The 71,601-nt window shown below is 45.8% G+C and overlaps 3 protein-coding genes and 2 pseudogenes across 3 annotated transcripts; 1 reads left to right on the forward strand and 4 right to left on the reverse strand.

Moving 5' to 3' along the window:
* Window positions 1–8,181: 8,181 nt before the first annotated feature.
* Window positions 8,182–13,733, forward strand: LOC125530045 (homeobox-leucine zipper protein HOX32). The gene is made up of 18 exons (XM_048694444.2): window positions 8,182–8,741; window positions 9,538–9,697; window positions 9,808–9,926; window positions 10,010–10,100; window positions 10,197–10,292; window positions 10,373–10,486; window positions 10,593–10,676; window positions 10,900–11,055; window positions 11,133–11,207; window positions 11,318–11,424; window positions 11,533–11,725; window positions 11,829–12,017; window positions 12,109–12,189; window positions 12,277–12,411; window positions 12,497–12,819; window positions 12,948–13,053; window positions 13,156–13,305; window positions 13,410–13,733. The coding sequence occupies exons 1-18, from the start codon at window positions 8,479–8,481 to the stop codon at window positions 13,554–13,556; spliced, it is 2,589 nt and encodes an 862-aa protein (XP_048550401.2). The 5' UTR covers window positions 8,182–8,478; the 3' UTR covers window positions 13,557–13,733.
* Window positions 13,734–31,252: 17,519 nt separating this feature from the next.
* Window positions 31,253–31,706, reverse strand: LOC147972809 (uncharacterized; annotated as a pseudogene).
* A 6,848-nt stretch (window positions 31,707–38,554) lies between these two features.
* LOC147972810 (uncharacterized) lies at window positions 38,555–40,092 on the reverse strand. The gene is made up of 2 exons (XM_087523711.1): window positions 39,415–40,092; window positions 38,555–39,329 (listed from the first exon to the last, which is right to left on the reverse strand). Exons 1-2 carry the CDS (start codon window positions 40,060–40,062, stop codon window positions 39,228–39,230), a joined length of 750 nt encoding a protein of 249 aa, XP_087379837.1. The 5' UTR covers window positions 40,063–40,092; the 3' UTR covers window positions 38,555–39,227.
* Window positions 40,093–40,183: 91 nt separating this feature from the next.
* On the reverse strand, window positions 40,184–42,866 carry LOC147972811 (uncharacterized; annotated as a pseudogene).
* A 1,646-nt stretch (window positions 42,867–44,512) lies between these two features.
* On the reverse strand, window positions 44,513–47,127 carry LOC147972812 (DEA(D/H)-box RNA helicase family protein). Its single transcript, XM_087521700.1, has one exon. The coding sequence runs from the start codon at window positions 47,034–47,036 to the stop codon at window positions 44,700–44,702; it is 2,337 nt and encodes a 778-aa protein (XP_087377826.1). The 5' UTR covers window positions 47,037–47,127; the 3' UTR covers window positions 44,513–44,699.
* Between the last annotated feature and the right edge of the window lie 24,474 nt (window positions 47,128–71,601).

Consider the following 71,601-nt stretch of genomic DNA (forward strand, 5'->3'; position numbering starts at 1 on the left):
TTTTAGTCAGTGCCACTGCCTTGGAGATTGGAAGCGTATAATGGATGGGGGGCCATGGCTGTTCCGCAGAGCTCTGGTCATTATCGTCAAGTACGATGGGTTCACGGATGTAGCAGAGTATAAGCTCAACAAGGTGCCAGTATGGGCGCGGATCAAGGGTTTACCAGATGGTCTTACGGCAAAAAAGGAGTTAGCAGAGAAGGTAGCAGCAAAAGTGGGCGGCCCTCCATTCACGGTGGCAGTTACTGAAGGAATGATTAACCCTAGCGGCACTCTGAGAGCTAGGGTCTTTCTTGATGTGGAGAAACCGTTGGTTAGGTTTGTCCCGATTACACTGCATGGACTTAAGAGATATCATGTTTTCTATGAAAAGCTCCCCGACTTTTGCTTCTTATGCGGTATTATGGGCCATCTAGCGAAGGAGTGCGGCGATGGAGTGCATGACCCCCGGACGTATGAGTGGGGGAGTGGCTACTGTGGAACATGGAGCCGCCAGCGGCTAGGCCTTTTGCTGGGGGCCGAGGAACTAGGGGAGGTGTGCGGGGAAGAATGGGAGGAAGAGGAGACCGGGGTGGGAGACGTGGAGGAGGAGGTATGGGAGGGGACTGGCGTGAGGAAGTAGAAGGAAGATCACAGGATGAGAGGGTTGTCACAAGTCAGGACATCAATGGAACAGGAGAACGAAATATCCGCAAGCGCCTAGTTGCGCAAGATGGCACCATCAACGTTAGGGGGCAAGCCTTGCCTCACCTTATGGGCAAGGTAGCTGATTCTGTTTTGCGAATTGAAGGAGTACCAACAGCGTCAACATCAGAAGCAGCAGCTACTACGCCTGGGAAGGCTCCTATCGTCAAGAGAAGGAGACAGGGAGGGGAAGAGGTGGAAGTTGAAGATCCAATGAATGTGGCGGCCTCCTCTGGGGAGGACCGCCGGTCCCAATGAATGTCCTGTGTTGGAACTGTCGTGGTTTGGGTAATCCCGCGACAGTTCGTGAAGCCCGTGAACTCACGGCTAAATTTACCCCGGCTGTGCTATGTCTTGTTGAAACTCAAATAAGTAAAGAGCATGCTGAAATTTTAGCTCAGTCGTTTGGTTTTGATAGTTCTTTTGCGGTTGGAAGTACGGGGAGGAGCGGAGGCATTGTAATATTCTGGAATGATTCAATAAAGCTAGAAATCATTGGTTACTCGAGGTATCATGTTGATACAACTATTGCTAACTTAGGTCCGGCGCCTTGGAGATTGACTTGCATATATGGCGAGGCCCAAGTAGCGGAACGTTACAAGACATGGGATACGTTGTGCTCCATAGCGGGTAATTCGAGCCTGCCATGGACGGCACTCGGAGATTTTAACGAGGTTTTGATCCAAGCAGAGCACGAGGGGGTCAATCCGCGTGCCCAAGGACAGATGGACTCTTTTCGGGAAGCGTTGGACATATGTGGTCTTGCTGATCTTGGATTCAAGGGAAGGATGTGGACGTTTGAAAAAAGAGTAGCGGGAGGTACGTATACCAGGGTTTGGTTGGACAGAGCTGTAGCTGATCCTGGCTGGAGCGCTATCTTTCTGGATGCAGAGGTGGAAAACATAACCTCGGCTACATCAGATCATGGTCCGATCGTCATGACTCTCTCGGAGGCGGTGGAAAGACGAGCACCTAAAAGTTTGAAGTACGAGCTGATGTGGGAGAGACACCCCGAGCTACCAGCGTTTGTTCAGTCCGAGTGGGAGAGATTTAATGCTGGTTCGTCTGTCCAAGAAGTACATACAAAACTCGGAAGCTTGGGAGAAAATTTATCAAGCTGGGATAGGAATACTTTTGGACACGTTAAGGGAGAGATTAAACGTTTGAAGAGAGAACTTGAGGTCTTGCGAAGTGTCCCGGGAAGACTACAACCGAGTCATCTGGAGATTAAAGTAACAGATAGGCTGGTTGAGCTGTATCACAGAGAAGAAATTCTTGAGAAGCAGAGGTCAAGGGTGGACTGGCTAACACATGGAGATAAGAACACGAAGTATTTTCAGAGAAGAGCAGCGATGAGACATAAGAAAAACAGAATATCAATGTTGTTGAAACCTGATGAACAGGTGACTGAAGACGTTGACGAAACCGAGTCCATGACGATGCAGTTCTATAAGGAGTTGTATACATCGGAAGGATGTAATAATATGCATGAAGTACTGGATACGGTACCAGCAAAAGTAACTGCAGAAATGAGAGCTCGACTTGATGTTGTCTATTCCGAAGAAGAAGTGAAGAAGGCGTTGTATCAGATGTACCCGACAAAAGCTCCGGGCCCGGATGGTTTTCCGGCCCACTTTTTTCAGAAACATTGGGCCATTTGCGGAGCAGAGGTGACGGCTGCTGTTCTGAAGATTGTGGAGGGAAAGGAGAGTGCGAAAGGTATCAATCAAACTCTTTTGGTGCTAATTCCAAAGGTAAAAGACCCGACTCTTCTTTCACAGTTTCGGCCGATTAGTTTGTGTAATGTCCTATATAAGATAGCATCAAAGGTCATTGCTAATCGCTTGAAAGAGGTGCTTCCAGAGATTATTTCTGCAGAACAATCAGCGTTTGTACCGGGGCGCATGATTACAAACAACATTATTGTTGCCTATGAGTGTTTGCATTTTATGAAGCGTAACCGAGCGGTTAAACACCGACATTGTGCACTCAAGTTGGACATGATGAAGGCTTACGATAGAGTTGAATGGGAGTACTTGAGAGCGATCATGTTAAAGTTGGGCTTCTCTGAGAGATGGGTAAATATTGTCATGCATCTCGTAAGCTCAGTGTCCTTTTCGGTTTTGCTAAATGGCAAGAAGTTGGAAGAATTTAAACCGAGCAGAGGTATTCGACAGGGAGATCCAATCTCCCCTTGCCTGTTTTTGTTAGTAGCAGAGGGCCTTTCGTGCCTCTTGAAGAATGTGAATCAGTCATCTCAGATGGGTGGGATACAGGTGGCCCCTTCGGCATCACCGGTTAATCACCTTTTGTTTGCAGATGATAGCCTTCTGTTTTTCAAAGCAAATGGTGGAGGGGCGACAGAGATATCAAACCTGTTGGAAACTTATTGTCAAGCATCAGGTCAGAGAATTAACCCAATGAAATCTACTATATTTTTTAGCAAGGGCTGCCCAGCTAGTGTGAAGGAAGTGGTTAAGACAATTCTGAATGTGCCAAACGAAACTTTAAAGGATAAATATCTAGGGATGCCCACTGATGTAGGAGCATCTAAGTATGGAGCTTTCAAATATTTAAAGGATAGATTGTGGAGTAAAGTAAAAGGGTGGATTGAGAAAACTATCTCTTCAGCAGGGAATGAGGTTCTAGTGAAGTCAATTGCACAGGCAGTGCCGGTCTACTCCATGTCATGTTTTAAACTTCCCAGAGGCTTATGTGAACACCTGAACAAATTGATTCGCCAATTTTGGTGGGGAAGCAAGGAGGGGAAGAGAAAACCCAACTGGGTATCATGGCACACAATGACACAACCAAAGTTCATGGGCGGCCTGGGATTCCGAGATTTTGAGCTTTTTAACCTTGCTCTCCTAGCTCGTCAGGCATGGCGCCTGTTGCAGCAAGCGGACTCGCTTTGTGCTCAAATGCTAAAAGCCATTTACTTCCCTGATTCTAACAAACTCTCGGCTGAGCTTGGGAGTCATCCCTCGCAGGTGTGGAGGGCTATTTTGGAAGGCCGAGACGTGCTACTTCAGGGTCTAATAAGGAGAGTTGGTGATGGAGTTACCACGCGGATATGGCAAGATAATTGGATCCCTAGAAACGGGATAATGAGGCCGATAGCTTGCCTTTCTGCCAACCCACCACAGCTAGTAAGTGATCTGATTGATGGAACGAATGCTTCTTGGAGAAAGGAACTCGTGGAACAGATTTTTATTGCGGCTGATTCAAATATAATTCTAGGGATCCCCCTGTGTACAAGGATATTGGCAGATTTTTGGGCCTGGAATCATGAGAAGAGTGGTGTCTTTTCGGTACGGTCCGCCTATCGCATGCTAGTTGATACTAAGAGAAGAAGAGAAGATTGGTTGGAAGGAAGGGCAGGAAATTCAAACTATGAAGCAGAAGCGAGATCTTGGAAATCTTTGTGGTTAGTGAAAGTACCGAGGAAGATAAGGAATTTTCTATGGAGACTAGCAAAGCACTCAATCCCAACAGAAGATGTAAGACTACACAAAAAGATGTCGACTGAGGATCGATGCCAGATATGTGGGGCGCGGGATTCATGGCACCATTCCCTTCTAGACTGTACTATGGCCCGTTGCGTGTGGGCTCTCACAAAAGATGATATATCATCTCTTCTACAGGCTACAACAGAGGGGAACGCCAAGGGATGGATTTTCTCACTAATCGAAACTATGCCGCATACACTATTGATCAAAACTGTAGTGACTCTGTGGGCGATTTGGTCGGCGCGCCGCAAAGCAATACATGAAGGAATTCTTCAGAGCCCTCACGCCACAAACTCCTTCATTACCAGCTTCATCGCGGAACTTGAAGCAATTAATGTAGCAAACACACATTAGCCGGGTCAACAGACCATGCTGTCAAGGAGTGCAGAAGTAAGATATGAATGGAGGGCACCACCCCCGGGTATGGCAAAAATCCACGTGGATGGGGGCCTAGCGAGGGTAGGGAATGGAGGTTCATCTGCAGCACTGTGTCGGGACCACGATGGCACCTAGCTGGGTTCTTCTGCGATGGTTTTCAGTGATATTCATGACCCGGCGACTCTAGAAGCGCTTGCATGCAGAGAAGCTATGGCACTTGCGCACAATCTATCTCTGAGAAGAATCGTTATTGCATGTGACTGCAAAACAGTGGTGGAAGAGATTCATAAGGGATCGGCTGGCCCTTATAGTGTGATCATCAAGGAGATTGAAGCTTCAGCTAAGGATTTTGAGAGTTGTGTCTTTATTTTTAAAAGTCGTGTTTTGAATTTTGAGGCCCATAGTTTGGTCAAGTTTTCTTCGTCGTTAGTAGACGGTCGCCATGTATGGCTGGGATTACCCCATGATCCTTTTGGTATCCCTGTAAACCAAACTCCATCTTGAATAAAGTGTTGGTTTACCGCTGAAAAAAAAGCAGAGGCCAGAGTATTAGAGTCAATGCGAAATTAATCCAGAAGCATTTCCTTTCATCATTGCTTTGCCTTGGGTTATGCATGCATGCATGCATGGCTGGTCTCCTCCGGTCGAAAATTCTCAAAACAGGTTTTGGTTCCGGTTCATAGATAAAAACTACACGGTGAGTGGTGGCCGAAACGCGACTAAAAGAAACATAAGAACCGACAATCGACAAACTCGCGGCGGAAATTTGCAGGGGGACGCACTTGCCCGGCCATGTCTGGCCGCGCGATTGCTTCGCGATCCGTAAAGTTGTTTGAGTCCCTGCATGGTTTTAAGTTTTAGTTTCTAGAATCTAGTGATTTTATCATTCGTTTCTAAGTTCTTCTAGGTGAAACTTAGTGAAATTTTGTAAACTTCTTAGAACGTATTCAGAAATGGTCTTATTTCAAAGCCCCTGTCGCAAAGTATATGAATATGCAAATGAAACAAAAATTAGACTTTCGGTTCAAACGATATGATTGACAGAAAAGCGAAAGTTAAAAGAAAGTTGGAACCTGTCACAGATCACCTCCAAACTCGCATCCCTGTGATGGAACCTTCGAGTTCTCGATCCGTAAACTCGAGGCCCACGACTTTGCACCCAAGGAGGGCAGGACACTCTCACACATATTCGCCGACATTGCCAAAGTGTTGCACTTCCGCTCGGGAAATCTAGCACACCTTGCCATGGATCCTAGTCATCGAGCCAACCCTGATAGGAGATATGTCACAGCGGATCTGGGCCTCCAGATGCGTATCAAGGATTAGCCACCAACACTGGCAACAACCTTGCTAGGACCACCTGTCGTTGCACCCCACGCCATCCACATAGCCAAGGGCACATCCATCACTGTTGCCGCGTGGCTCGCCGGAGAGCCGCACACGCATCCCACCTTCAAGGGCCACCGCGCCGGCATCCAAGATCTCGCATCGACGCTCATTGGCACAAATGCTGACCACCTAAACAATGGAAGTTTTTAACTAGGATTTCAACATGAATTTACAAAATGGATTTTAAGAAGGACTACAATTTCGATTTCAACAACCTTAAAACTACGATTCTTTACTAATTGAACCACTTCCTCCTCTGGAAGTGAACTTGCGGGTGAGGGAGGCTTCGTCTGTCGTATCTTCCCTGACTAGGCGATCGATGAATGCATGTGCGTCTTGGATGCGGGATACGACCACATTTTTTAAGGTCACGGTGAGTGTGATTCCCATCTTTACGAAGGCGCTCGTCGAGATGCGGTCTAACTAGGTAGGGGGGGGGGGACAGGTGCAGCTGATGGCTTATTTAGCCTCACAACGTGCATTGTCCTGGACCCACTCGGAGTAGTTCCATTCCCTCTCCCAAGACTTTCTCTCGGTGCGGTCCTCTTCGATCTCACCGGGGAGGGCTCAGTCGCATTGACATGGTCGATAAGGGGCGATTGTTGCGGCGACGGGGAAGAGGGAACAGAGTGGGAGGGATGACAACTGGCTTAGGGGGTGAGTGGCGACGACATCAATGATGGTTTAAATACACGCAAGTGAGCTCGCTCCGGCATGAAACAGGGGTGAATTTCCACGTACAGGGTGAAAAACGGGTGCGGAACACGTTGGCAGCCACTCCTTGTCAATGGAAAAAAGTAGGGCATTTACATGGGCGGAAGCGGCAGTCGTACAGATGACGACATCATTGACCAGGTTGCGCATGAGAGTAAGAGGTCGTACCGAAACTTCCCTCCCGTGCGAGTAGTTGCGGATGGAGGCTGCTCCATATCAACACCCTCAACCTGCAAATACGAAGGCTCGCGCGTTCGATTTTGTGTCGCTCTCCATAAATTATGAATGTCGAAGGACATATAGCGACTTTACTAGAGTGGTCTTTCCGACTAAAATTATTTTAACAATGACTATTATGCCGATCTGACCCGATATATATGACGCATGGAAATCACTGACGGGCGGGGAGGGCGGGTGTGCTTTGTGGTTTACGCTCACCTCCGAAAGCCCGGCAGCACGGGGCCCGTCGCCACCGTTTACCCACCCTATGACTGACTATGAATGAGCGTGCATGCTTGTGGCGTGGCCTTGTGCTTTGCCACGAAAAGCATGGCGCCACCAAGGCAGCGCACACGCCCCTCGACCCCTGAAAACCGGATGAAAACGACTCCTCCAAAGGAGAGAGCAATGCCCATTTTAATCCTACGGAACCAGGATTTATACAAGTGTAGGTGAACACTTCGTAGTTCTAGCCAAAACATGCATGGCACCTAATGAAAAACAACGTGGGTGAGGCACTGATTGTACTGTATACATTACGATAATTTTCATCAGAAAAACACCGACAATTTATGAAATCTCCTGTAAAATTAGACCCGCGCGGTGCCACGAAATCATCATCTCCCAGGCGAAAGGGTGTTTTGGCCCTTTTTGCTAATGCGTCCGAAAAGCGAACAAAATGTGCAATGGAGTAGCTCGAGAATTTGCTGAACTCTACATTTTGCGTCTTAATGTTTTGCAAAAACAAGTCAGGTGTTACGGTATCGTGAATTTTACTCTATAATCTTCTTCAATTCAAATGTAATACTATCGTACAATTTCAATCTGGATTCTTTTGCTATGGAACATGTTTGATTAATCAAATGTTTTGTTTCTACAAGTCACTTGGATCACTGTACGACACGCCAAGCTCTAAGAAAAATCCAAAAGCATTTTTGTGGCGCAGTGAGACAACTTAAAACACTCCAACGTTGGAGTGTTTTTATTTTGTACCACTGTACTCCCTCCGTTCCATAACATAAGAGCGTTTTTGACACTGGTGAAGACAATATGCCATGTTTCCAGTCGTTAATTTCTTTTATTACTACCATGTTTTGAGAATCATTTGAATTCTTCGACGGATTATAGATTTTTTATTTTCAAAAAATAAGACGAATGGACGGAAAATACATTTCAAGGAAAAAGGCGCTGAAATTACGGAAACGCCCCTGGGGAGACCACAGTCCACAGGGAGACGAGGAGAAGGCCAGCAGTATAAACAAGAGCTCGGGGCTCTGCTTTTCCCTTTGTTCCTCTTCCTCCTCCTCTGCGCTCCGCTCCACTATTAAACCAAACCCCACCTCCTCCCCCGCTGCCTTTCCCTTCCCTTCCCCTCCGCGCTCTCTCCCCGCTCCTCCGCCTCGCCCCACCGGCGCAACAACCCCCCACACCACCGCCGCCGCCACCACGCCCATGGCGTCCACGGGAGGCGGCGCGCGGAGGGCATGACGCGGCGGCGCCCCTGGCCCTGGCTCATCCTCTCTTTACAACAGCTACTACTACCACTCACTCGGTTGGCGGCGGTCGTCCCGGTAGCCGGCTCGAGATGGCGGGGGCGATGGTGGTGCACGGGCACGGCGGGGGCCGGGACCGGGACCGGGACAGGTCGTCGCCCGGCGGCAGCGGGGCGCCGCAGGTGGACACGGGCAAGTACGTGCGCTACACCCCGGAGCAGGTGGACGCGCTGGAGCGCGTCTACAGCGAGTGCCCCAAGCCCAGCTCGCTGCGCCGGCAGCAGCTCATACGCGAGTGCCCCATCCTCAGCAACATCGAGCCCAAGCAGATAAAGGTCTGGTTCCAGAACCGCAGGTGCGTCCTCCTCGCCCGCGCCTCCCGATCTAGCTCACCGCTCGCGTCCGCTCCTTCTTGGTGCTGCTCAAAATTGGCCGTCTTTTCTTGGGTTTGTGGTTGCCCGGCCCCCGTGGCTAAAAATCTGGGCTTGGTCCTCGACTTTTTGATTCCGGTGCTGATCCTTCCACCGAGCTTAGTTAGTGGCTCCAGGAAGAATCCACGTCTCCTTTCCAGGCGGCGGCTTTCCGTTTCGCCCGTTTCTGCTTAGTGGTTCTGGGATATATTTGGGGTGTGGAAGCAGGCACCGACGCACCTAGTAGTAGCATACGCCGCGCCCGAATTAGAGTCTGGTTTTGGCTTCACTGCTCTAAAAGTTGCTAAGATTTCATGATGGTTCCTGGTCAATACCAAGGAATCCCGTCCTTGTGTCCTGCCCTAAATTCCTTTCACCATGTTTTTGCCATTTGTGGCGTGCCCTTTTTTGGTGCGTGTTTCTTGTTTCTAGTAAAAGAGTTGCTCTTTTGCTGAATCTTCGCTGAACAAGTGTGATTGAATCTTCTAGAGCAGAGCTTTGAGTTCTTGTTCAGATTTTGGACCATATTAGTTGCTTTCGTGCCAGAGCATTGTGTAGCTGCAATGCCTCCACACCTAACACACTTGGTGCTCACCTGAGATGTGACATGTCAAAAACGTTAGTAATGACGCGGGAATCTCGTGCGTGCGTCCAAGATCGCTGTCTTGGTTTTCTTCATGAGCAAGTGAAATTTTATGGTTTTGGTGTGGCTGGCGAGATTGATTGATGTTCTGATTGTAGGTGCCGCGAGAAGCAACGGAAGGAGGCCTCTCGCCTGCAGACTGTGAACCGGAAGCTGTCTGCGATGAACAAGCTGCTGATGGAGGAGAACGACAGGCTGCAGAAGCAGGTGTCCCGTCTCGTCTACGAGAACGGCTACATGCGGACGCACCTCAATAATGTGAGATTTGCCCCCATCACTTATTACTCAAATCGTGTTGGATTCATGCATTATCTGCTGTTCAAATTGTTGGCTCCTGCGTCTAAAGTTTCGTTGAACGATGATTGCAGCCTTCTGTAGCGACTACAGACACAAGCTGTGAGTCTGTTGTTACTAGTGGTCAGCACCAGCAGCAGCAGCAGAACGCAGTAGTTCCGCGTCCGCAAAGGGACGCGAACAACCCAGCAGGGTAATTACAGTTTCACTTTTGTATGATGCTTGCATGTTCTTTTGCTTAACTTTGATAGAATTCATTATGTTTGTTACATACAGTCTACTCGCTATCGCTGAGGAGACATTGGCAGAGTTCCTGTCCAAGGCGACGGGGACTGCTGTCGATTGGGTGCAAATGGTTGGGATGAAGGTAATGTCATAATTCCAACTGGTGGAACTCTGGCATGCGTTTGATTATTTCAGTTTCTTTATATGCGATGAATTTAAAATCCGAGTTTCTTTACAGCCTGGTCCGGATTCCATTGGAATCATTGCTGTTTCGCACAATTGTAGTGGCGTAGCAGCCCGAGCTTGCGGTCTTGTGAGCCTTGAGCCCACAAAGGTATGTTGTTGTTGTTCATCATCACAGAGCCTTTTTGTTTCCATTCAGCAGACACCTGCTAATAGACTACTACCACACAGGTTGCTGAGATCCTCAAGGATCGCCCCTCTTGGTATCGTGACTGTCGGTGTGTGGATGTGCTCCAGATTATCCCTACGGGTAATGGTGGAACTATTGAGCTTATCTACATGCAGGTATTGCATCCTCTTGCAAGTTATAGTTGACTTGGGTTCCCTTGTCTGGGTTTATTTGGATATGGTCTTGCGTTGACTGTAACATATTGTTCTCTCAATTATGTAGACTTATGCACCGACAACTTTGGCGGCACCGCGTGACTTTTGGATTCTCCGCTACACTAGCGGTCTTGAAGATGGCAGTCTTGTGGTATTGATATGTCTCATTGCTTGTTATGATTATGACATTTATGTTGGTTTGTTGATCTGTTTGTCAACTTCTCTGTTGGGCTTGATCTGTTTGGATCAAACAACTTTTGATTACACTTTAGGCTGTTATGTTTGCGATGCCATGCTAATGCTAGTAGGTTGACTCTTCTGAATATTGTTTGTGCTGAGATCTGGTAACTGTTACTCACTGCCTTCTTCTGCAGATCTGTGAGAGATCCTTGACTCAAGCCACTGGCGGTCCATCAGGACCTAACACTCCAAATTTTGTCCGAGCCGAGGTGCTACCTAGTGGCTATTTAATCCGCCCTTGCGAAGGGGGTGGCTCCATGATCCACATTGTAGATCATGTTGATTTGGATGTAAGCAAAATTATACTTGATCAAATTTGCAACTTTCATAGTATGTACATGTATCTTATAATCCTATCTCTTTGTAGGCTTGGAGTGTGCCTGAGGTCCTTAGACCACTTTATGAGTCTCCAAAGATTCTTGCGCAGAAGATGACAATTGCGGTATGTTCTACAATTTCATTTTACTTAAGATTTTGTCTGCACTAAGCATTCATTTGCTCTTGCGGCACTAATGTATGATTAAGTGATAATTGCTTGTCCATTTGCTACAGGCTCTGCGTCACATTAGGCAGATTGCGCATGAATCAAGTGGAGAGATGCCCTATGGTGGGGGGCGCCAGCCAGCAGTTCTAAGAACATTTAGTCAGAGATTGAGCAGGTTTGTAGCAATGCTCCTAAATTCCGCACATGCTATTCACACTGCTCTAGCTTACCAAAAGACATCCCATACATGCCCCCTGACTAAGGTGCTCAACATGTTTTGCAGAGGTTTCAACGATGCTGTTAATGGATTTCTGGATGATGGCTGGTCACTGATGAGCAGTGATGGTGCTGAGGATGTTACAATTGCTATCAACTCATCTCCAAACAAACTTGCTGGATCTCATGTCAACCCCTCCCAGATGTTTACTGCAATCGGGGGTGGCGTCTTATGTGCCAAGGCTTCAATGTTGCTGCAGGTTTTTACTCATAAAACCATCTAGTTTTATTTAGTAGGGGATCTGTTGATGTTTGTGTGACCTGACCATAACTGAGCCGGGTGAACTTGGTTTCATCATGTAGAATGTACCGCCCGCTCTACTTGTACGATTTCTGAGGGAGCACCGCTCTGAATGGGCTGATCCTGGTGTTGATGCTTATTCTGCCGCTGCTTTGCGAGCTAGTCCTTATGCAGTTCCTGGTCTACGAGCGAGTGGGTTTATGGGCAGTCAGGTTATACTGCCACTTGCACATACCTTAGAGCATGAAGAGGTATTTGAACTTAGCTTAAGTTCTTATAAATTGTCTTATATACTAATTATTGAAGGGTCTTTGCCCATCAAACTAACCTTTTAAATTGCAGTTCTTGGAGGTTATTAGACTTGAGGGACACAGTCTCTGTCATGATGAAGTTGTTCTATCAAGAGACATGTATCTTCTGCAGGTATGCTTTCAGCTGGCACTAGCTAGTTTGCATCATTTTCATTTTATCTGTTGCACCGGCCTTACAAATCGGTATCTTCTATGGCAGTTATGCAGCGGTGTTGATGAGAATGCTGCCGGTGCATGTGCGCAGCTTGTCTTTGCGCCGATTGATGAATCGTTCGCTGATGATGCTCCACTGCTACCGTCGGGCTTCCGTGTGATACCACTTGATGCCAAGACGGTTAGTATGGTTTGCACTAGTAGCATTGATCTTGTCCCATTGTTTAACACTGAACTAACTCGGTGTTATGCACTTGTCACTGCAGGATGCACCGTCGGCAACACGCACACTAGACCTTGCATCCACTCTCGAGGTTGGACCTGGTGGGACTCGTGCACCCAGCGACACATCCAGCACCAGCAACACAAGATCAGTGCTTACCATTGCTTTCCAGTTCTCGTATGAGAACCACCTTCGAGAGAGTGTTGCAGCAATGGCGAGGCAGTATGTGAGGACCGTGGTGGCATCGGTGCAGAGGGTGGCCATGGCAATTGCCCCTTCCCGTCCTGGTGGACAGCTTGAAATGAAGAACCCTCCAGGATCCCCTGAGGCTCACACGCTTGCGAGGTGGATCGGCAGGAGCTACAGGTATAAGGCTGTCTCTTTTTTTTTCCCTCATTCTGAAGATGGTTGCCATTTCTCCATTTCATCTTAGCTGCACTACCTGTCTATTTAGCACAATAGGGTAGTAATTTGGTTGCGTGAAAAATTTGCAGGTTTCACACCGGGGCGGAACTGCTTTGCACGGAGTCGCAGAGCGCGGACGCTTCCCTGAAGGCGCTGTGGCAGCACTCGGATTCCATCATGTGCTGTTCCCTGAAGGTCGGTTGCGTGCTTTTGATCATGTTGTCACGCCACATATATTCACACCGGCATTGTGTGGGCCTAACAAGAGTGTTCGACTGGCTTGCAACAAATTTTCAGGCTGCTCCTGTGTTCACCTTCGCCAACCAGGCCGGGCTGGACATGCTGGAGACGACGCTGATCGCGCTCCAGGACATCTCGCTCGAGAAGATCCTTGACGACGACGGCCGCAAGGCGCTCTGCTCCGAGTTCCCCAAGATCATGCAGCAGGTACGTTATGTAGCCAGCCGGCCAGTCACCATTCTGTATGATGAACAGCAATGAACTGAAACCCAAACTTTCTTGTTGTGTGTGTGTGTGCCTGTGTCCAACAGGGTTTCGCGTACCTCCCGGGCGGCGTGTGCGTGTCGAGCATGGGGCGGCCGGTGTCGTACGAGCAGGCGGTGGCGTGGAAGGTGCTGGGCGACGACGACGCGCCGCACTGCCTCGCCTTCATGTTCGTCAACTGGTCCTTCGTCTAGTAGTTTGTAGTTAGTTCACAAACTGTTCTTTGTGTGCCGGCGCTCGGTCGCTTTTGTCTTGTGTCAAGAGTCAAGACCCTCCTCCTCTTTCGTTCAGTTTTATCATCATCATCGTCCATCACCCTGTGGAAGACACCTTCCTGCTTTGTTGTTGTTGTTGTTGTTGTTGTTGCTGCTGCTGCTGCTGCTGCTGCTGCTGTCCGCTGTATGAATGGATTGCGTGTCATGTGAATCGTGTGACCGACCGATGGACTGATGGGTGATTCGATCGCTGGTGGTAGGTTCCTTCTTGGGGCCGGGGTCCCCGGCCGGTGACGGCGTGGTTGCTTGCCCCGCGTGCCTGGTGTGAGGCGTGATGCGGCCGTGTGCCGACCTCCGGCCAAGGGTGGCGCGGGAGGGACCCGGGACGGTGACCGGCGCTGGTGGTCGCGTCTCGGCCGGTGAGAATTCGGGGTTGGCTCCGTGGCTGGCCTTGGGGCCGTGGGGTGGTCGTGAAAGACTGAAAGTAAGGCGGGAAAGCTGCGGTGGGAGGGCACCTGAGGACGGCGACGGCGCGCCAACTCGCCGTGTTTTGACCGCTTCTTTTTTTGCTTTAGGAGCGGAGAGCCTCGCTGTCCAGACGCGTGCGCCGCGCGGGTCTCGGTGATGGCCTGAGGTGTACGTACTAGGGTTTCGCTTTCCTCGTTTAATGGACCCCGAGGATACCAACCAACTCGTCCACACGCTTTCATCACTGTCCAGTAACTTCTGCACGAATCTTGACATGAATTAGCTGATTTTGTATGCTACTTAGGACAACTCGTGTGTGTGGTGTGTGAGAGCGGTACACATCCGTTTTACCACACGGAGGGGCCGTTGTGTGGGTGTTTAGCAGTTCGGCCACATACCAGTTTTCAGTCACGCACAAGGGCTGGTGTGTGGACGGTTGCCATTTCGCCCACACACCCGCCTCCTCTCCCACACCTAAGCTGCCAGTTGCCATGCGTTTTGCAGTGTACATGGCAACTGCCCTGGTATGATTGCAAGCAGATGGCAACTCTTTTTTTAACCCGAACATGTCAGTTGGCATATGTTAGTGTACATGGCAACTGTCCTAGTATGTTTTGCAGTGTACATGGCAACTACCCTAGTATGATTGCAAGCAGATGGCAACTCTCTCTTTTTTTTACCCGAACATGTCAGTTGCCATATGTTTTGCATGATACATGGCAAACTGCCCTAGCGTGCACGTAAGCAGATGGCAACTGCCCTAGCGTGCTTGTGAGCACATGGCAACTCTCTCTTTTATCAGAACATGTTTTTTGTCATGCCTTTTTTTGTAGCACTACATGGCAACTGTCTAGTGTTAGTAGGTGGCAACTCCTAAAGTTTTGAAATCATGGCAACTGCAGCAGACCAGACCACACATGGCAACAGCTGTAGTTGTTTAAAAAATGGCAATCTGAAACTTTGACCTGAGATGGCAACTGCAGTTGAGCAAACATGGCAACTGCAGTTGAGCAAACATGGCAACTGTAGTTGTCTGACATGGCATAGTTCAGCGACATGGCAACTGCACTTAAACGAACATGGACGAGGGTCCGGCCCATGACAACTGCGGGGCGCACGTGTCACGTGGGGCGTGCGGGACCACGAGGTACGAGGCCTGTCGTACCGCGCGTGTGGGCGTTATCTATTTCGCCCACACGCACGCGTGTAAAAGGGACCGGGAGAGAAAAAAGAGGCGTGTGGGCGCTAATTGTTTTGCTCATACACAGACATGTGGGCTGGTCCTCTTAGGCACCACACAGAACGTGTGGGCATATTCCTTAACGCTCACACGTATGACAGTTATCGGCGTCCTACTCTTTTTAATCTGAAATCAAATTGCGTTAAGAGCAACTGGATTCACCGTATTATTAGTATTATTTTGCAGGAAAAACCTCTGGTCTACTCATCAATAATTCAATTTTTCACGTATCAGCGTCAAACAATTCAACAATATTTTCATATCCGTAAGTTCAAATCATGAATAAAATTCTAACAAAGAATGGGGTCCGAATACACCCAATAATCCAAATTAATAAATTATCTGAATGCGACGAAAAATACAGTGAAAAAAACTGCTCAAAAAAACCCAAACAATTACGATTAAGCAAATTTAGACACACTATTGCCCATGTAGCTGCCACTCATGCTCAGTGAGATCTTTGCATAGCTGGTCAAGGGATGCCTAGGTCTTTCAGTCTTCCGGTAAACCTCTAGAAAAGTCTAAATACAGCCTAGCCTAGGTTTCTACAAGGTTGACAGTTTAGCCAATAAAGTTCAAAAAAATTATATCATAGGTTAGACGGCCCACGACGTTTCATGAAGGAGAAACATAAGTACACATTGTCAGGATTGAAGTTGAATAGATTAGAAGTTTTTTCGTAAAAAAACGCGGGAATGTGGGTAGGTTTTTGCACCTGCTGACCATCGCCAAGCCAAGTCAAGTCATTATTTTTGCCAAGGTATAGTTGTCTTGGAAACGAGTATGAGGCCGATGTCCTCAGCAAGTTGGGCTAGGGAAGAATGGCGGCAAAGTCAGACCCGCATCAAGCTCTCGTGGTGCGGCTATGGTGGTGCTCGGGTGGACGGCCGGTAATCTACCGTGTGTTTCATGTCAGGCAAGGCTGGTTTGCGCGACCACATCAATTAGGCTAGAGGCTTTTACAGTGGGTACTTTCTCTGCCCGGGTTTATTGGTCCCCTTTACACTTCGTGTTAAATTTTGATCATGAATTTTACTAATAAAATACAAATTGTATGTAGCAAAAATAGTGTTGTTGAAAACTAGTACTCCCTCCGTTCCAAATTACTCGTCGCAGAAATGGATGTATCTAGAACTAAAATACATCTAGATACATCCATACCCGCGATAAATAATTCGGAACGGAGGGAGTAATTTCAAATATGAATCCTTTTTTAGGGAATTTCAAATACGAATTCAGCAATATAATTTTTGTGTCATACTGTATCACTTATAATAGCAGCGGAGGTACCCAATCGAGGCAGCGAGCGTAGGGTAGCATGCATGCGCCGATGCAGGTAGCAGCCAGCTACGGCGCCGCAGGCGTGCAGCTGCTCCGGTTGGTTCGTGTGCGGCAGCGGCAGCGGTAGCTAGCGGGCCACGCCAGAGCAGACAGCCCGTGTCCTGCCAATGCCATTCTTGCCCTCACCCCGTTTTGCCTGCAGCGCATTTATACGCGCGAGCCAGCCAGCTTAATTCCCGCTGCCACGTCTCGCAGGATTCTCTCATCCGTCGCCGTCGTCTGACGCGACGACGAGCGTAAACGGCTGCGGTTTTGTTGCTTCTGCTCCCTGCCTGCCACGGTCAGGCGCATTCAATGGCGGTGTCTGTCTGCGTGGAGAGCGACGTGAAGCGACGATACGACCGGGCAACAGTCACGGGGTGGGGAGGGGACGAGCGTCGCCTCACGGCGGCCGAGGAGCGGGGCAGGAGGAATAATCCGAAGGGATCAGACGGCCGCGGCCGCCCCGAGGCGCCGGGATCCGCCGGTCGGGAATAATCGCCTCGCCTCGCCTGCCGCGCTGCCATGCTGGTGGGGTGGGGGACATGCCGAGGTGGCCTCGCCGCGCGCGACGGGGCCGGTGGGCGCAAGCAAGCCGTGGTGGTGCCGATCGTGGCCCGCGTCCGTCGTCGTCGTCCTCGCCACCTTTCCTCCCTGGGGCTCCGCGCGCGGTGCGTGCGCTGCGGTCGCGACGCGGGCGACGGCCTGCCATGCCATTGCCAGCTCCCCCGCTGACGGACGGGAACCGATGACGACGCCCGAGCCAGGCACGCGCGCGCCACCTGTCGCCGCCGTGGGCGCGGCGCAGGCTGAGGCACGGCACAGTGCTACGTACTACTAGTACGCGGCGCGGCGCAGGGCATGATGGCTGGCGCATTGGCGCATCATGCAGCGTCGCGGCCGCGCTCGTTCCAGGCTTTAAAGTTTGAACTCTGATGTGGTCAGACAGAGGGCGAGTTTTCAATGCCGCCGCGAGCTGCGCGAACGGACCGGTGTTGACCCGTCACTGTGCCCGCGCGCGTGCGTGCCGGCGAGCGCGGCGACGCAGCCGGCCGGCGTGCTGCGTGCTGGGAGGAGTAGCCAGACCCCTCGCGCAGCTGTATGTGTATAGGTCGGCGACCAATCATCCATGAGGAATTAAACGCCGGGGTACGTGGTCGTTGGCATTGCTGGACCTCCCTGATTTCTCTCCTTGTCTCGGTCCCTCCAGATCCTACATTTAAGATTTAGACGTCGATTGAAGGTTTGTTCTCTAGTGCGGATTTATGGTAATACAAGATTTCATTCTTTTTTTTGCGGGAATCATGGGGGGGGGGGGGGGGGGGGGAGTTCATCCAGCAGTCAAGATTGTCTCATTACATGAAGAATGTCAAAGTAAACAAACGAAGAGGCTAGCCCTCCAATTTCAAGAAGAATAGGCGCTATAAGAGAGCGCGAGAACTGTCGCGAGTTCCAGAGCTGAACTAGCTCCAAGCAGTCGACCTCGAAAATCACCCGCGAAAAACCCTGAAGCTTGCCGAAGATGACACCATCTCGCAGGGCCAGCGCTTCTGCGATTAATGGATCCGTGATATTCTCATGTGGCTTGCTCCAGGCAGCAATGAAGTCGGAGGCGGTACGTGCAACACCACCTCTTTGGGTAGGATTAATGGATCCGTGTTTTCAGTCGGAGAGACGCTAGCATCCGTGTTGATCTTGATGTAGTCTGGGCCCGGTGATCTCCACCCATAGCCAGGTAGAGTTCTGGTATATTCCATCGGTAGCTCTAACAACATTAGGGTTTCTCTAATGCACTTTAAGGATTGGACCGGCTCCAGACTAATCCTGTCATGTGTGATGTTGTTGCGGGATGTCCGTATAGCCCACATAACAGTGATTATCTTAGCCCGGTCCTCTTTCGTAAATTGAGATTCACACAGAATGTCCCTGCACCAAGTGAGGGGGTGGAGTTCTGGCAACTTGATATCTAGCCACGGTCGAGCTTCCTTCCAGAAGCTGCGGGCATGGGAGCACTTGATGAGTGCGTGGATCATGTCCTCATCTGCACCTTTGCATACTTTGCATCGAGCCTCGGTTGCAATGTGTCGGTGTTTCAGCGTGGCTTCCACCGGAAGAATACCTCGGAGTACGCGCCACCAAAAAACCCTAACTTTGGGTAGGACTTTGAGCTTCCATAGCCGTGTCCACATCTGTTTATCAGTCTCTGAAGATTCAGTGATCGCCCCTTCCTCTAGAGCTTGTTGTTCATTACGAGTCACTAGAGCACGATACGCGGATTTTACAGAATATGTCCCGGATCTCTCGTGAGCCCACGCCCAAAAATCATCACCTCCACCGTGCCTGAGTGGTATGTTCAATATTGCATCTGCATCTGGTGGCGTGAAGTTTGATCTTACTAACTTCGTTCTCCAACTCCAATTTTCATGGTCGATTAGGTCGGAAACAGTGTGGATGTTTGCATCTCCAATCTGAACTGACGGACGCATGGATAGCTTCCCAGGTAGCCAGCGGTCAGTCCAAACGTTAACAGAGGTGCCATCGCAAATCCTCTTCATTAATCCAACTTCCAGTGCCTTCCCCCCTGCCATGATGCCCCGCCAGGTCGCTGAGGAGTTGTTCGGCACAGTAGCATGCATGAAATCGACATTTGGGAAGTAACGGCCCTTGAGAACTCTAGAGCATAAATAGTCCGGGTCTGTGATGAGCCGCCAACCATGCTTTCCCAGAAGTGCGATGTTGAAGGTTTCCAGGTCACGGAAAGTAGTCAAGATTGTCTCATTACATGAAGAATGTCAAAGTAAACAAACGAAGAGGCTAGCCCTCCAATTTCAAGAAGAATAGGCGCTATAAGAGAGCGCGAGAACTGTCGCGAGTTCCAGAGCTGAACTAGCTCCAAGCAGTCGACCTCGAAAATCACCCGCGAAAAACCCCGAAGCTTGCCGAAGATGACACCATCTCGCAGGGCCAGCGCTTCTGCGATTAATGGATCCGTGATATTCTCATGTGGCTTGCTCCAGGCAGCAATGAAGTCGGAGGCGGTACGTGCAACACCACCTCTTTGGGTAGGATTAATGGATCCGTGTTTTCAGTCGGAGAGACGCTAGCATCCGTGTTGATCTTGATGTAGTCTGGGCCCGGTGATCTCCACCCATAGCCAGGTAGAGTTCTGGTATATTCCATCGGTAGCTCTAACAACATTAGGGTTTCTCTAATGCACTTTAAGGATTGGACCGGCTCCAGACTAATCCTGTCATGTGTGATGTTGTTGCGGGATGTCCGTATAGCCCACATAACAGTGATTATCTTAGCCCGGTCCTCTTCCGTAAATTGAGATTCACACAGAATGTCCCTGCACCAAGTGAGGGGGTGGAGTTCTGGCAACTTGATATCTAGCCACGGTCGAGCTTCCTTCCAGAAGCTGCGGGCATGGGAGCACTTGATGAGTGCGTGGATCATGTCCTCATCTGCACCTTTGCATACTTTGCATCGAGCCTCGGTTGCAATGTGTCGGTGTTTCAGCGTGGCTTCCACCGGAAGAATACCTCGGAGTACGCGCCACCAAAAAACCCTAACTTTGGGTAGGACTTTGAGCTTCCATAGCCGTGTCCACATCTGTTTATCAGTCTCTGAAGATTCAGTGATCGCCCCTTCCTCTAGAGCTTGTTGTTCATTACGAGTCACTAGAGCACGATACGCGGATTTTACAGAATATGTCCCGGATCTCTCGTGAGCCCACGCCCAAAAATCATCACCTCCACCGTGCCTGAGTGGTATGTTCAATATTGCATCTGCATCTGGTGGCGTGAAGTTTGATCTTACTAACTTCGTTCTCCAACTCCAATTTTCATGGTCGATTAGGTCGGAAACAGTGTGGATGTTTGCATCTCCAATCTGAACTGACGGACGCATGGATAGCTTCCCAGGTAGCCAGCGGTCAGTCCAAACGTTAACAGAGGTGCCATCGCAAATCCTCTTCATTAATCCAACTTCCAGTGCCTTCCCCCCTGCCATGATGCCCCGCCAGGTCGCTGAGGAGTTGTTCGGCACAGTAGCATGCATGAAATCGACATTTGGGAAGTAACGGCCCTTGAGAACTCTAGAGCATAAATAGTCCGGGTCTGTGATGAGCCGCCAACCATGCTTTCCCAGAAGTGCGATGTTGAAGGTTTCCAGGTCACGGAAAGTAGTCAAGATTGTCTCATTACATGAAGAATGTCAAAGTAAACAAACGAAGAGGCTAGCCCTCCAATTTCAAGAAGAATAGGCGCTATAAGAGAGCGCGAGAACTGTCGCGAGTTCCAGAGCTGAACTAGCTCCAAGCAGTCGACCTCGAAAATCACCCGCGAAAAACCCCGAAGCTTGCCGAAGATGACACCATCTCGCAGGGCCAGCGCTTCTGCGATTAATGGATCCGTGATATTCTCATGTGGCTTGCTCCAGGCAGCAATGAAGTCGGAGGCGGTACGTGCAACACCACCTCTTTGGGTAGGATTAATGGATCCGTGTTTTCAGTCGGAGAGACGCTAGCATCCGTGTTGATCTTGATGTAGTCTGGGCCCGGTGATCTCCACCCATAGCCAGGTAGAGTTCTGGTATATTCCATCGGTAGCTCTAACAACATTAGGGTTTCTCTAATGCACTTTAAGGATTGGACCGGCTCCAGACTAATCCTGTCATGTGTGATGTTGTTGCGGGATGTCCGTATAGCCCACATAACAGTGATTATCTTAGCCCGGTCCTCTTTCGTAAATTGAGATTCACACAGAATGTCCCTGCACCAAGTGAGGGGGTGGAGTTCTGGCAACTTGATATCTAGCCACGGTCGAGCTTCCTTCCAGAAGCTGCGGGCATGGGAGCACTTGATGAGTGCGTGGATCATGTCCTCATCTGCACCTTTGCATACTTTGCATCGAGCCTCGGTTGCAATGTGTCGGTGTTTCAGCGTGGCTTCCACCGGAAGAATACCTCGGAGTACGCGCCACCAAAAAACCCTAACTTTGGGTAGGACTTTGAGCTTCCATAGCCGTGTCCACATCTGTTTATCAGTCTCTGAAGATTCAGTGATCGCCCCTTCCTCTAGAGCTTGTTGTTCATTACGAGTCACTAGAGCACGATACGCGGATTTTACAGAATATGTCCCGGATCTCTCGTGAGCCCACGCCCAAAAATCATCACCTCCACCGTGCCTGAGTGGTATGTTCAATATTGCATCTGCATCTGGTGGCGTGAAGTTTGATCTTACTAACTTCGTTCTCCAACTCCAATTTTCATGGTCGATTAGGTCGGAAACAGTGTGGATGTTTGCATCTCCAATCTGAACTGACGGACGCATGGATAGCTTCCCAGGTAGCCAGCGGTCAGTCCAAACGTTAACAGAGGTGCCATCGCAAATCCTCTTCATTAATCCAACTTCCAGTGCCTTCCCCCCTGCCATGATGCCCCGCCAGGTCGCTGAGGAGTTGTTCGGCACAGTAGCATGCATGAAATCGACATTTGGGAAGTAACGGCCCTTGAGAACTCTAGAGCATAAATAGTCCGGGTCTGTGATGAGCCGCCAACCATGCTTTCCCAGAAGTGCGATGTTGAAGGTTTCCAGGTCACGGAAAGTAGTCAAGATTGTCTCATTACATGAAGAATGTCAAAGTAAACAAACGAAGAGGCTAGCCCTCCAATTTCAAGAAGAATAGGCGCTATAAGAGAGCGCGAGAACTGTCGCGAGTTCCAGAGCTGAACTAGCTCCAAGCAGTCGACCTCGAAAATCACCCGCGAAAAACCCCGAAGCTTGCCGAAGATGACACCATCTCGCAGGGCCAGCGCTTCTGCGATTAATGGATCCGTGATATTCTCATGTGGCTTGCTCCAGGCAGCAATGAAGTCGGAGGCGGTACGTGCAACACCACCTCTTTGGGTAGGATTAATGGATCCGTGTTTTCAGTCGGAGAGACGCTAGCATCCGTGTTGATCTTGATGTAGTCTGGGCCCGGTGATCTCCACCCATAGCCAGGTAGAGTTCTGGTATATTCCATCGGTAGCTCTAACAACATTAGGGTTTCTCTAATGCACTTTAAGGATTGGACCGGCTCCAGACTAATCCTGTCATGTGTGATGTTGTTGCGGGATGTCCGTATAGCCCACATAACAGTGATTATCTTAGCCCGGTCCTCTTTCGTAAATTGAGATTCACACAGAATGTCCCTGCACCAAGTGAGGGGGTGGAGTTCTGGCAACTTGATATCTAGCCACGGTCGAGCTTCCTTCCAGAAGCTGCGGGCATGGGAGCACTTGATGAGTGCGTGGATCATGTCCTCATCTGCACCTTTGCATACTTTGCATCGAGCCTCGGTTGCAATGTGTCGGTGTTTCAGCGTGGCTTCCACCGGAAGAATACCTCGGAGTACGCGCCACCAAAAAACCCTAACTTTGGGTAGGACTTTGAGCTTCCATAGCCGTGTCCACATCTGTTTATCAGTCTCTGAAGATTCAGTGATCGCCCCTTCCTCTAGAGCTTGTTGTTCATTACGAGTCACTAGAGCACGATACGCGGATTTTACAGAATATGTCCCGGATCTCTCGTGAGCCCACGCCCAAAAATCATCACCTCCACCGTGCCTGAGTGGTATGTTCAATATTGCATCTGCATCTGGTGGCGTGAAGTTTGATCTTACTAACTTCGTTCTCCAACTCCAATTTTCATGGTCGATTAGGTCGGAAACAGTGTGGATGTTTGCATCTCCAATCTGAACTGACGGACGCATGGATAGCTTCCCAGGTAGCCAGCGGTCAGTCCAAACGTTAACAGAGGTGCCATCGCAAATCCTCTTCATTAATCCAACTTCCAGTGCCTTCCCCCCTGCCATGATGCCCCGCCAGGTCGCTGAGGAGTTGTTCGGCACAGTAGCATGCATGAAATCGACATTTGGGAAGTAACGGCCCTTGAGAACTCTAGAGCATAAATAGTCCGGGTCTGTGATGAGCCGCCAACCATGCTTTCCCAGAAGTGCGATGTTGAAGGTTTCCAGGTCACGGAAAGTAGTCAAGATTGTCTCATTACATGAAGAATGTCAAAGTAAACAAACGAAGAGGCTAGCCCTCCAATTTCAAGAAGAATAGGCGCTATAAGAGAGCGCGAGAACTGTCGCGAGTTCCAGAGCTGAACTAGCTCCAAGCAGTCGACCTCGAAAATCACCCGCGAAAAACCCCGAAGCTTGCCGAAGATGACACCATCTCGCAGGGCCAGCGCTTCTGCGATTAATGGATCCGTGATATTCTCATGTGGCTTGCTCCAGGCAGCAATGAAGTCGGAGGCGGTACGTGCAACACCACCTCTTTGGGTAGGATTAATGGATCCGTGTTTTCAGTCGGAGAGACGCTAGCATCCGTGTTGATCTTGATGTAGTCTGGGCCCGGTGATCTCCACCCATAGCCAGGTAGAGTTCTGGTATATTCCATCGGTAGCTCTAACAACATTAGGGTTTCTCTAATGCACTTTAAGGATTGGACCGGCTCCAGACTAATCCTGTCATGTGTGATGTTGTTGCGGGATGTCCGTATAGCCCACATAACAGTGATTATCTTAGCCCGGTCCTCTTCCGTAAATTGAGATTCACACAGAATGTCCCTGCACCAAGTGAGGGGGTGGAGTTCTGGCAACTTGATATCTAGCCACGGTCGAGCTTCCTTCCAGAAGCTGCGGGCATGGGAGCACTTGATGAGTGCGTGGATCATGTCCTCATCTGCACCTTTGCATACTTTGCATCGAGCCTCGGTTGCAATGTGTCGGTGTTTCAGCGTGGCTTCCACCGGAAGAATACCTCGGAGTACGCGCCACCAAAAAACCCTAACTTTGGGTAGGACTTTGAGCTTCCATAGCCGTGTCCACATCTGTTTATCAGTCTCTGAAGATTCAGTGATCGCCCCTTCCTCTAGAGCTTGTTGTTCATTACGAGTCACTAGAGCACGATACGCGGATTTTACAGAATATGTCCCGGATCTCTCGTGAGCCCACGCCCAAAAATCATCACCTCCACCGTGCCTGAGTGGTATGTTCAATATTGCATCTGCATCTGGTGGCGTGAAGTTTGATCTTACTAACTTCGTTCTCCAACTCCAATTTTCATGGTCGATTAGGTCGGAAACAGTGTGGATGTTTGCATCTCCAATCTGAACTGACGGACGCATGGATAGCTTCCCAGGTAGCCAGCGGTCAGTCCAAACGTTAACAGAGGTGCCATCGCAAATCCTCTTCATTAATCCAACTTCCAGTGCCTTCCCCCCTGCCATGATGCCCCGCCAGGTCGCTGAGGAGTTGTTCGGCACAGTAGCATGCATGAAATCGACATTTGGGAAGTAACGGCCCTTGAGAACTCTAGAGCATAAATAGTCCGGGTCTGTGATGAGCCGCCAACCATGCTTTCCCAGAAGTGCGATGTTGAAGGTTTCCAGGTCACGGAAAGTAGTCAAGATTGTCTCATTACATGAAGAATGTCAAAGTAAACAAACGAAGAGGCTAGCCCTCCAATTTCAAGAAGAATAGGCGCTATAAGAGAGCGCGAGAACTGTCGCGAGTTCCAGAGCTGAACTAGCTCCAAGCAGTCGACCTCGAAAATCACCCGCGAAAAACCCCGAAGCTTGCCGAAGATGACACCATCTCGCAGGGCCAGCGCTTCTGCGATTAATGGATCCGTGATATTCTCATGTGGCTTGCTCCAGGCAGCAATGAAGTCGGAGGCGGTACGTGCAACACCACCTCTTTGGGTAGGATTAATGGATCCGTGTTTTCAGTCGGAGAGACGCTAGCATCCGTGTTGATCTTGATGTAGTCTGGGCCCGGTGATCTCCACCCATAGCCAGGTAGAGTTCTGGTATATTCCATCGGTAGCTCTAACAACATTAGGGTTTCTCTAATGCACTTTAAGGATTGGACCGGCTCCAGACTAATCCTGTCATGTGTGATGTTGTTGCGGGATGTCCGTATAGCCCACATAACAGTGATTATCTTAGCCCGGTCCTCTTCCGTAAATTGAGATTCACACAGAATGTCCCTGCACCAAGTGAGGGGGTGGAGTTCTGGCAACTTGATATCTAGCCACGGTCGAGCTTCCTTCCAGAAGCTGCGGGCATGGGAGCACTTGATGAGTGCGTGGATCATGTCCTCATCTGCACCTTTGCATACTTTGCATCGAGCCTCGGTTGCAATGTGTCGGTGTTTCAGCGTGGCTTCCACCGGAAGAATACCTCGGAGTACGCGCCACCAAAAAACCCTAACTTTGGGTAGGACTTTGAGCTTCCATAGCCGTGTCCACATCTGTTTATCAGTCTCTGAAGATTCAGTGATCGCCCCTTCCTCTAGAGCTTGTTGTTCATTACGAGTCACTAGAGCACGATACGCGGATTTTACAGAATATGTCCCGGATCTCTCGTGAGCCCACGCCCAAAAATCATCACCTCCACCGTGCCTGAGTGGTATGTTCAATATTGCATCTGCATCTGGTGGCGTGAAGTTTGATCTTACTAACTTCGTTCTCCAACTCCAATTTTCATGGTCGATTAGGTCGGAAACAGTGTGGATGTTTGCATCTCCAATCTGAACTGACGGACGCATGGATAGCTTCCCAGGTAGCCAGCGGTCAGTCCAAACGTTAACAGAGGTGCCATCGCAAATCCTCTTCATTAATCCAACTTCCAGTGCCTTCCCCCCTGCCATGATGCCCCGCCAGGTCGCTGAGGAGTTGTTCGGCACAGTAGCATGCATGAAATCGACATTTGGGAAGTAACGGCCCTTGAGAACTCTAGAGCATAAATAGTCCGGGTCTGTGATGAGCCGCCAACCATGCTTTCCCAGAAGTGCGATGTTGAAGGTTTCCAGGTCACGGAAAGTAGTCAAGATTGTCTCATTACATGAAGAATGTCAAAGTAAACAAACGAAGAGGCTAGCCCTCCAATTTCAAGAAGAATAGGCGCTATAAGAGAGCGCGAGAACTGTCGCGAGTTCCAGAGCTGAACTAGCTCCAAGCAGTCGACCTCGAAAATCACCCGCGAAAAACCCCGAAGCTTGCCGAAGATGACACCATCTCGCAGGGCCAGCGCTTCTGCGATTAATGGATCCGTGATATTCTCATGTGGCTTGCTCCAGGCAGCAATGAAGTCGGAGGCGGTACGTGCAACACCACCTCTTTGGGTAGGATTAATGGATCCGTGTTTTCAGTCGGAGAGACGCTAGCATCCGTGTTGATCTTGATGTAGTCTGGGCCCGGTGATCTCCACCCATAGCCAGGTAGAGTTCTGGTATATTCCATCGGTAGCTCTAACAACATTAGGGTTTCTCTAATGCACTTTAAGGATTGGACCGGCTCCAGACTAATCCTGTCATGTGTGATGTTGTTGCGGGATGTCCGTATAGCCCACATAACAGTGATTATCTTAGCCCGGTCCTCTTCCGTAAATTGAGATTCACACAGAATGTCCCTGCACCAAGTGAGGGGGTGGAGTTCTGGCAACTTGATATCTAGCCACGGTCGAGCTTCCTTCCAGAAGCTGCGGGCATGGGAGCACTTGATGAGTGCGTGGATCATGTCCTCATCTGCACCTTTGCATACTTTGCATCGAGCCTCGGTTGCAATGTGTCGGTGTTTCAGCGTGGCTTCCACCGGAAGAATACCTCGGAGTACGCGCCACCAAAAAACCCTAACTTTGGGTAGGACTTTGAGCTTCCATAGCCGTGTCCACATCTGTTTATCAGTCTCTGAAGATTCAGTGATCGCCCCTTCCTCTAGAGCTTGTTGTTCATTACGAGTCACTAGAGCACGATACGCGGATTTTACAGAATATGTCCCGGATCTCTCGTGAGCCCACGCCCAAAAATCATCACCTCCACCGTGCCTGAGTGGTATGTTCAATATTGCATCTGCATCTGGTGGCGTGAAGTTTGATCTTACTAACTTCGTTCTCCAACTCCAATTTTCATGGTCGATTAGGTCGGAAACAGTGTGGATGTTTGCATCTCCAATCTGAACTGACGGACGCATGGATAGCTTCCCAGGTAGCCAGCGGTCAGTCCAAACGTTAACAGAGGTGCCATCGCAAATCCTCTTCATTAATCCAACTTCCAGTGCCTTCCCCCCTGCCATGATGCCCCGCCAGGTCGCTGAGGAGTTGTTCGGCACAGTAGCATGCATGAAATCGACATTTGGGAAGTAACGGCCCTTGAGAACTCTAGAGCATAAATAGTCCGGGTCTGTGATGAGCCGCCAACCATGCTTTCCCAGAAGTGCGATGTTGAAGGTTTCCAGGTCACGGAAACCCATCCCGCCTTTACACTTTGGGACTGAAAGAGATTTCCAGTCTATCCAGTGCATGGAACGTCTATCGACAGAGCTGCTCCACCAGTACTTGGCCATCGACGAGGATATACTTTTGTAATTCTTCTTAGCCAGCTTGAAGCAGCTCATTGTAAACGTCGGTATTGATTGGGCCACCGACTTTACCAACACCTCTCTTGCTGCGCAGGAAACCAACCTTTCGGTCCCCCCATTCATCTTGGACCTGACTCGTTCACCAATATAATTGAAGGTGCTGGAGGTGATGTGACCTGCCGCAGTAGGCAGACCCAGGTACCTTTCATTAAAGGCCTCAACTGAGATACCTAGGGTTCCTTTCAATGCTTCTCTGATGGGTTCTGGTGTGTTCGGACTAAAAAATATGGAGCTCTTTCCCTTGTTCACACATTGTCCCGAGCACTCGCCATAAACCTTCAGAATGTTGTTAAGTCTGATGGCACTCTCCACCTTTGATTGCATGAAAATGAGGCTATCATCCGCAAAAAGCAGGTGATTGATCCATGGAGAATGAACACTTACACGAATCCCTCTGTCCACATAGCCTCCTCCAAACCTGTTAAGTAGGGTTGTGAAACCTTCTGCGCATAGCAGGAATAGATAAGATGAAGCGGGGCAGCCTTGCCGCAAACCCCTGGATGGAGTGAAGTATGGCAGAAGCTCTCCATTCACACGGACAGAAAACCGGACTGATGTTACACATTTCATGATCAGCCGGATAAATGTGCCACTAAAACCCAACTTGGACATGATCCTTTCTAGGTAGTGCCATTCTACACGGTCATAAGCCTTCATCATGTCAAGTTTGACTTCACACACGGAATTCTTCCCCCCTTTCCTCTTCTTCATTGTGTGTACGCTCTCGTACGCAATGAGTACATTATCAGTGATGAGTCGCCCCGGCACAAAAGCGCTCTGCTCCTCGCTCACGATATCATCCAGAAAGCCCCTTGTTCTGTTGACAATGCACTTGGCAGCAATTTTGTACAAGACAGAGCAAAGGGAAATAGGCCTGTACTGGTTGATGCGTTGTGGGTGTCGTACCTTTGGGATGAGAGTGATGGACGTGTCGTTCATGCCCTCCGGTAGCTCGCCCCCATTCAGGAAACCCAACACCGCCGGGATAATATCATCTTTGAGAAGAGACCAGTGTCTCTGAAAGAATCCCGCAGTAAAACCATCCACTCCTGGAGCTTTCGACGGCGCCATTTGGAATAAAGCACTTTTCACCTCCTGGGTTGTGTACGGCATGTCAAGATGTGCATTCATTTGCTCGTTCACGCGGGGCGGTACTAGATCGATCAGTTCATCAAGAGAGTTTAAACCCTGTGACGTATATAAGTTTTGGAAGAACTGTTGGACTTCGTTTCTGTCCTCGTCCAAAGTCTGACACACAGAGCCATCCGCACGCATAAGCTTCTCTATCTTATTGATACGCTTCCGCATTGCAGCTTGTGCGTGGAAAAATTTGGTGTTGCGGTCACCGTGACGCAACCATGGTACCCAAGACCGCTGGCGCATCCAAATTTGCTCCCGGCGAAGTACCTCTTTTAGTTTCTTGACGGTGGCCTTCTCTTCGTCAGTTGGACCCCTGCCAGTAGCCCTGCTCCTTAATTTATCCAACTTGGCACGGAGCTTTCTTATAGTGGTTGTTAGACTGCCAAACTCCTTTGCTCCCCATGCTGAGAGCGAGGTTTGCATGGTATTGAGCGCTTGTAACATACCCGCCAAGCCATGCTGCCCCGACCCTTTTTGCCAGCTTTTCAGTACCAGTTGGTCATAATCTGCATGGGTTTGCCAAACCTCTTCGTACTGGAACTGTTTGACTCCTCGTGCGTAATGCTCATTGTCATGTGTCCTCAGTTCGGTCAGAACGAAACAATGGTCAGATTCGGTGGTGCTGATGTGCTTCACTCTCGAGTATCCGAATCGGTGCATTAGATCTGGACTTCCAAAAGCTCTGTCCAGCCTAGCTCTGACGTTATCGCTGCCCAATTGGCCATTATCCCATGTGATAATACAAGATTTCATTCGCACGTGGGTGGAAGTGGATGCAAATTTGGCACACCCGGAAACAAGACACCATGGACGATTTACCATCAAGAAGACGATTGTACCGACATGATTTGTTACCCTCCACCTTCAGCTACACTTTTGTGCCAATGCCACGGTTTTTGTGATGGTCAAATTGGTTTATTGGAGGCCATGCTTATGGCAAAAAAGCCGCAAAGTGTGAATGGCAAACAAACATACTCTACATGCTAAGTTGTCCTTAACATACGTTCCTAGCATACGTACAAGGTAAACATACCGACAACTTTTCAGGTGGGTCTATCCTTCGTAATGCAGGAGGTCACGTGTATCACGTAGGGCGTGTTTGGTTGCCCTTGTCAACAGTTCCTGCATCGCATGCACTTCTCAACCCATCCCGGTTGAGCAAAAACAGGCCCTAATACGCCATATGCAACTTGGTTGGTTGCCCACATCCCTAGTCCCTGCATTAGGTAATACGCAAGTGTACTTTATTTGGTTGGCTGCATTGGCCCTAGCGGCACATGAACACGGCGTTTGGTTGTATACGGCGTACATGTTATGCTTACCTTGTATCCTAGTTGGTGAGCTTACCCACAATGATCACACTTAGCACACCAACGCCACAACACAGCAATGATGACAAACTGGGCGAAGATGATGAAGTTCTTCAGCTTCAAGCCAAACTGACGATCCACCTTAGCAGCTTCCACTTTGACAGCTCCACCCTTGACACTGTCGACACTGCTGCCTCCGTGCTTTCGCACTCAGGCGGAGTAAGCTTGTTCTGTTGCCTGCTTAGTCTTGAACCCTCTATAGTTGTTGTTGCTATATGATGTCACTTGTGCATTGGCTTCTTCCCATGAACTATAAACCCCTGAAACCTCACCAATGAACACGTCATACCACTTGCCCTAGCAATGGACAAGAGCAAGAGTTGAAGCAGCAAATCAATGGAGCACACAAGTAGCAAGCAAAGTAGCACATAAACAACAATGGAGCAGAAGAGAAGAAGTAAAGCATGCATGATTATACGACATAGCAAGTTCTTCCTAGCACTACCTTGGTGTTAACCTACCACCACATCCAAAAGAGGGTGTCGTCCTACCACCGCAAGTTCACCGTCACCGTGAGGGGTTAGTATATACCACCTCACCAAAATATACAGACCATCAAATAATTTTTAAGCCCTAGCTACACAAAATGTACGTCGTCATCGTCATCGTCGTCGTCGCCACCACCATCACCGTCGGGGATCATGCACGCTCACAGGCAGCACTACTCTAGTAGTAGTGCTTGCCCAACCAGCTCCTGAACCACAGCACCCTGTGAGCGTCGGCCATGGCAACGAACCCAACACCCTGGGCCTTGTTGTCAAGCAGGTGGCTGAGAGCTGCCATGAGAGCCTCGTCGCTGAAGCCACCCTGGGTCATGACAGCGCCATACAGGTCAGGGTGGACGTCGATGGGCTTGCACTCCCTGATGGATGTTGACACCTCCTTCACCGCCTCAGTCATGCTGCAGAAGACATTGATCTCCTCCTCCATCAGGCCTCCTCTCTTCCTCTTCCTATCAACGGGGTCAAATGGCTTGTCAAAGGGCTTCACAGCGGGCTTGTTAGGGCCATCAAGGATCTCGACGTCCGGGGTCCCAGGGAAGTCAGGCATGGGAGAACCAAGAGGCTGAGCCCATGGCATGCTTCCCAGTTGCCAGCCCGAAGGAGAAGATGTGCTGCATCTGCTTGTAGTTCTGGATGGGTGTGTTGAGGAACTCAGCGTCCCTTGGGTGGGCCTAAAAATGAAACACAAGTGTTGTTAGTTGCGATTAGGAGTAGGCAATGGTGGACAGTATGAAAAAGAAGAGGGTTGTGAGCTAACCGCGACATGGCCGGCGTAGTGCTCTGCCTCCAGAACTATGGAGCAAGTGTTCTCATCCCATGAGGCGCCGCTAAAGTCTCTCAGCTTGGACACTTGGATCCATCGACTTCTCCACTTCCTCAGGTGGTTGTACACCTGGGTGGCAGACACCTCTTGCCCACAGAACTCAAACACCTGCTTCGCAACGGTATTCAAGTGCACCTCCTTGAAGCCCTTGTCAGTCCTAACTCCACTAGAGATGAGCTCACACATCTTGTTCAGCACGAACGTGGACATGAACGGCTGCCACTTCATGTTGTTCGACCTACTATCCTTCTTCGGCTTTGCTGCTGCTAGCTTGAGTGCAGCGGCGGCGGCAGCAGCAACAGTAGTTGGCTCAACGAGCACTACTGGCACATAGAGGGAATCAGACTCGAACACCTCTGAATCAGGTGCCATCTGGGCCATAGGCTGCGAGTCCTCGACAAACGATGGAGCAAACTGGCTGTCGGACACGACAAGGGCCTGACTAAGATCTTGCGTCTGCGTGGTCATGTCCTACAATCGTAGCACACATTGACAGTGAGCATAGCACACAACATACCGGACAATCCATGAAAGCAGGAGCATACATGTACATGGTTCATCACTATCATAGCAAGCACATGCTTCATCACTATCATACTAAGCATACATGTACATGGTTCATCACTATCATAGCAAGCACATGACCACCAATAGCTACAAATCACATATCTGAGCATGATTCAACACAAGCACAAGGTTCAACTTCAAACTCTACTACTAATCTAGCCTATCACATGCTTGAACATCTAGCCCTACCACAAATTGTAACCGCGGCATAGCAACCAACCATATCAGCTCACAGATCAGACCACTAATCAACCATGCATCTAGATCAAACCCTAGCTACAGCTCAGATCTAGCTAGAAGGAACAGAGAGAAAGGGGGATTGAACTCACAGAGGCCATGGCTGCAGCTTGAGGACGAGGGGGGACGGTGGTGGAAGATGAACGCCGGCCCGTGAAGGAGCTCCGACGCCGTGGACAGTCGGCCGATGAAGATGCGCCGCTTACCTGCTCGTCGGTGCCGATGCGCGTCGGCGGGAAATCACGAACGGAGGAAGAATGGTGGCGGGAGTTGGGGCGGTGAGGGAGGGGCTAAATAGGGGGTGGAGCGGCGGGAGGTGAGCCGAAATCCTCCCGCCGATTTTTCGGCGACGCGGGCGAGCTCGCGCCATCTCCCCTGCTCGCACGAGGGGAGAAGCGCGTCGCCCTCCCCTGCCTCGCCCTGGCCAGGCTCGCGAGCTACTGTTGATTAATGCATTGTCCCTGGGCCAGGCCTGGACGTGCTTTAAGTTTCGTGCGATGCGGGCCGCACAGTTAATGCAGGAAACCAAACGGGCCAAATTCTTCCCGTCATTTGTCTCTCTTGATTTTTTCGCGTTTTTGTTTTTTCCTCTAATTTTAGGAATGGCCTACAAAATGTTTTAACCATAATAAATTTTCTTAATATAAGAAAAACGTTTGACATTCATTTAACAAATTGTTTATCATTGCTGGCCCACCCTACTTGCTCTCGTTGTCTCGGTCCAGATCCTACATTAAAATTTAGATGTTGATTGAAGGCTTGTTCTCTAGTGTTGATATACCATCAAGACAATAGTACGGGCATGATTGGTTGGCATCCACGTTTAACCACACTTTTTGTGCCACGAGTGTGACATGCCACAGTTTTTGTGATGGTGGAATTGGTTATTGGGGGTCACGGTTGGGGCAAATTTCCATAAAGTGTGGATGGCAACCAAACATACTTTACATGCTAGCTGTTCTTAAGATACGTTCGAACTAGGATGGTAAATAACTAAATACTACACAAGGTAAACATACTAACAACTCTTTGAGTGGGTCTATTCCTTGGTTGTTGCGAGTAATACACGAGGTCATTTATTTTAAAGGGGTAATACAGGAGGTTAGCGTGTACACGCTTCTTTTCTCTATATTTTGATTTTTTTCTGCGTTTTTATTTTTCCTCTAAGTTTAGGAATGGTCTAGAATATGTTTTAAACATATTATATTTTCTTAATTTATAAGAAAAACGTTTGACATTCATTTGAAAAATTGTTTATCATGTATTCCAGAAATGTTCATCATATGTTTGAGAAATATTTATCGTGTCTTTAAAAAAATCGTCATGTAATTACAACTTGTTTACCGTGTGCATAAACAACATTCAATATATGTTTAAAATATGTTCATGATATTTAAAAAAATGTTCACGTAATATTTTTTGACATTTTTATCATTATTTGAAGAAAAACAATATGTATTTCAAAGGAGATAACAAACAGAAAAGTAAGATAAATGAAAAAAAAAGATAGCCGCAAAATCAAAAGGAAAAGGAAAAAGAACGAAACACTTGGCGTTTGGGACGGGCCAGCCCATCTAAGGGTTGTAGGAAGTAGCTAGTCCTGGCTTTGGGAAGCTTCCAAGTTGGTTTCTATTTCTTTTTTCCTTTTTTATTTATTCTATATTATTTTCCCGTTCTTTAGGTACGATTTTTCCTTTTGTTTTCCTTTTCAGAATGCACCAATTTGTTTTCAAAATTGATGAACTTAAAAAAAAACAAAATATCAAATTCCATGAATTTTCTCGGAGTCGAAGAAGTCTTTTTCAAAATTGATGCTTTTTTTTTCATTTTTAGTGTTTTTTTTCAAAATTGATGACATTTTTCCAAATTCATGATTTGTTTTACATAAATGATGTTTCTTTTTAGAATGATGGACCTTTTTCGAATTCCGTGAAAAAAAAAAATTCAAATTCACAAACATTTTCTTAATTTCATGAATATTTTTAAATGCATGATTTTTTTTTTTCAAATGCTCGTTTTAAAAAAATCTTGTGACTTTGAGAAAAGTTCCTGAATTTGAAAAAGTTCAATAATCAGAGAAAAGTGTTTGCGGATTTGATAAAAACTTCATCAATTTGCAAAAACTTCAATAATTCTAAATTGAAAGTTCATTGATTTTGAAAAATAGTTCATGAATTTTTAAAATAGTCTATTGATTTTGAAAGAAGGCTCGCGAATTTTGGAAACCTCTAAATTTTTTATAAAGTTCACAAATTTGAAAAAAAATTCAACGATTTAACAAAAAAGGTTCATCAATTTTGAGAAATATGTTCAACAGTTAGAAAAATGGTCATAGAGTTTGAAACAAGGTTCACAGATTTGAATTATGGAGACATAAAAAGGTTCATCAGTTTTAGAAATATTCATGAATCTGCAAAATGTTCACCAGTTTTGGAAAAACAGTTCATGGATTTGCAAAAAACAATTCACGAATTTGAAGAGAGTTCACAAATTTTATCAAATTTATGAATTTAACAAATGTTCACGGTTTTGGGAAATTTCACGAATTTAATCCAATGGAAAAGAAAATGAAAAGGAATACTAAAGAAAAACAGCTAAACAAGAAAACAGACAAAGAAGGCAACAAGAATAGGTAGGCTCAACAATTGAGCTTTTGCTGTGGTTACGGTCTGCGGAAGTAAACCGAGAGGACGATAGTTCAAATCCCACTGACGTAACAATTTTTGGAAGGTTATTAAGAAAGAAAGAAAGAAAGAAAAAGTAAACGGGCCGAGCCCAGGGCGGAGGGGGGTTGTTCGCCGGTTTGTGGGTTACATTGTGACCGGAGCTGAGGGCGCCAAATAGGAATGAGATAAATACCCTAGTGGTCACTGAAGTTGAGGCCAAAGCATGATACGGTCACTGAACTTTAGAATACGCTCAATAAGATTATAAAATACGAGTTGTGATGATTATACGGTCACTGGTTCATCGTAGAGCTCTATATTCTATCTGCATGGACCTGGTTGACTAGTCAAATAGCCTTTTTTGGCATCCAGTGAAGGTCTCATCTGTATTCTAGCATGAATAATAAACATTTATCATGATTTAGGAAATATAATAATGACCATTTTATTATTGTTTCTAGGACATATTTCCATCATGTACTTCTAATGAACTTGCCTAATTAATTTGGATATTTCTCAAAAAAAAAAGTGCAAGCCCTTAGTCAGCGAATATGTGTAGCGATCGATGGGTTAGTTTGTAGAGGCTATGTACGTACGTTTTCTAAGATTTCCTTTTCTTTCCTTCTATGATTTCTCATTATGCATATAGTATTTCATTAATGTTTTTCCTTGTATATTTGTTCAAGAAAATTTGTAATATATAGTGAAATGTTTATTGTATACTTGTAAATTTGCAAAAACAAATCTCCAAGTATTAGAAAAATGTTCATCATGTATTTTTAAAAATGTCCATTGTGTATTTAAAATTGTTAGCCGTGTATTAAATAAATGTTTATGGTATTAAAAATTGCCATTGCGTATTAAAAAATGTTCATGTGTTTGACAAAAAGGTGAAAAAAATAAAAAGGAAGACAAAGATATTTAAAACAGAAAATAAGGAGAAAATTGCTCAGACCTGTAGCCTAAGAACATAAAAAACAAAACCTACTGTAAATACCAGGAAAACCCCAAAGAAAAACTAGACCTACGTAAAAACCTGATCGGCCATGAGGTGCGCCTGCTATACTCGGAAGAAGAAGAAAGAAATAACATTTTCGTCCTATTTGACGCGACAAAACGCACAACCACTATGCGTCTATGTGGGCTGGTCCAGTTCGGCGCCTTAAGCACTCATCCGGTTTTTGTGTGATTTTTATCTTCGGTCTGTGCTGATTTTCATGTGTTTTTTTGTATCATAAAACAATAATATTTACTTTAAAACTGAAAAACAAAGAATGACATGAACATTTTTTATATAGGGTGAACATTTCTAAAAATGCATGGATGTTTTTCAAAAGCGTGAAGAGTTTTGAGAATAACATGACTTCAAAAAAAATCATGGAAAAATTTCTAATTGATAAACATTGTAAAAGAATTTGTATCATTTGTTTAAAACATGTCCACGGTGTAATGATTTTTTTGAGTACACTCAACATAAATATATTTAACATAATTATACTTACTCTCTGTTTGGATTTTTTGCATTGGGAGCCTTGCCATTGCATTGGGTCGAATACCAATATCACATGATATTGGTATTGAGATTGAATGCCAATATTTCTGTTTGGATGTTTAGGTATTTGAATACAGACTTGATATTAATAAAGTGAGGAATTGAGTTGTACGAGACTTTGATTTTAAGTTTAGCGTCTGAATGTAAATATATCAGATAAAAATAATGCAACAAAGATGATGGTGAAAACCAGCAGAAGATTCAGGCCAGGTGTATTTTCATGTACTCCATCCTTCGGGTGAAGAGTATACATCTGGCTGAGTGAAATGCATGGTTGGTCCATAAACTCAAATTAAAAGCACACTTTAGGCCATCAACTCACAATTTGCACAGATTAGGCCATAAACTGGATTATGAGCACACTTTAGGCCAAAAACGCTTCGCAAGGCCCAGTCATGCACACGTGGCCGCCACCTCGGCTCAGTCTGTAACGCACCTGCGAGATTCAGATTTCCAAGGGGGCTTTCCGCAAAATGGACGCAGCTGCAAAATCTCTCACGAACTCATTTTCCCCAATTCCCCGACATATTCTTCACGCTGCAGCCGTCGCCGCCGTCGAGCGCGTCGGCCCCGGAGAAGGAAGAGAAGTGGCTATTGGGGTGGCGGCACTGGCGCATGTGCTTCAGTCGGCGGGACCGGCGTCCCATGTGCTGATGGCGGCAGGACCGGCGGCCCATATGCTGAAGGTGGCGGGCGGCGGCCGCGGCTCCGGAAGCCATGGCGATGGACGGATTGGGCGCGTGGGAAGCCTTCTCAGACAGAGGAAGCCTCGCGCCCTCGCCGTTGCCTTTCCGCAGAGCCCGTCGCTGGCCCGCAAGGGTGCCATGAGCGCACAAGCTGCCGACAGAGCTCGCTGGCGCCGGTGTTGATCCATTTTTTCATTTGGTTACACAAAATTCTGAACCTTTCGTTGTATATTTGTTGTTTAGGTTGGCAAAATCCTTGCAATTTCTGGAAATGGGAACAGGAGTACAAGGATTGTGTTGGTAAAATTGGTCTGGCCATCAAGGATGTCAAGGATGTCTATCCTGGAGAAGTTGCCCCTTTCAATCATGAGCAGAGTTATTGTACTGATGTCAAAGAGCAGACTACTAGTGCTCATGTCATAGAGAAACTGAAGGTGCTGCTCTTGTGAAGAATGGTGCTTTTGATGAAGATGCTAGTGCAGCTAGTCAGTGCCCTGAAGAACATCAGGATCATCTTAATTTTGTGTTTTCTGTTCTTTTTCTTAGTGCGAAGAAGAGGGTGTATGGACAGTGAGATGTTATGCCCAATTTCTATGCACCTCCGTGTGATGTATCTGTAAACTGGTACATTAATGAAGGATAAAGTTGGACAATAGTGACTATTTCATTTGAATTATATTCTGCATTGGTGTACACTTTAACTACATTAGTTTCAGGAAATGATAATAACAGTTGTACAATCTTTAGGGGTATGAAAATCACTGTCATACAATATTCAGGAGATGAAAATCACAACTAATCTTCAAAAAGTCCTCATTCTTCAGGAAATAAACATGGCAGTGCACATAACATGCAGATTCATGTGAAATATAACATCACAGTGCACATGATTATGCTCATAAGCTTGCTTGATGAAATAAATATGACACTGCTACGTAGTTCCAAAAGTAAAGGTTCCATTCCCTAAAAAAAGTGAAAGGTTCCAAGTTCGCATCACAACTTCATAGTTCCAGAAAGTATCACAACCAAATCTCCAATTTTCATAAGCATGACAAAACCAGGAAATTAATTAATGAGACCCAAAGAGCAAGTGGTACAATCTTCCGTGTTTGATACTTCTCTCTCTCTCTCTCTCTGGCTGCACCATCTCCTCTTCCTCCACTTCTTGGTCTTCTTGTGCTTGCTCTTGGGACATCATCTACCATGTTTGAAGCAGCACCACTTGCTCCTATAGCATCATTAACTACAGAAATACTTCCTGTGACCCTGCTTGTACTTGCTCTCCTTGTAGTGCCTCTCGCTCTTGCTCTCCCTCTGGTAGTTGGCACAACATCATCAAGTATAGAAGTACTTGTAGCAGAGCTAGTTGCTCTTCCTCTTCCCCTTCCTCTCCCCTTTCCTCTTCCCCTTGCTATGGCCATCCCTCCCCTTGTTGCTGTTGTTGCCCTTGGAGCAGGAATATTATTTATGTGCTCTTCAACGAAAGCATTGCTAGGCAGTGGACCTTTCCTTCGACTGTGAAAATTCTCCAACTCAGTGATCTGCAAAAATAATAAAGCAAGGATTAGTGGGAAGTAGTAACTGAAATAGAGTATTAAACAATTTGTTCAAATGATTATATGTACTTCTTCTACTAGCAGTTCGTCAACTAGAGTTTCACTGCATTGTGTTGGAATTAACTCAGGAATGCCCTCTTCAGGAACAATATGCTGAAAATAATGAAGCAAAGATTAGCTGCATTAAATATAACAATTCATTTAGCTCTAAGGAATAAAAACGATTGCTCTTTTTAACCTCTAAAATAGAAGGATCATCAATATCTTCTTCATTGTTTCTTCTTTGTGGTTGAAGTTTCAGTTCTGGATGTAGGATAGGGCAACCTGGCCTCTTGTGGTTAGGGTCTCTGCAATGGCTACAGTGCATCTTCACACCATGCTTGCTGAGCCTTGTACCTTGTTCTTTCTCTGATGGGTGCTCTCTCCTTTTATTTGCTTTCCTTCCAGCTTTCTTCTTATACAATGGTGCTCCCACTTCCCTTCCATTTGTCTTTTCCCAAAAACTTTTGTCCCTAACTGGCCAGATAGTGTGTCCATAAGTTTTCATATACTTGTCCCTTGTATAACAAGCTGCTATCTGTGTTTCGGGCTTTATTCTCTCCTCTCTCATGCAAGCAGCTGCATGAGAACATGGAATGCCTGTTAGTTGCCATCTCCGGCAGTCACAACTGTTTTGCAGCATGTTGACCTCATAGCTGAAGGATTTGCTCTTGACTTCGTATACTCCATGCCCAGATCTGTGAGGAAAACAATTGTTTGCATATTTCACATTCTTCTGCAGTTTGTCCATGATTTTGGGGCATATGTTGCCAGTCCATTTGTTCTCACAAATCCTTGCATACTCAACCATTCTGTGCATAAGCTGCATCCTTATCTTCTCCCACATACTAAGGATAGGAAGCTCTCTAGCATCAAGTATGTATCTGTGTGCACATGTAATGAAGAACAAGATCACTATAAAGAACATGAATGGCACAAAGAACATGAACACATATATGTTTAGTAGCTTACTTGTTGAACACTTCACAATGATTATTCATTAGTGTGTCACTCTTGCAGAAACAATCAAAGAAGGCTCTACACCATTGGTCTGGTGGGTGCCCATCAAGCCATGCATGTGCTTCTGGACTCAACAACTTGAGTTTCTCCATGTTTCTTTCCAACTGTTCTGTGTTGCTAGATCTAGCGCAAGCCCAAAGTTGATCCTTGAGAACTTCCCCCTTGTGAATCGTGTTGAAGTTTTGGTACAGATTTCTTACACAAAACCTATGTGGACAATCTGAAAATTCTTGTTCTACTGCAAGTATCAAACCTTTCTGCTTATCTGACATGATGGTATATGCCGCAGTGTTGCTGATGTTCAAGTCTCGCTTCAAAGTGTTCATGAACCACTTCCAGCTATTCTTGTTCTCCCCATCCACCACAGCCATTGCAATTGGAAAAACACAATCATTAGGGTCAATCCCTATTGCTGTCAACATCACACCACCATGCCTAGTTTTCAAGTGGCAACCATCAAAGAAAAGTAGAGGCCTACAGCCCTCTAAGAACCCCCTCTTACAAGCATCAAGGGAGAAGTACATAGTCTGGAACAAACCATGAACATCCAAGTTTAGGAAGACACTGCTCCCTGGGTTTGATCTCCTTATCTCCTGAGCATAATCCCAAAGCAAATTGTATTGCTTCTCCTCATCACCTCTAATAACAGTCATTGCTTTCTTTTTTGCCCTTTGTAGTTTCATTCTTCCAGCAGCCAAGTTGAAGTCCTTCTGCACTTTTTTCCCCAATGATTGTGCATCAATCGTCTCATTATCTCTGATATCTTCAAGATATTTTTTGGCAATATATGGAGCCGTTATTGCCTTGATAGCCCACTCTTTGCTGCAGGTGTGCTCATTGATATATCTTTTGACAAGCAAACTCTTGGACCTGGTGTCATGACTTACATACAAGCACCAGGGACAATCTTCAACACATATCACCTCAACCCTGGTTCTAGTATTTCTGATCTTCTTCACAGGCACTCTGTTTTTTATGCTATATTCATCTATTGCTTATCGCAACTGCTCAACAGTTGAAAAGAACATTCCAACTTTAAACTCGGGTTCCTTCATGTCCACTGATGTGAATGACTTGAACTTGAACTTGAAGTTCTCATCTTCAGAATCTGGTAATTCAAGCTCACCATCAGAATCTTCCCTCTTCCTTTTATCCTTCTTATCCTTGTCCTTCACCTCATTGTCTTGAACTTGCTGTCTACCTTTGTCAGGGATCATTGAATCTTTCACATCTTGATCCACAAAGGCGGCAAACAAATCATCATCTCCATCAAATGGATCATTGTCACTGTCAAAAAAGTCTGCATCTGAATCAAGCCTGTCACTGTCAAAAAAGTCTGCATCTGAATCAAGCCTGTCACTGTCACTACCATCTTCCTTCAAGCTCTTAAATTTCTACAATCTCTCTAGCTTCTCATCCATCTGGCGAGTGATATCTCCCTCTGGCTGCCCTGAAAACTGCTCTGTAGGCTTGCATTGATTCACAATGATACTAGGCTGTTCTGAAGCATTTGCTTCTATCAACACATCATCCCATATGCTATTGTCAATCAAATACATCTGATCCAAATAAAGAACTATATTGTTGTCCCTGGGCACTGAAGAAATGAGCTTCTGAAGGTTATCATCATTGCACACAAAGAAAAGACCATCAGCAATTGTGTGGCCAGGCAGCAACCAGTACACCTTGTACTTGGTACTGTCGGGGTATCCCAATTTCTCCAACAAATCCACAATATAAAGTACTGACCATTCCTCAACAACACAAAAGTCAAAGAAGTCAATTTTATCATCAATATATGTTTTGTTGCTTCCCAAACCACAGAAAAATCCACCATGATGAACCTCAATAGTGAACACTGGATCATTGAGACCTACAATGCACAATAACACAAAGTAAAGGTTCAGTCTTTGCACTTCAACAAAAAACATACATTACTTTTGTGCACATATATTCAGTTCAAACAGAGTGCAAGGTTCTGTTTTTTCCCCTTAGATCACCACCTATATTCAGTTCATGCAATGAATATGGCACATATATATTCAGTTTCTCCACTAAATATGAGAATATGTTCAGTTTTTGCGCTGAACATGAGTAGATGTTCATTTTTTCAGTTAAAACAGAGTATAAAGGTTCAGTTTTAGCACCGAAAATGATCTGTTCTTTCACCTAGACAGTGTAGATTTCACACATAGGAATAATTTGTAAAGGTTTAGTTCTTTCCCACATATATATTCAGTTACAACAAAGTGTAAAGCTTCAGTTTTTGCACTGAATACGATTTGTTCTTCCACCTGTCCGGAGCAGATTTTCACACATAGGAACAAGTGTAAGGGTTCAGTTTTTTTGCACATATATATTCAGTTTAAACTGAGTGTAAAGGTTCAGGTTTTCCCCCTTATATCACCACACATAGGAACAAAACGGCAGCCATGCTTACAAACTAGACCTCAGTACAGAAATTTGGCATCAATCCATCGAAAATGATTAACAACAAAGAAAAGATCCAATTGTCGATGATCACATATGCCCTATTCCATGGAAGAGAACACAGAAGCAAAGAGAAGAGGAGAGGAGGAAGATCATACCATATAAGGGTGGAGGATCGGTTTTCTCACGCAGCCGAGCCATCCACGGCTTGCCGGCGTTGAGCCGCCTTAGGTCGCCGTCGATCGTCCTGCTCCACGGAAACCGTCCAGAGAAGAGTACGAGAAAGGAAGGGCTTGGTCCAGCCGTGATTGGCGCGGGATTTCAGTTTCGTCCATTTTACAATTAACACCCTGGGAAAGATAACACTCGCAGAGCGGTCTAGTCTTAGCCGAGGTGGCAGCCACGTGTGCAGGATCAGACCTCCGAAACGTTTTTTTGGCCTAAAGTGTGCTCATAATCTAGTTTGTGGCCTAATCTGTGCAGATTTTGAGTTTGTGGTCTAAAGTGTGCTTTTAATTTGAGTTTATGGACCAATCATGCATTTCACTCTTTAAAATTTGTCCATAAAAAAGTGTACTTCTATCTTCTCAATGCACTTTAAAGTAGAAAACAATGTTCCTCTCTTATCACACGGTAATCAAGACCAATAACAATCTACATATAATCTTATCACACGGTAATCAAGACCAATAACAATCTACATATAATCTTCTTAATTTCTACATGTACTTAGCTCATTGGGGGTTGGGTAATTAAAAAGAGGAGAGGGTGGCTTGCAGTATTTTTTACTCCACTTCATAATTTGTCCTAAATTTTTTATATGCACACTCTTCACCGGACGGCGGGAGTATACAGTAGCACACAAGCGCACAAAGAACAACACAATTAACAAATACTGCATTTAAGACTGCGACGAAACATTGCCAGCAAGTCCCATCAGCAGATAAGGTGCTGTAAGTAGAAAAGTTTCAGGTTCCACTTAAACAGGTGTACCTATTGACAGGTAATAATAACCAATGAAAAGAAGGCATCAGCTCTACAGCTGGGCAGCTTAAGACACTAAGCTTACATCTGAGCCACTACAAAACACGAGTTAGGAACACAAGAAAAATGCGAAACCTGCAGGTTGGCCGAAAACAATCCAAAGAACAGATCCCTAGCTTGGAAATATAGTTGTGTCAGCATAAAATTGCTCTGCCATCTCGGCCGCGTGTTCTGCACAGCGGAGAAAGATGAGAGATCAAGCAAAGAGGAGATGGCCGGGAGAGGGGAGAGGGTCGGGGGGGGGGGGGGGGGGGGGCGACCGCTGGACAGGAGGAAGGCGGGGTGGGCTTTCCTTAGGGCACGCGAAGGAGAGGCCTCCTGTATCACTTCAGGGCGGGTCTCGATATCATGCCCAAATGCCAAGATCAACCAAACGGTGGTATTCAGGATATTCAGCCTAGATGAATATACCCAATACCAGGCCCGAATGCAACATCCAAACGAAGTGTTATGAAATTAACAGGAGAAAAGAAACAATGAAAGAAAGATACTCCTTCCTTCCATCTATATAGGGCCTAATGCATTTTTTAAGACCGCCTTTGACTATTGACATGAGATTAATAGAATTTAACGGTGTGCTTTGTGTAAGTTGCATGTCATATATTATAGCTCTAACATTTGGTCAAAGTTAGCCTTGAAAAACGCATTAAGCCCTATATAGATGGAAGGAGGGAGTACAAGAAAAAATCTGAAAGGAAACTTTAAAAACCTGAAATAAACGACAGAAAAAAAATCAGAAGGAAAAGCAAAAAATGAAAATAATAATAATAATAAACAAACTGAAAGAAACTAAAATAAACCACTGAACCAGAAACAACAAGATAACTTCAGAACAATGCCATTACATAGTATGGGTAAAATTCTTAGAACCACTAAACAGGGAACAACATGAGGACCCTGGCAATTCTTTAGGGCAAACTTATCAAAAATGTCACAACGGAATGCAGTGCCCGCCCAGTTGTGATAAGCCGTCACATGTTGACAGGCCTTCTACTTACGTCGCTTGTACCTTGATTTGCTCTTGAAGGCATTCTTAGATTTCTTTGCAAACGAGCTGTCCTTTTTCTTCAGGGAACGGCCCTGCTTCCATTCACTCATATCATTCTGGAACAGTTCATGCATTTCCTCTTGCCTAGTCTGGCCCTTTTCAGCAGGCTGTTTTGACCCTTTCTCATTCTTTCCTTTGCTAGCTCGAACGCCGATTTTGCCCTTCGCCTTCATTGATTTTGCCCTGCGATAAGCGACATCAACTACAGATTGGCTACTCTTTGCTTTCTTCCCTCCTTTGCTTTCCTGAGCTTCCTCCTCTTCCTTCTCCTCCTCTAGCATTTCCCGCTGTGCCTCCAACTTTCTGCGCTTCTTCCTAGGTAGATTTTTCTCACGCTCTCTTCTTCTTTTCTCCTTCAGACAAAGATCTTCAGCTTGCTGAGCACTAACAACTACAGAGCCACCTTTAACTTGATCCAAGGATTCTTTAGCAGCCTTTGCCAACAGTTTCTTTTCCTTCTCAGTAGCAAACCAGGTTCTCTTGGGGCGTGAGTATATCTCATCCCTGTGAGCTATCATATTTTCTGCCTTTGTAGCTTCCATTTCAGCCTTTCTCAATGCCATTTCCTCCCTTTCTTCCAGAATTATGTTAGAGATTTGATGCTCCAGTTGCTCAATTAATTTTGCACAGTCAGACACAGGTTTCTCGGCAACAATGCGGCTTTTCAGCTGAGAACCAGCCTTCTTTGCAATAGCTTTCAACAGGGATCTATCATCATCAGTAACAAATGTCACGGCATATCCTTCCCTGCCAGCCCTTGCAGTACGGCCAACACGATGAAGGTAAGTTTTGACATCACGTGGGCAGGCAAAATTTATGACAGTTCTAACACCAACAATGTCAATACCACGAGCTGCAATATCAGTTGCAATCAGGATGTCCGCTTCTTGCTTTTTGAATTGTTCTAAAGCCTCAAGCCGCTGTGCCTGTGTAAGGTTGCCATGAAGCTCAGCAGCTTTTATCCCAGACAGACCAAACAGTATCTTCAATCTGTGAGCAGAATGCTTTGTCCCACTAAAAATGATCACTCTTTCCTTGAAGGTCTTCAAACAGAGAGCAAGCAGAACAGCTTCTTGAGTTGCTTCACGTGATCGCCGTATTCTAACCACCTCTTCAGTCAATGTTGCAGGGCGTTTCAGCGAAGGATCAGCTTCAAGACGGACTGGCTTGTTCAGAGAAAGTTTCACAAGCTCGTCGATTTGCTCTGTCATTGTGGCAGAAAAGAGCATGGTCTGCCTCCTTTTAGGACACATGCGAATGAGCTCACCAATTTCAACACTGAAACCCAATTCTAGCAAACGGTCAGCTTCATCAAGGATCAGAACTGCAAGATCTTCAAGCCCGACAGAAAGGGAGTTGCGCAGATGATCCACTATACGCCCAGGAGTGGCAACAACAATGTCAGGATTCGACCTTAAAGCCACCTCCTGTGCCTTGGTTGGAAGCCCACCAACTATGAGACAGCACCTGATATCAGTAAACTGGGCCAATTTCTCAATCATGCTATGGACCTGCGCAGCAAGCTCTCTGGTTGGGGTGAGAATAAGCACCCTGATTGCAGGCACGCGCTTCGGCCGGAAAAGCAGACGCTCCAGCACAGGCAGAGAGAAAGCAGCCGTCTTCCCTGATCCTGTGATGGCACTGCCGCATATATCCCTCCCTGTTAATGCCAGAGGGATGCATGCGGCCTGAATTGGTGTTGGCTTCTGGTAGCCCAGTGCTTCACAGGCTCGAATGAGTGGACGCGATAAGTTGAGCTCAAGAAACGACCTTGCACTAAAAGAAGCTCCTTCCGATGACGCAAAGAATTGAGACGGATCCGGCTGCTCGGGCGCATCGTCTTCCTCTTGCACAGCCTCTTCTTCTTCTTCTTCTCCCCCCGCCTCTTCCCCTTCGCCTTGCTCGCCAGCTTCCACTTCACCGTCCTCCTCCCCGCCGCTCGACTCGATCTCTTCGTCGTCGTCGCCGCTCTCCTCGATCTCGTCCTCATCGTCCCCGCTCTCCCCCTTCACCGCCGCCTCCTCGTCGCTGTCGTCATCAGCATCCTCCTCCTCCTCGTCCTCGGAGCCATCGGGCATGGAGGGGTTGCGCCGGCCCCGGAGAGCCTGGGAGATCTTCTCGTCGATGGAGGTGGTGCGGCGCGCCGCGTGCTCCGCCGCCACGGACTCGGCGTACGTGGAGAACTCCCACGGCGACTGCGCGGGCTTGCGCCGCGCGGCGGCCCCCGCCGGCGCCTCGTCGTCGGAGCCGTCCGGGTCGAACCGGAAGTCGGGGTCCATGTTGGGAGGGGCACGGGAGACGGAGGGAGGCGGGCGGCTGTGCTAGGTTTTCCGGCGGCGGGGGGTTGGGGTTTGAGGGAGGGGGCGAGGGTTTTAGTCCAGCAGGAGCGCTCTGGCAAGCGGACGAACGGACCGAGAACGCCCCAATTGGGCCGGCCCAATCGCTAAGATACGAGCCCACGCGATCTATCAATTTGAAGGTCTGTTTACCCGGCCCAGTTCGACGTCGATGGCGTATCGTCCCGTCTCCGTCTCCGCCAATGTCAAAGCCGATCCTACAGCCACGTGACCTTGCCACCACCACACGTGACACCCCTTCATGAATCTGTTGTAGCTCACGACACGAGGGAGATGAGCGATGTCGTCGTGATGCTCCTCTCCGTGTATGGCTTCCGGTTGAAACCTTTGTTCGTTGTGGATTCGGCAACGACGAGGCTTAGTGTCGCTCTTGAAGAAAATATGCCCTAGAGGCAATAATAAAGTTATTATTTATTTTCTTATATCATGATAAATGTTTATTATTCATGCTACAATTATATTAACCGGAAACTTAGTACATGTGTGAATACATAGACAAACAGAGTGTCATTAGTATGCCTCTACTTGACTAGCTCGTTGAATCAAAGATAGTTAAGTTTTCTATCCATAGACATGCGTTGTCATTTGATTAACGGGATCATATCATTAGAGAATGATGTGATTGACTTGACCCATTCCGTTAGCTTAGCATTTGATCGTTTAGTATATTGTTATGAGTTTATGTGATTTGATGTACCGAAGGTAGTTCGGAGTCCCGGATGAGATCGGGGACATGACGAGGAGTCTCGAAATGGTCGAGACGTAAAGATCAATATATTGGACGACTATATTCGTGTTGGGAAACGTAGTAATTTCAAAAAAAATCCTACGCACACGCAGGATCATGGTGATGCATAGCAACGAGAGGGGAGAGTGTTGTCTACATACCCTTGTAGACCGTTCGCGGAAGCGTTATATCAACGTGGTTGATGTAGTCGTGCGTCTTCACGATCCGACCGATCCAAATACCGAAAGCACGGCACCTTCGAGTTTTGCACACGTTCGGCTCGGTGACGTCCTCGCCTTCTCGATCCAGCGAGAGGGGCGAAGTAGTAGACGAGTTCCAGCAGCACGACGGCGTGGTGACGGTGTTGGTGAAGAACAATCTCCGTAGGGCTTCGCCTAAGCACTACGAAAACTATGACGGAGGATAAACTAGAGGGGACGGGGTTGTCGGCACACGGCTTGGTGTTTCTTGCTGTTTCCTGGATGCTAGTCCTACCCCTCTATTTATATGTTGAGCCTTGGGGTCGAAACTTGGAGTAAAAGCCTTCACAAAGTCGGTTTCACCCGAAAGGCAAGAGTCCTTCTCGGACTCCAGGGCCAGACGCCAGGGTTCCCGGCGTGTGGCCCCTGGACTCCGCAAAACTTCCTTTTGCGCTTTCCAAAAACCTTGTGGGCTTTTCCCTTTGGCCCAAATAAAGTGTTCTCGTACCCAAACATTTCGGGAAACATTCGGAACCCCTTCCGGTGAATTCCGGAACCCTTCCGGAGTCCAAACACTATTATCCCATAATACAATCTTTATCTCCGGACCATTCTGGAGTTCCTCATCATGTCCCTGATCTTATCTGGAACCCCGAACAATATTCGGTCACCAACATACATAATTCATAGTACTATATCGTCAACGAACGTTAAGCGTGCGGACTGAAAGAACATGCGGTGCCCCCATGTTTGGTTTTGGCAATTGATGACAATCTCTATGGACTAATGGTTGCCTTGAGTTATATTTAAAGGTTTTGTCCATAGGCTTTTCTTGGAGTACATGTGTTGGTTTCAAGGAGAGTTTGTGTCGAAGGTGCCATTCAAGGAATTATCCAAAGATTGGTCATGTGAGTGTCGAGCTTATTGCAAGCATGTCTTGAAGAAGAAGATTGTGTGATCATTCATGTCTACCTTCGAGACATCATCCAAATGAAGAGAATTGGAAAGATTCAAGGTTGATCAAGATTAAGTAAATAATGAATCAAGTTGATAAACTCACAAAGTGCAGAAGATGTACCGAGAGGGATCAAGTGATCCCATGGTATGGTAAGCATTGTCAATTTCGCTTTGTGTACTAACCCATGGTCTTCGTGAGAGTTCTTTGTGGGGTTAGGTTGCGGTGTGCAAGTTCAAGTGGAGCATCATGAATAGATCAAATGCTTGAAGCTTGCCGTCCATTGTGGTGACAATGGACATGTGAAGATGTGCGGAAGAGTGGCTCACCCATAGTGGAGTATGGGGGAGCAATCAACTAGTCTTCATCGAGCCAACACAATCAAGATCATCATCATCTAGCTCAAGTGGACCATGTGCAAGGCAAAGGTTTGCCCTTGATAGGTTTTCTATTTTACCGGTCTCATGTTGGTAGTTGGGAGACCGGGTTATAGGATCGATTGCCGTACTATCAAGGGGGGCTCTCGATGAGTAGCTTGATCGTATCGTTCGTTGAGAGCTCAAACCATTGCATCCTTGCATCATCTTTCTTGGTTCTTGTTTGGTTCTCTTTGTGATTCTTAGAGCTTATGGTCATCTTGATGACAAGTTTGAGTTCATCGAAAACGGAGTTCACATGCATCTTCTATGATGTTTTCGATGTTGGAGGTTTCGCTGTTTTGATGCTACTCGTCGTCTTGTTTCCAACAAGCTTGAGTTTGCTCAATTTGGAGCTCATATGCAGAAGTTGTGGCAGTTCTGGTTTTCCGTGGAGTTTACTTGCTTTCGTGGAAGTGGCATAAGGATGGCGCCAGCGGTAGTACCGCTGGCCCGGAGCGGCAGTACCGCTTATCGCCACAAGCGGTAGTACCGCTGTCCCACATCGGTAGTACCGCCCATGGCCATAAGCGGTAGTACGGCTCCGGTTCCGCGCTGGTACCGCCTCGACTCGAGACGTGGTTTTCTCGTGTCGGGTTCAGCGGCAGTAGGAGCGGTAGTACCGCGGCTACCGCCACTCCTACTGCCGCTCAATGGCCCCCCTCTCTGTTCCTTCTCCCTGTGCTCGTGGTAGGCGTTGTGCGCGGTCCCAGCGGTAGTACCGTCGGGCCGGAGCGGCAGTACCGCTTATCGCCACAAGCGGTAGTACCTTGTCCCAAGCGGCAGTACCGCTGCGGCCATCGGTAGTACCGCTGGCTCCAGCGGTAGTGCCGCTCATACGACTCCGCCACGCACTCTGTTTCACTCCGCTCTCCGTGTTCTACCTCCCAGGCGGTAGTACCGCTCCCCTGAGCGGTAGTACCGCTCGTGCGCGGACCGAGCACATAACGGTTGGATTCGGGAGCTCCTATAAAAGGGGGTCTTCTTCCCCATTCAACCTTATCCTTTGAGCTCGTGTTCTTCCCCCATTGTTGGCCTTCTTCGAGCTTGCTAACTCTCAATCCCTCCATGAATTCTTGCTAGTTTTTGAGGGAAAAGAGAGAGGAGATCTAGATCCACATTTCCACCAATCACTTTCTCCTCTATGTGAGGGGAACCCCTTGGATCTAGATCTTGGAGTTCTTTGTGTTCTCTTTCTTGTTCTTCCTCTCATTTTCCTCCCTAGCATTAGTTGCTTCGGTGGGGTTTGGGAGAGAAGGACTTGGGCACTCCGTGTGCCCTTACCATTGCATTTGGTGCATCGGTTTGAGTTCTTCACGGTGATACGAAGAAGTTACAAGTTGAGAAGCTTATTACTCTTGGGTGCTTGGGCGCCCTAGACGGTTGGTGGTGTTCGGAGCTCAATCATTGTGGTGTAAAGCTCCGGGCAAGCGTCGGGGTCTCCAATTAGGTTGTGGAGATCGCCCCGAGCAATTTGACGGGTACCGGTGACCGCCCCCAAGGGTTGCCAAAGTGTACGGGTTCGGTGACCGCCCCCAAGGGTTGTCATTTGTACGGGTTCGGTGACCGCCCTCAGGGGTCCCTTAGTGGAATCACGACATCTTGCATTGTGCGAGGGCGTGAGGAGATTACGGTGGCCCTAGTGGCTCCTTGGGGGGCATTGTGCCTCCACACCGCTCCAAACGGAGATTAGCATCCGCAAGGGTGTGAACTTCGGGATACATCATCGTCTCCGCGTGCCTCGGTTATCTCTTACCCGAGCCCTTTACTTATGCACTTTCCTTTGTGATAGCCATATTGTTTCTTGTCATATATCTTGCTATCACATAGTTGCTTATCTTGCTTAGCATAAGTTGTTGGTGCACATAGGTGAGCCTAGTTGTTTTAGGTTTTGTGCTTGACAAATTAACCGCTAGGTTTATTCCGCATTTGTTCAAGCCTAAACCGTAATTATTTTAAAACGCCTATTCACCCCCCTCTAGGCGACATCCACGATCTTTCACGGACCCTACGGGTTTTAGAACTATGTAGACATGACCGAGACACCTCTCTGGTCAATAACCAATAGCGGGACCTGGATGCCCATATTGGCTCATACATATTCTATGAAGATCTTTATCGGTCAGACCGCATAACAACATACGTTGTTCCCTTTGTCATCGGTATGTTACTTGCCCAAGATTCGATCGTCGGTATCTCAATACCTAGTTCAATCTCGTTACCGGCAAGTCTCTTTACTCGTTCTGTAATACATCATCCCGCAACTAACTCATTAGTTGCAATGCTTGCAAGGCTTATAGTGATGTGCATTACCGAGTGGGCCCAGAGATACCTCTCCGACAATCGGAGTGAAAAATCCTAATCTCGAAATACGCCAACCCAACAAGTACCTTCAGAGACACCCGTAGAGCACCTTTATAATCACCCAGTTACGTTGTGACGTTTGGTGGCACACAAAGTGTTCCTCCGGTAAACGGGAGTTGCATAATCTCATAGTCATAGGAACATGTATAAGTCATGAAGAAAGCAATAGCAACAAACTAAACGATCAAGTGATAAGCTAACGGAATGGGTCAAGTCAATCACAACATTCTCCTAATGATGTGATCCCGTTAATGAAATGACAACTCATGTCTATGGTTAGGAAACTTAACCATCTTTGATCAACGAGCTAGTCAAGTAGAGGCATACTAATGACACTCTGTTTGTCTATGTATTCACACAAGTATTATGTTTCCGGTTAATACAATTCTAGCATGAATAATAAACATTTATCATGATATAAGGAAATAAATAATAACTTTATTATTGCCTCTAGGGCATATTTCCTTCAGTCTCCCACTTGCACTAGAGTCAATAATCTAGATTACACAGTAATGATTCTAACACCCATGGAGCCTTGGTGCTGATCATGTTTTGCTCATGGAAGAGGCTTAGTCAACGGGTCTGCAACATTCAGATCCGTATGTATCTTGCAAATTTCCATGTCTCCCACCTGGACTAGATCCCGGATGGAATTGAAGCGTCTCTTGATGTGCTTGGTTCTTTTGTGAAATATGGATTCCTTCGCCAAGGCAATTGCACCAGTATTGTCACAAAAGATTTTCATTGGACCCGATGCACTAGGTATGACACCTAGATCGGATATGAACTCCTTCATCCAAACTCCTTCATTTGCTGCTTCCGAAGCAGTTATGTACTCCGCTTCACACGTAGATCCCGCCACGACGCATTGTTTAGAACTGCACCAACTGACAGCTCCACCGTTCAATATAAACACGTATCCGGTTTGCGATTTAGAATCGTCCGGATCAGTGTCAAAGCTTGCATCAACGTAACCATTTACGATGAGCTCTTTGTCACCTCCATAAACGAGAAACATATCCTTAGTCCTTTTCAGGTATTTTAGGATGTTCTTGATCGCTGTCCAGTGATCCACTCCTGGATTACTTTGGTACCTCCCTGCTAAACTTATAGCAAGGCACACATCAGGTCTGGTACACAACATTGCATACATGATAGAGCCTATGGCTAAAGCATAGGGAACATCTTTCATCTTCTCTCTATCTTCTGCATTGGTCGGGCATTGAGTCTTACTCAACTTCACACCTTGTAACACAGGCAAGAACCCTTTCTTTGCTTGATCCATTTTGAACTTCTTCAAAACTTTGCCAAGGTATGTGCTTTGTGAAAGTCCAATTAAGCGTCTTGATCTATCTCTATAGATCTTGATGCCCAATATATAAGTAGCTTCACAGAGGTCTTTCATTGAAAAACTCTTATTCAAGTATCCCTTTATGCTATCCAAAAATTCTATATCATTTCCAATCAACAATATGTCATCCACATATAATATCAGAAATGCTACAGAGCTCCCACTCACTTTCTTGTAAATACATTCTTCTCCAAAAGTCTATATAAAACCAAATGCTTTGATCACACTATCAAAGCGTTTATTCCAATTTCGAGAAGCTTGCACCAATCCATAAATGGATCGCTGGAGCTTGCATACTTTGTTAGCTCCCTTTGGATCGACAAAACCTTCTGGTTGCATCATATACAACTCTTCTTCCAGAAATCCATTCAGGAATGCAGTTTTTACATCCATTTGCCAAATTTCATAATCATAAAATGCGGCAATTGCTAACATGATTCGGACAGACTTAAGCATCACTACGGGTGAGAAGGTCTCATCGTAGTCAATCCCTTGAACTTGTCGAAAACCTTTCACAACAAGTCGAGCTTTATAGACAGTAACATTACCATCAGCGTCAGTCTTCTTCTTGAAGATCCATTTATTCTCAATGGCTTGCCGATCAACGGGCAAGTCAACCAAAGTCCACACTTTGTTCTCATACATGGATCCCATCTCAGATTTCATGGCTTCAAGCCATTTTGCGGAATCTGGGCTCACCATCGCTTCTTCATAGTTCGTAGGTTCATCATGGTCTAGTAACATGACTTCCAGAACAGGATTACCATACCACTCTGATGCGGACCTTACTCTGGTTGATCTACGAGGTTTAGTAATAACTTGATCTGAAGTTTCATGATCATCATCATTAACTTCCTCACTAATTGGTGTAGGCGTCACATGAACCGGTTTCTGTGATGAACTACTTTCCAATAAGGGAGCAGGTACAGTTACCTCATCAAGTTCTACTTTCCTCCCACTCACTTCTTTCGAGAGAAACTCCTTCTCTAGAAAGGATCCATTCTTAGCAATGAATGTCTTGCCTTCGGATCTGTGATAGAAGGTGTACCCAACAGTCTCCTTTGGGTATCCTATGAAGACACATTTCTCCGATTTGGGTTCGAGCTTATCAGGTTGAAGCTTTTTCACATAAGCATCGCAGCCCCAAACTTTAAGAAACGACAACTTTGGTTTCTTGCCAAACCACAGTTCATAAGGCGTCGTCTCAATGGATTTCGATGGTGCCCTATTTAACGTGAATGCAGTCGTCTCTAAGGCATAACCCCAAAACGATAGCGGTAAATCAGTAAGAGACATCATAGATCGCACCATATCTAGTAAAGTACGATTACGACGTTCGGACACACCATTACGCTGTGGTGTTCCGGGTGGCGTGAGTTGCGAAACTATTCCGCATTGTTTCAAATGTAGACCAAACTCGTAACTCAAATATTCTCCTCCATGATCTGATCGTAGAAACTTTATTTTCTTGTTATGATGATTTTCAACTTCACTCTGAAATTCTTTGAACTTTTCAAATGTTTCAGACTTATGTTTCATTAAGTAGATATACCCATATCTACTCAAATCATCTGTGAAGGTGAGAAAATAACGATATCCACCACGAGCTTCAATATTCATTGGACCACATACATCTGTATGTATGATTTCCAACAAATTTGTTTCTCTCTCCATAGTTCCGGAGAACGACGTTTTAGTCATCTTGCCCATGAGGCACGGTTCGCAAGTACCAAGTGATTCATAATCAAGTGGTTCCAAAAGTCCATCAGTATGTAGTTTCTTCATGCGCTTTACACCGATATAACCTAAACGGCGGTGCCACAAATAAGTTGCACTATCATTATCAACTCTGCATCTTTTGGTTTCAACATTATGAATATGTGTATCACTACTATCGAGATTCATCAAAAATAGACCACTCTTCAAGGGTGCATGACCATAAAAGATATTACTCATATAAATAGAACAACCATTATTCTCTGATTTAAATGAATAACCGTCTCGCATCAAACAAGATCCAGATATAATGTTCATGCTCAACGCTGGCACCAAATAACAATTATTTAGGTCTAATACTAATCCTGAAGGTAGATGTAGAGGTAGCGTGCCGACGGCGATCACATCGACTTTGGAACCGTTTCCCACGCACATCGTCACCTCGTCCTTGGCCAGTGTTCGCTTAATCCGTAGTCCCTGTTTCAAGTTGCAAATATTAGCAACAGAACCAGTATCAAATACCCAGGTGCTACTGCGAGCTCTGGTAAGGTACACATCAATAACATGTATATCACATATACCTTTGTTCACCTTGCCATCCTTCTTATCCGCCAAATACTTGGGGCAGTTCCGCTTCAAGTGACCAGTCTGCTTGCAGTAGAAGCACTCAGTCTCAGGCTTAGGTCCAGACTTGGGTTTCTTCTCTTGAGCAACAACTTGTTTGCTGTTCTTCTTGAAGTTCCCCTTTTTCTTCCCTTTGCCCTTTTTCTTGAAACTGGTGGTCTTATTGACCATCAACACTTGATGCTCCTTCTTGATTTCTACATCCGCAGCCTTTAGCATTGCGAAGAGCTCGGGAATCGTCTTATCCATCCCTTGCATGATATAGTTCATCACGAAGCTCTTGTAGCTTGGTGGCAGTGATTGAAGAACTCTGTCAATGACACTATCAACAGGAAGATTAACTCCCAGTTGAGTCAAGTGATTATGATACCCAGACATTTTGAGTATATATTCACTGACAGAACTATTCTCCTCCATCTTGCAGCTATAGAACTTATTGGAGACTTCCTATCTCTCAATCCAGTCATTTGCTTGAAATATTAACTTCAACTCCTGGAACATCTCATATGCTCCATGACGTTTAAAACGTCGTTGAAGTCCCGGTTCTAAGCCGTAAAGCATGGCACACTGAACTATCGAGTAGTCATCAGCTTTACTCTGCCAAACATTCTTAACGTTGTCAGCAGCATCTGCAGCAGGCCAGGCACCCAGCGGTGCTTCCAGGACGTAATTCTTATGTGCAGCAATGAGGATAATCCTCAAGTTACGGACCCAGTCCGTGTAATTGCTACCATCATCTTTCAACTTTGCTTTCTCAAAGAACGCATTAAAATTCAACGGAACAACAGCACGGGCCATCTATCTACAATTAACATAGACAAGCAAGATACTATCAGGTACTAAGTTCATGATAAATTTAAGTTCAATTAATCATATTACTTAAGAACTCCCACTTAGATAGACATCCCTCTAATCCTCTAAGTGATCACGTGATCCATATTAACTAAACCATAACCGATCATCACGTGAAATGGAGTAGCTTTCAATGGTGAACATCACAATGTTGATCATATCTACTATATGATTCACGCTCGACCTTTCGGTCTCAGTGTTCCGAGGCCATATCTGCATATGCTAGGCTCGTCAAGTTTAATCTGAGTATTCTGCATGTGCAAAACTGGCTTGCACCCGTTGTAGATGGGCGTAGAGCTTATCACACCCGATCATCACGTGGTGTCTGGGCACGACGAACTTTGGCAACGGTGCATACTCAGGGAGAACACTTTTATCTTGAAATTTAGTGAGAGATCATCTTATAATGCTACCGTCAATCAAAGCAAGATAAGATGCATAAAAGATAAACATCACATGCAATCAATATAAGTGATATGATATGGTCATCATCATCTTGTGCTTGTGATCTCCATCTCCGAAGCACCGTCATGATCACCATCGTCACCGGCGCGACACCTTGATCTCCATCGTAGCATCATTGTCGTCTCGCCAATCTTATGCTTCTACGACTATCGCTACCGCTTAGTGATAAAGTAAAGCATTACAGGGCGATTGCATTGCATACAATAAAGCGACAACCATATGGCTCCTCCAGTTGCCGATAACTTGATTACAAAACATGATCATCTCATACAATAAAATTTAGCATCATGTCTTGACCATATCACATCACAACATGCCCTGCAAAAACAAGTTAGACGTCCTCTACTTTGTTGTTGCAAGTTTTACGCGGCTGCTACTGGGCTTAGCAAGAACCGTTCTTACCTACACATCAAAACCACAATGGTAGTTCGTCAAGTTGGTGTTGTTTTAACCTTCACAAGGATCGGGCGTAGCCACACTCGGTTAAACTAAAGTTGGAGAAACTGACACCCGCCAGCCACCTGTGTGCAAAGCACGTCGGTAGAACCAGTCTCGCGTAAGCGTACGCGTAATGTCGGTCCGGGCCGCTTCATCCAACAATATCGCCGAACCAAAGTATGACATGCTGGTAAGCAGTATGACTTATATCGCCCACAACTCACTTGTGTTCTACTCGTGCATATGACTGATACGTCCATTTTGCATCATGCTTTATATCAATATTTATTGCATTATGGGCTGTTATTACACATTATGTCACAATACTTATGCCTATTCTCTCTTATTTTACAAGGTTTACATAAAGAGGGAGAATACCGGCAGCTAGGATTCTGGGCTGAAAAAGGAGCAAATATTAGAGACCTATTCTACACAGCTCCAAAAGTCCTGAAACTTCACGGATGATGTTTTCCAAATAAATAAAAAATACTGAGCGCAAGAACCTCACCAGGGGGGCCACACCCTTCCCACGAGGGTGGGGGCGCGCCCTACTCCCCTAGGCACGCCCCTTACCTCGTGGGCCCCCTGGTGGCCTTCCGGTGGCCATCTTCTGCTATATGGAGTAATTCGATGGGAAAAAATGAAGAAGCCATCTTCTCGGACGAAACTCCGCCGCCACGAGGCGGAACCTTGGCGGAACCAATCTAGGGCTCTTGCGGAGCTGTTCTGCCGGGGAAACTTCCCTCCCGGAGGGGGAAATCATCGCCATCGTCATCACCAACACTCCTCTCATCGAGAGAGGGCAATCTCCATCAACATCTTCATCAGCACCATCTCATCTCAAAACCCTAGTTCATCTCTTGTATCCAATTCTTGTCTCCAAGTCCGGGATTGGTGCTAGTAGGTTGCTAGTAGTGTTAATTACTCCTTGTAGTTGATGCTAGTTGGCTTAATTGGTGGAAGATCATATGTTCAGATCCTATATGCATATTAATACCCCTCTTATTATGAGCATGTTTATGCTTTGTGAGTAGTTACTTTTGTTCCTGAGGACATGGGAGAAGTCTTGCTATTAGTAGTCATGTGAATTTGGTATTCGTTCGATATTTTGATGAGATGTATGTTGTCTCTCCTCTAGTGGTGTTATGTGAACGTCGACTACATGACACTTCACCATTATTTGGGCCTAGAGGAAGGCATTGGGGAGTAATAAGTAGATGATGGGTTGCTAGAGTGACAGAAGCTTAAACCCTAGTTTATGCGTTGCTTCGTAAGGGGCTGATTTGGATCCATATGTTTCATGCTATGGTTAGGTTTACCTTAATACTTTTGTTGTATTTGTGGATGCTTGCAATAGAGGTTAATCATAAGTGGGATGCTTGTCCAAGTAAGGGCAGCACCCAAGCACCGGTCCACCCACATACCAAATCATCAAAGTACCGAACGCGAATCATATGAACGTGATGAAAACTAGCTTGACGATATTCCCATGTGTCCTCGGGAGCGTTTTACATCATATAAGAGTTTGTACAGGCTTGTCCTTTGCTACAAAAGGATTGGGCCACTTTGCTGCACTTTATTTACTTTTGTTACTTGTTGCTCCTTACAAATTACCCTATCACAAAACTATCTGTTACCACTTATGTCAGTACTTGCAGAGAATACCTTGCTGGAAACCGCTTATCATTTCCTTCTGCTCCTCGTTGGGTTCGACACTCTTACTTATCGAAAGGACTACGATAGATACCCTATACTTTTGGGTCATCAAGACTCTTTTCTGGTGCCATTGCCGGGGAGTGAAGCGCCTTTGGTAGGTGGAATTTGGTAAGGAAAAATTTATATAGTGTGCTGAAATTTACTGTCACTTATTACCATGGAAGGTAATCCTCTGAGGGGCTTGTTCGGGGTATCTTCACCCCGACCAGTAGAGCAAAGAGATGCTCCTCAACCTACTGAACCTACTGAAAATGAATATGAAAATGAAAATGCTTGCTTTGAAGTTCCTTCGGGTATGATAGAAAAACTGCTAGCTAATCCTTTTCTAGGAGATGGAATAAAACATCCTGATGAACATTTGATATATGTGGATCAAGTTTGTGGATTATTTAAGCTTGCAGGTGTACCCGGAGATGTTGTTAAGAAGAAGGTCTCCCCTTTATCTTTGAGGGGAGATGCATTGACATGGTATAGGCTATGTGATGATATGAGGTCTTGGAATTACAAATGATTGAAATTGGAATTTCATCAGAAGTTTTATCCTATGCATCTTGTTCATCGTGATCGCAATTATATATATATAATTTTTGGCCTCGCGAAGGAGAAAGCATCGCTCAAGCTTGGGGGAGGCTTAAATCAATGTTATATTCATGCCCCAATCATGATCTCTTAGGTGATTATTCAAAAAATTTATGCTCGGCTTTCTGGTAACAATCGCACCATGCTTGATACTTCTTGTGTTGGCTCTTTTATGATGAAGACTATTGAATTCAAATGGAATTTATTGGAAAGAATTAAACGCAACTCTGAAGATTGGGACCTCGACAATGGTAAGGAGTCAGGTATGACACCTAGTTTTGATTGTGTTAAATCTTTTATGGATACCGATATTTTTCATAAATTTAGCACTAGATATGGACTTGACTCTGAGATAGTAGCTTCTTTCTGTGAATCTTTTGCTACTTATATTGATCTCCCCAAGGAGAAGTGGTATAAATATCATCCTCCCATAGAAGTAAAAGTAGTTGCACCTATTAAAGTTGAAGAAAAGACTATTACTAATAATGATCCTATTGTTCCTACTTCTTATGTTGAGAAACCCCCTTTCCCTGTTAGGATAAAGGATCATGCTAAAGCTTCAACTGTGGTTCGTAAAAGCAATATCAAAACATATACACCTCCTAAGCAAGTTAAAGTTGAACCTAATATTGCTATTGTTAAAGATCTCTTGTCTGATAATATTGATGGGCATGTTATCTATTTCTGTAATGAAACTGCTAGAATTGCTAAACCCCATGATAAAGATAAACCTAGACCTGTGGTAGGCATGCCTGTTATTTCTGTTAAAATAGGAGATCATTGTTATCATGGCTTATGTGATATGGGTGCTAGTGTTAGTGCAATACCTTATTCCTTATACCAAGAAGTTATGCATGATATTTCACCTGCTGAAATAGAAGATATTGATGTCACAATTAAACTTGCCAATAGAGATACTATTTCACCAATGGGAATTGTTAGAGATGTTGAAGTCTTGTGTGGGAAAACTAAATATCCTACTGATTTTCTTGTTCTTGGTTCCCCACAAGATAGCTTTTGTCCCATTATATTTGGTAGACCCTTCTTAAACACTGTTAATGCTACCATAGATTGCAAAAGAGATGTTGTTACTCATGAATTTAATTTTTCTAAATTCAGTAGACATCACCGTGAAGAAGAATTATCTAGTAAGGATGAAATTATTGGTCTTGCTTCTATTTTCGTACCTCCTAGTGATCCTTTAGAACATTATTTGCTAGACCATGAAAATGATATGTTTATGAATGAAAGAAGGGAAATAGATGAAGTATTCTTTAAACAGGAACCTATTCTGAAACACAATTTGCCTGTTGAAATCCTAGGGGATCCTCCTCCACCCAAGGGTGATCCCGTGTTTGAGCTTAAACAGTTACCTGATACTCTTAAATATGCTTATCTTGATGAGAAAAAGATATATCCTGTTATTATTAGTGCTAACCTTTCAGAACATGAAGAAGAGAGATTATTGAAAACTTTGAAGAAGCACCGTGATGCTATTGGGTATACTCTTGATGATCTTAAGGGCATTAGTCCCACTCTATGTCAACATAAAATTAATTTGGAAGAAGATGCTAAACCAGTTTGTGATCATCAACGCCGGCTGAATCCTAAAATGAAAGAAGTGGTAAGAAAGGAGATACTAAAACTACTTGAGGCAGGTATAATTTATCCTGTTGCTGATAGTCAGTGGGTAAGTCATGTCCATTGTGTCCCTAAGAATGGAGGTATTACTGTTGTTCCTAATGATAAAGATGAATTGATTCCTCAAAGAATTATTATAGGTTATAGGATGGTAATTGATTTCCGCAAATTAAATAAGGCAACTAAAAAAGATCATTACCCCTTACCTTTTATCGATCAAATGCTAGAAATATTATTTAAACATACACATTTTTGCTTTCTGGATGGTTATTCTGGTTTCTCTCAAATACCTGTGTCAGCCAAAGATCAATCAAAGACTACTTTTACATGCCCTTTTGGTACCTTTGCTTATAGACGTATGCCTTTTGGTTTATGTAATGCACCTGCTACCTTTCAAAGATGCATGATGGCTATATTCTCTGACTTTTGTGAAAAAGATTTGTGAGGTTTTCATGGGCGAATTTTCCGTCTGTGGATCTTCTTTTGATGATTGCTTGAGCAACCTTGATCGAGTTTTGCAGAGATGTGAAGAAACTAATATTGTCTTGAATTAGGAAAAGTGCCACTTTATGGTTAATGAAGGTATTGTCTTGGGGCATAAAGTTTCTGAAAGAGGTATTGAAGTTGATAAAGCCAAGGTTGATGCTATTGAAAAGATGCCATGTCCCAAGGACATCAAAGGTATAAGAAGTTTCCTTGGTCATGCCGGTTTTTATAGGAGGTTCATTAAGGACTTCTCAAAAATCTCCCGGCCTCTGACTAATTTATTACAAAAAGATATACCATTTGTTTTTTATGATGATTGTGTAGAAGCATTTGAAATACTTAAGAAAGCATTGATCTCTGCACCTATTGTCCAGCCACCTGATTGGAATTTACCCTTTGAAATTATGTGTGATGCTAGTGATTATGCTGTAGGTGTCGTTTTAGGACAAAGAGTTGATAAGAAACTAAATGTTATTCGATATGCTAGTAAAACTTTAGACAATGCTCAAAGAAATTATGCTGCTACTGAAAAAGAATTCTTAGCAGTTGTATTTGCTTGTGATAAGTTTAGACCTTATATTGTTGATTCTAAAGTAACTATTCACACTGATCATGCTGCTATTAAGTATCTTATGGAAAAGAAAGATGCTAAACCTAGACTTATTAGATGGGTTCTCTTGCTACAAGAATTTGATTTGCATATTGTTGATAGAAAAGGAGCTGAGAACCCCGTTGCAGACAACTTGTCTAGGTTAGAAAATGTGCTTGATGACCCACTACCTATTGATGATAGCTTTCCTGATGAGCAATTAAATGTCATAAATGCTTCTCATATTGCTCCATGGTATGCTGATTATGCTAATTACATTGTTGCTAAGTTCATACCACCTAGTTTCACATACCAACAAAAGAAAAAGTTCTTCTATGATTTGAGGCATTACTTTTGGGATGGCCCACATATTTATAAAGAAGGAGTGGATGGTGTTATTAGACGTTGTGTACCTGAGCATGAACAGGAACAGATCCTACGCAAGTGTCACTCCGAAGCTTATGGAGGACACCATGCTGGAGATAGAACTGCACATAAGGTACTGCAATCTGGTTTTTATTGGCCTACTCTCTTCAAGGATGCTCGTAAGTTTGTCTTATCTTGTGATGAGTGTCAAAGAATTGGTAATATTAGTAGACGTCAAGAAATGCCTACGAACTATTCACTTGTTATTGAACCATTTGATGTTTGGGGCTTTGACTATATGGGACCTTTTCCTTCCTCTAATGGATATACACATATTTTAGTTGTTGTTGATTACGTTACTAAGTGGGTAGAAGCTATTCCAACTAGTAGTGCTGATCATAACACTTCTATTAAAATGCTTAAAGAAGTTATTTTTCCAAGATTTGGAGTCCCTAGATATTTAATGACTGATGGTGGTTCACATTTTATTCATGGTGCCTTCCGTAAAATGCTTGCTAAATATGATGTTAATCATAGAATTGCATCTCCTTATAATCCTCGGTCTAGTGGTCAAGTAGAATTGAGTAATAGGGAACTCAAATTAATTTTGCAAAAGACTGTTAATAGGTCTAGAAAGAATTGGTCCAAGAAACTTGATGATGCATTATGGGCCTATAGAACTGCATATAAAAATCCTATGGGTATGTCTCCGTATAAAATGGTCTATGGAAAAGCATGCCACTTACCTCTCGAACTAGAACACAAGGCTTATTGGGCTATTAAAGAACTTAATTATGATTTTAAACTTGCCGGTGAGAAGAGGTTATTTGATATTAGCTCACTTGATGAATGGAGAACCCAAGCCTACGAAAATGCCAAGTTGTTTAAAGAAAAAGTTAAAAGATGGCATGACAAAAGGATACAAAAGCGTGAGTTTAATGTAGGTGATTATGTATTGCTATACAACTCTCGCTTAAGATTTTTTGCAGGAAAACTTCTCTATAAATGGGAAGGCCCTTATGTTATCGAAGAGGTCTACTGTTCCGGTGCCATAAAAATCAACAACTTCGAAGGCACAAATCCGAAGGTGGTGAACGGTCAAAGAATCAAACACTATATCTCAGGTAATCCCATAAATGTTGAAACCAATGTTATTGAAACCGTAACCCCGGAGGAATACATAAGGGACACTTTCCGGAGCATTTCAGACTCCGAAAAGGAATAGGTATGTGATACGGTAAGTAAGCCGACTCCAAAACAGTTTTTAAGGCAATATTTCTCTGTTTTGGGATATTTAGAAAAATAGAAAAATAAGAAGCAGTCTGGGAAGGACACGAGGCCTCCACGAGAGTGGAGGGCGCGCCCTACCCTACTGGGCGCCCCCCTACCTCGTGGGCACCTCGTGTGCTCTCTGGACTCCGTTTTTGTACACGACACGTATTTTGGTCGGTAAAAATTCATTATATAATCTCCCGGGGGTTTTGACTCCCGTATCATGCAAAAATCTCTTGTCTTTGTTTTGAGCTGTCCTGCTGCAGATAGAGCAACATGTCATCCCTGGATTCGGAAGGAGAAATCTATGTGGCTGATTACCTTGCAGATCCTAAGGTCTATGGGGATGTGGAGCATTGCGGTTGGACTACGGAAGAAGAAGAGGACTACGAACCCAAGGGAAAGGAGGAGACACTAGTAGAAAAAGGGTCAAACGTGAAGCACGTTAGTGCCGGTTTGAATTTGAGCCGGCACTAATGTGTACATTAGTGCCGGTTCCAACGGCTAGCTAGGCCGCTCTCATTAGTACCGGTTCGTGGCGAACCTTTAGCACCGGTTCGTGCCACGAACCGGTACTAAAGTGAGTGGTGGCAGGATGTTGTCAGTCCGGGGCCCCTCCAGCACCTTTAGTATCGGGTCGTATCACGAACCGGTACTAAAGGTCGTCCTACATAGACCCTTCGTCCACCCGAGCTCGCTCTGTTCTTCCCCTTTCCCCTCTCCTCTCTGTTCTTTCCCCTCTTCCTCTCAAGCTCATCACACATTTTGCCCAAGATTTGAAGGCCCCCATCCATTCAAATGATCACAAAGGTTAGCAACTCTTTCCTTTCATCTCTCATTGCTAGATTAGCTCGTGCAATGCTTTATATAGTGATTGATTTTTGAGTTTAGTAATTTGGGAGGAATTATATATATGTGCTAGTATTTGATTTATATGCAATTTGAGGTCAAAAATAACACTTAGTTTTGCATATGTAGGTGTGGTTTACTTAGTACCTTCTAAATCTCCGTCGTAACCACCGTCGATCGCTCGCAACGTCCCGTCGCCGGCACCACCTTGTGGTGAGCCTCTTGTTCATGAAGTTTTATATAAAAAAAATGATGTTTGTGTGATTTGGATATATAGTTACTCGTATAATTATCTTACCCATACGTTGTTTGTTATGCATAGTGCCATGGTTTTGATATCCGTCCCCGTCAGCCCTCGTCCGGGTTATGATTCGGATGTGGTATATTCTCTTTTAAAACTATTCATTGCATTTCGTGTTTATGACAAATTATGCCCATCAAGTTGACATAGATATTTGTATGTAGGAGGTAGTTGAACCCGAAATTCCAACCGACCCTATTGTCGAGAGGTTAAATTTAGTTGAAAGAGAAAACGAGGATTTGAAGGAAAAATTGAAAAGAATTGAGGGGGAGAAGATGGAATTGGAGTTGCATGTTGCCGATGTCGTCGATGATCACAAGATTAAGATGGAGAAAATGCGCTTGAAGATTAGAAAGATTAGAAAATATGCCATTCATAGTGAGGCTTGGTATCATTATGCTGTTGGATCAATTGTTACCTTAGTTGCGATCTTGATCGCATTTGTTGTTGCATTTAAATTCTTTAGCTAGAGAGTTATTTGTTTGTTGCATTGAAGTGTTGTATGCTCTTTATGTATGAACTTTATGTATTGTATTAATTTGATGTTTTCGGTGCTGTGTATTGAAGATGAGCCGGCAATGGATGTACGATGACCGATGCTCTCCTGAGTTCATTAATGGCATGCGTACTTTTCTGCTTGCGGCTGAGGCAAACAAGCGAGCGGATGGTTTTATGCATTGTCCATGTGCTGGCTGTAAGAATGGTCGCAATTACTCTACGTCAAGAACCATTCACGTCCACCTGTTTGAGTCCGGTTTCATGCCCCACTATAATGTTTGGACCAAGCATGGAGAAAGAGGGGTTATGATGGAAGAAAATGAAGAAGAAGAGGATGACGACAGCTATCCTGGCCATGGGTTCCCTGAATACGATGATACAACAATGAGGGAAGAAGCTGAGCCGGTAATGCGGGAAGAAGCTGAGCCGGCAATGCGGGAAGAAGCTGAAGAAGAGGCATCGGATGAGCCCGTTGATGATCTAGGTCGGGCCATTGCCGATGCAAAGAGAAACTGCGCAAGTGATTTGGAGAAGAAGAAGTTGCAGCGCATGTTAGAGGATCACAAAAAATTGTTGTACCCGAATTGCGAAGGTGACAAGAAAAAGCTGGGCACCACACTGGAATTGCTGCAATGGAAGGCAGAGAATGGTGTATCCGACAAGGGATTTGGAAAGTTGCTGGTAATGATAAAGGATATGCTTCCAAAGGACAACAAATTGCCCGAGAGTACGTACCAAGCAAAGAAGGCTGTCTGCCCTCTAGGGTTAGAGGTGCAGAAGATACATGCATGCCCTAATGATTGCATCCTCTACCGCCATGAGTACGAGGATTTGAACGCTTGCCCGGTATGCGGTGCATTGCTATAAGATCAGCCGCGATGACCCTGGTGATGTCGAGGGCGAGCACCCCAGGAAGAAGATTCCTGCCAAGGTGATGTGGTATGCTCCTATAATACCACGGTTGAAACATTTGTTCCAAAACAAAGAGCATGCCAAGGCGATGCGATGGCACAGAGAAGACCGTAAGAAAGACGGAAAGTTGAGAGTACCCGCTGACGGGTCGCGGTGGAGAAAAATCGAAAGAAAGTACGGGAAGGAGTTTGCAGATGACGCAAGGAACGTATGGTTTGGTCTAAGCGCAGATGGCATTAATCCTTTTGGGGAGCAGAGCAGCAACCATAGCACCTGGCCTGTGACTCTATGTTTGTATAACCTTCCTCCTTGGTTGTGCATGAAGCGGAAGTTCATTATGATGCCAGTGCTCATCCAAGGCCCTAAGCAACCCGGCAGTGACATTGATGTGTACCTAAGGCCATTAGTTGAAGAACTCTTACAACTGTGGAATGGAATAGGTGTACGTGCGTGGGATGAGCACATGGGGGAAGAATTTGACCTAAAGGCGTTGCTGTTCGTGACCATCAATGATTGGCCTGCTCTTAGTAACCTTTCAGGACAGACAAACAAGGGATACCGCGCATGCACGCATTGTTTGGACGATACCGACAGTATATATTTGGCTAATTGTAAGAAGAATGTGTACCTGGGACATCGTCAATTTCTTCCGAGCAGGCATCCCGTAAGAAAGAAAGGCAAGCATTTCTCCGGTGAGGCGGATCACCGGACGAAGCCTCGCCACCGTACTGGTGCTGATGGACATGATATGGTCAAGGATTTGAAGGTGGTCTTTGGAAAGGGTCCTGGTGGACAACCTATTCCGAATGATGCTGACGGACGCGCACCCATGTGGAAGAAGAAATCTATATTTTGGGACCTGCCCTATTGGAAAGACCTAGAGGTCCTCTCCGCAATCGACGTGATGCACGTGACGAAGAATCTTTGTGTGACCCTGCTTGGCTTCTTGGGCGTGTATGGAAAGACAAAAGATACACCTGAGGCACGGGAGGACCAGCAATGTATGCACGGAAAAGACGGCATACATCAGGGTCATGCAAGCTACGCTCTTACCAAAGAAGAGAAGGAAATCTTCTTTGAATGCCTGCTTAGTATTAAGGTACCGTCTGGCTTCTCGTCGAATATAAAGGGAATAATAAACATGGCAGAGAAAAAGTTCCAGAACCTAAAGTCTCATGACTGCCACGTGATTATGACGCAACTGCTTCCGGTTGCATTGAGTGGGCTTCTACCGGAAAACGTTCGATTAGCCATTGTGAAGCTATGTGCATTTCTCAATGCAATCTCTCAGAAGGTAATCGATCCAGAAATCATACCAAGGTTAGAGAATGATTTGGTGCAATGTCTTATCAGTTTCGAGTTGGTGTTTCCACCATCCTTCTTCAACATCATGACGCACGTCCTAGTTCACCTATGCGAAGAGATTAACGTTTTGGGTCCTGTATTTCTACACAATATGTTCCCCTTTGAGAGGTTCATGGGAGTATTAAAGAAATATGTTCATAACCGTGCTAGGCCAGAAGGAAGCATCTCCAAGGGCCATGAAAATGAGGAGGTCACTGAGTTTTGTATTGACTTTATTCCTGACCTTAAGCCGATTGGTGTTCCTGAATCGCGGCATAAGGGCAGACTGTATGGAAAAGGCACGCTAGGAGGGGAACAAATAATATGTATGGACGGACATTCTCTCACTGAAGCACACTACACAGTTCTACAGAATTCCGCCTTGGTGGCTCCGTATATGGATGAACACAAGAATTTGCTACGCTCCAAACACCCGGAGCGGTCTGATGACTGGATTACACGTGAACAAACCAGGAGTTTCGCCAGCTGGTTGCAGACACGTACCATGCATGACACCTCTATTGAAGATGACTTGTACTTGATGTCCCAGTTACCATCTTCGAATATAATGACTTTCAAAGGGTACGAGATAAATGGTAATACATTTTACACGATCGCCCAAGATAAGAAGAGCACCAACCAAAACAGTGGTGTCCGCTTTGATGCAGAAACCAAGACAGGAAAGGAAACATATTATGGTTATATACAGGACATATGGGAACTTGACTATCGACGTGGTTTGAAGGTCCCTTTGTTTCGGTGCAAATGGGTCAATATGACACGAGGCGGGGTAACGGAAGACCCGCAGTACCGAATGACAACAGTGGATCTCAACAATCTTGCGTATGCAGACGAACCATTCGTCCTAGCCAATGATGTGGCACAGGTTTTCTATGTGAAGGACATGTCTACCAAGCCAAGAAAAAGAAAAGATAAGGAAGCGAATGCATCATACGATGAGCCAAAGCGGCACATAGTTCTTTCTGGAAAGAGAAACATCGTGGGAGTGGATGACAAGACAGACATGTCAGAAGATTATGAAAAGTTTGATGAAATTGCTCCATTCACAGTGAATATTGACCCGAGCATTCCGTTAAATGATGAAGATTTTCCATGGTTATAGCGCAAAGGGACACACGCGAAGAAAAAGTTTCACACCCAAAGATCTGGGATGTGATCGGCTTCACTATCATCACTTTCTTCTATGTTTCACACCCAGGAGGGAATCTCTGTAATAGTTAGGGTAGTTATGTGTTTTGGCATTTGAAACGCGAAGAAATTTTATGTGCAAACAAATTCTTTCATGCCTTTACTGATATTTTAAGCTAAATGACCCTGAAATTGAAAAGCATTTCAAATGAACTCAGAAAAGGTTGAAAGTTGGCATGGTATCATAATTTCACCCACATAGCATGTGCAAAAAAGTAGAGAGGGTTACCGCAAAAACTGGATGCACTTCGTGTACTAAATGGACAATCTCTTTCGAAGTATGAGGGTTTCGGACGAAAACTCATCCGTTACAAAAGGCATTTCATTTTTTAAATAACCTAAGCGTTACCAAATTGAATATAATGATAAAACACACTAATATTAAACATAAGAAAAAAGAATCACTGAAAAATCTATTCTCAAAGTTAAGTTATTCACAAACTAGTGATTCACACAAATTTCAAATAAATCAAAATTTAAACTATTCAAATTTGTAAACTACCGGTACTAACAGAAAGTTTGTAACTTTTTGTACCTAAAGCAAAAATATTCACAAAGAAACTCTAAATACAGCAAAAAAACAACTCAAACAAAAATAAATAAAGCAAAAAAATAAGAAAAAAGCCCACCTACTGCGCCACAGCGGCCTGCATACGACTAGAAACCCAACCTGTTGTTGGGTCAGGATGCAGGCCCGCAAAGGCCCAGTAGGCCCACAGGGCAGCACAGAACATTTAGGCCCAGTAGGCCTGCTTTGGAGAGGAGCTTGAGGGAGCTACCGCACTGGGGCTTATAAACCAGTGCGGACGCCCCTCGGCTAGCGAGGTGGGACTAAACATTTCGCACCGCACCTGCGCCAGCGCACCCCCTTTAGTGCCAGGTGGTAGCACCAACCGGTACTAAAGGGGGGGCCTTTAGTACCGGTTGGAGCCACCACCCGACACTAAAGGGGTGCGGTTCCCGCCGCTTGGCCTGGCCAAAACAGGCCTTTAGTACCGGTTGGTGGCTCCAACCGGTACTAAAGGTCCATCCTATATAACTAAACACTTCAAAAATTTCAATTTCTCCTCTGATTCTTCTCCTCTACCCCGTCGCCCGCCGCCCCCGTCTCCATAACCCTTGTCGCCGCCCCCGTCCCCGTCGTCGCTGCCCCGTCGTCCCCGTCCCCGTTGTCCCCGTCGTCACCGCCGCGCCGTCCTGGCCCGTCCCGCGTCGTCCCCGTCCCCGTCATCGCCGCCCCGTCCCCGTCGTCGCCGCGTGCCCCGGCCCGTCCCCGTCGTCGCCGCCCCGTCCCTGTCCCCGTCGTCGCCACCCCCGTCGTCGCCGCGCCCGTCGCCGCCCCCCGTCGCCTCTCGCCTCGCCGGTGAGCACACACACATATAGCATTGTTAGAAATTTTTCTTTTTTAGTTATAGAAATAGTTAGTTATATAGCATTGTTAGAAATGTTATAGAAATGTTAGAATTGTTAGAAATTTTTCTGTTTTTTACTTATAGAAATAGTTATAATTGTTAGAATTTTTTCTGTTTTTTAGTTATAGAAATAGTTATAAAAAAGTTAGAATTTTTTTAGTTATAGAAATATTAGAAATGTTATAGAAATGTTAGTTATATATATAGAAATGTTATAATTTTTTTCTTCTGTTTTTTAGTTATAGAAATATTAGAAATGTTATAGAAATGTTAGTTATATAGCATTGTTAGAAATGTTATAGGAATGTTAGTTATATAGAAATGTTAGAAATTTTAGTTATCAAAATCCAATCATTAAATAAATGTTACTTTTTGCGGGCATATAGCTAGTATTTGTTCTCGACAATGCCCGGCCCGCATCCTCGCCGTCGACCCGTCCGCGACGATGTTCGGCTGACCCATGTCCGGGACTGGGCTCCGCCGGGCTGGCACTGGGAGGTGCTGCCTGGAGGGGCGCGCCGCTTGATGAGGAACCTGGCCCCGGGTCCCGTCGTCGACCCTGATCTCGTTTGGTGGCGTTCGCGTGGGCCAGTTTCGGTGCTGAGGGAGCCGGCCCCGCCGGAGGTGGTACGTCGCCGTGTCAGGGAGGAGGACGAGCACGTCCATCTCTACATGGTTGCGTTAGAGGGCGGCAGGTTCTCCAATACCTAGAAGTTTCTTCAGGGATCTCACTTCAGCTATGATCCTGTGAGGGTTCCTTCTCTTTGGGTGTCCACCGCCCGCGCCGCAGGAACCGCGAGTGTCCTAGATTCTTATGTAGTATTCGATCTTTATTAGCTACCTAGCCAGTGATGTACTCGATATATAATATTCGAGACGATGTATTCGAGATTATATATTATTCAAGACGATGTATTCGAGATTATATCTATTATTCGAGATGATGTATTCGAGATTATATCTATTATTCGAGACGATGTATTCGAGATTATATCTATTATTCGAGACGACGTATTCGAGATTATATTCGATGATGCATATTATGTACTATGATTGATTCAGTTTTTCCTTATTAATTGATTGCATCCATGCATTGTAATTTGAATATATTTCTTTTGGATTAGTTAAACAAAACCTATGGCGGACAATACCGGCAGAGAGGAAGAAGAAGCCCTGTTCAATATCATACGCAATCCTCGCGGGCC

The sequence above is a fragment of the Triticum urartu genome, chromosome 5A (genome assembly GCF_056163025.1).
Source record: "Triticum urartu cultivar PI428250 chromosome 5A, HENAU_Tu73, whole genome shotgun sequence".
Taxonomy (NCBI): Eukaryota; Viridiplantae; Streptophyta; class Magnoliopsida; order Poales; family Poaceae; genus Triticum; species Triticum urartu.

Coding starts and splice junctions, on each gene's coding strand:
- LOC125530045 (XM_048694444.2), top strand. CDS start 8,479: ATGGCGGGGGCGATGGTGGTGCACGGGCACGGCGGGGGCCGGGACCGG. Junction 10,101..10,196: donor TGCAAATGGTTGGGATGAAG/GTAATGTCATAA, acceptor GTTTCTTTACAG/CCTGGTCCGGATTCCATTGG. Junction 12,190..12,276: donor GAGACATGTATCTTCTGCAG/GTATGCTTTCAG, acceptor CTTCTATGGCAG/TTATGCAGCGGTGTTGATGA.
- LOC147972810 (XM_087523711.1), bottom strand. CDS start 40,062: ATGTGGGAGAAGATAAGGATGCAGCTTATGCACAGAATGGTTGAGTAT. Junction 39,330..39,414: donor ATGATCCTTCTATTTTAGAG/GTTAAAAAGAGC, acceptor CATTATTTTCAG/CATATTGTTCCTGAAGAGGG.
- LOC147972812 (XM_087521700.1), bottom strand. CDS start 47,036: ATGGACCCCGACTTCCGGTTCGACCCGGACGGCTCCGACGACGAGGCG.